This window comes from Gymnogyps californianus, chromosome 1, assembly GCF_018139145.2.
Source record: "Gymnogyps californianus isolate 813 chromosome 1, ASM1813914v2, whole genome shotgun sequence".
Taxonomy (NCBI): domain Eukaryota; kingdom Metazoa; phylum Chordata; class Aves; order Accipitriformes; family Cathartidae; genus Gymnogyps; species Gymnogyps californianus.
The window spans coordinates 178,321,323-178,385,632 of record NC_059471.1 but is presented as its reverse complement, the minus strand read 5'-3'; the positions used below and the strand labels follow the sequence as shown (position 1 = coordinate 178,385,632).

The window sequence follows — 64,310 nt, the reverse complement described above, 5'->3', positions numbered from 1 at the left end:
GGACAGTAGGGAAGAACCCAGATTGCCGGCCTGGCTCCATGCTTTTTGCTCGTGACTAAAGCAGCATGAAGGCAATTAGGGGCCAAGTGCAGCTGATTAGACAAAGGTGGTGAAAGCACACAGATTTAATGTAGACCAGGAACATGCCAGAATCACAGAATGGTTGAGGCTGGAAGGGGCCTCTGGGGGTCATCTGGTCTAACTCCCTGCTCGAGCAGGGCCACCTAGAGCCAGTTGTCCAGGACCATCTCCAGACAGCTTTTGAATGTCTTCAAGGATGGAGATTCCACCACCTCTCTGGCCACCCTGTGCCAGTGCTCAGTCACTTTCACAGTAAAAAAGTGTTTCCTGATATTCAGCCAAAACCTCCTATGTTTCAGTTTGTGCCCATAGCTTCTAGTCCTGTCACTGGGCACCACTAAGAAGAGCTTGGCTCCATCCTCTTTACAATCTCCTTTTGTATACATTGGTAAGATCTTCCCCTGAGCCTTCTTCAGGCTGAAGAGTCCCAGCTCTCACAGCCTTTCCTTATATGTGATGTGCTCCGCTCTCTTAATTATCGCTGTGGCTGCTCAGCGGGCTCTCTCCAGTAGCTCCATACCTCTCTTGTACTGGGGAGCCAGACCTGGACACGTCACTCCAGGTGTGGCCTCAGTGAGTGCAGAGGAGAAGGATCACATCCTTCAACCTGCTGGCAATGCTCTTCCTAATGGAGTACAGGAGGCTGCTCGCCGCCTTTGCCGCAGGGGAACATTGTTGGCTCGTGTTCAACTTGCTGTCCCAGGACCCTCAGATGCTTTTCTACAAAGCTGCTTTCCAGCCTCTACTGGTGCCTGGAGTTATTTCTCCCCAGGCACAGGACTTTGCACTTCCCTTTGTTGAACTTCGCGAGGTTCCTGCCGGCCCGTTTGTCCCGCCTGTCGAGGTCTGTCTGGATGGCAGCATGACCCTCTGGCATACCAGTCACTCCTCACAATTTTGTGTCATCAGCAAACATGCTGTGGGTGCACCCTGCCCCATCATCCAGACCATTAATGAAGATGACTGGACCCAGTATTGATCCCTGGGCTACACTACTAGTGACTGACCTCCAACTAGACTTTGTGCCACTGATCACCACCCTCTGGACCCAGCCGTTGAGCCAGTTTTCAGTCTACCTCACTGTCTGCTCATCCAGTCCATACTTCATCAGTTTCTCTGTGAGGATGGCATACCACTTCCCATGACTATCGTCCACGGAAGAACTCTGCGTCTTCCCCCCGCATGCTCCTGCGAGTCTAGCTTCCTTACAGACACCTAACTTGGTATGAGAGTGACAACATCACAGTGGCTGTTAAGTGGGTTGTCAGATATGAGAGAAATCGATTATGAAATCTTTGATATCAAATACCAGCATCCACTTATGCTTGTAAGTACTGGTCAGGTTCTGATGCACAGCTCTAACACCTCTTGTAGTCTCAAGATAAATCAGTACTCGAAAAAATAAAGGTAGCAGGCTATTAATTGTCAGCATGGATGAACAGGAGGAAGCATGTTTTAATTAGGTAAAAAGTCCTATTCTTTATGTGATTACATTTTTGGTATCTTTGCAGTTTTATATAACCCAACCAGGAAAAAGTGTCAATAAATTAATGAATTAAGCCAAGGCTTTGTTTTCCCTCCCTTCACTCCTCGCTCAAGGCTTGTAATCTGGATAGAAAAAATAAAAAAGCTTGTCCCTGTCTTCACACTATGTCCTAGAAGCATGAAAGGGGTAAGATAAAGCAGCCCAATCTACCATCAAAGCACAGAATGCAATTCATATGGGAATAGCATTAACTCAGCACTACGAGCAGAAATAAAAACCAACTAGGTACAACTATACGACCAATGACTGCAATTCAAAAGCCTGGATGCTGCTGCAAAACAACTTGCTAGATGTGGGGGCCAACAGCTAGGAGTTAAAGCATCTTACTGACACGTTACTGACATCTGATGTGGGCTGAAGAACTAGAGCTTGTAAGAAAGATGAAGACTTTTTACCAAGGCCTGTAGTGACAGGACAAGGGGCAACAGTTTTAAACTGAAAGAAGGCAGGTTTAGACTCGACATAAGGAAGAAATTTTTTTTACGATGAGGGTGGTGAGCCACTGGAACAGGTTGCCCAGAGAAGCTGTGGATGCCCATCCCTGGCAGTGTTCAAGGTCAGGCTGGACAAGGTTTTGAACACCCTGATCTAGTGAAAGATGTCCCTGCCCACAGTGACATCAGCCTACTCAGCTAACCGCGGATTTGCATCAGATCAGAGCCCTTCCCCTTTCCGCACCCACAGAAACCAATGCCAACTGTTCAGAGCCGATAAACCCATGGCACAGTTATCCAGAATGACTGGATTCAACACCAGCATAGCCATCTCTGTGTCTCCCAATGCTAGCCCAGTGTTTCAGAACAGCACTAATTGTATAAACGTCAGTGATGGAAATCCTGTTTGTTGGTGGTTCTGCTTTCATAGTTGAAGGCTGCTCAGCTTTGAGATACTGATCAGCTGAGACCTCGGAGAAAAATCCTTCTTTTCTGAATCCCAGAGAAAAGTAAGGGCTCACAAGCAGCCTCAAGCTCAGAGCAAAGCCAGTTGCTCAGAGGGACCTCAAAAAAGTGAAACAGAAAAGAGGCAGGGATAACTCAACATCTGACAATGCTTCGCTCTACGAAAAACTGAAGAGTGGAATTGAAGCTATGAGGAACTTTAGAACATGCACCGCTAAAAAAAAAGCTGTCATGAATGATACCTGAAGTTAAGGAGTAGATGCTCCCTACATTCTTTACAAGAAGGTAACTCCTAGTAGGATCTTTCTTCCTGTTTTTTCATTTGACTTACTCACTGTTCCCTTTCTCCTTTCCTCTCGCAAAAGTTTAAGAAACTTGCAGATGAACTGGAGAATCACATAAGTAAAGGGAAATGGACTTCACACAGTTCTGCCTCACAACCCCAGGCAGCAAGAACAGTTCGAGGCTTTTCTCATTTTTACACTTTGGATAACAGGAGGCACAAGGGCCCCCAAACACAAGCAGCATGACGAAAGTGAAATTAAAGTAATTCAATGAAAACAAGTTATTTCTAGCAGCACAGAGAAGAACAGTTTTGTAAGTCACAATGTGAGAACTCTGTTTTGTCTCATTCACAGATGGTCAAGCAGGCCCCCAGGCAGTGACCTCTAACTAAATGTAAGAGCACCAGCTGCCCGCCATGTTCAGAAGAACACCAAGACTTAGAGGAGGTAGCAGGGCAGCTGGCAACGGCTGAAGCTAATAGCAAGCTGGACAGGGCATCAAGCTTCTTACAAGACTGCAGTGCTCTTCTGAAGAGCTTCCAGAAGCTCAGCAGCAGAACAGGAGGTGCCCGGCTGACATCTATAGCACGCTGATCGCGCAGTTGTTGCAGTACTGCTGAAGTTTACCTACTGCTCTTGTCTAATTGAAGCAGCCTTTTCCATTTTGTGTCTTCATGTTCTCAGCTTCCTGTATACTTGCGTTGCGTCTCTTTAGTTTGCCAACCTCTTCATACCTCTCTTAAAAGGTCCATACCTCTGCTGCTATCGAGATCAGGTAAACCCGCTCACTCATTCATTGTAGGTAACATTCCTGTGACATTGAAAATTCCTGGATCTTTTTTAAGTTTTATATATAAAACACAAACAGGCACTACAAGTTTTCAATTCTTTCACCTGAAACAGGGCCTGTGGAATATGAAAGGGAATCCACATCTCCCTTTAAGAGTTGCTAATTCCCAACAAACATTGCTATATAAAATGCACTTGAACCATGGGCCCAGTGAAAAGAGGATGTGTCTTACAGAAAAATACTTACCCCAAAACATAAAAAAGTTATAGAAAAAGACAAGTCTCAGCTACCTCAAAAAGGTTAAGACTACCTTAGGCCTTTCTATCTAAATTTCTTACCTAAACAATTCTTTAAAACCTTTCTGCTTACCTCCCCTTATTGCTTCTCTCTGCACTTACCTTCCAGCATGCCTTCACCCTGTAGTTGTGGGAAGCATATCTATAACACAACTAGGTTAAACTTGAACTGTTGTGAAAAGTACACAGCATGCCATCCCGTAAATTGATCATTGCCCTGATGAGCACTAAAATGACTAATACTGAAAGAGATTATCTTCATGTAGGTCTTCATTGAATGTACTAAACAAAACAAACAATGAATAATTTCCATTTATTTTTCTTCCTAACAAATACAGCTGTTTTGTTCCTATTGCTGTGTCTTTGCAATAGCCAGGAAATGAAAAATACTGTAGCAGTAGTAGTTTGGTGCAGTCTATTAAAGACCTAGACTTTGTTTCCAGAAAGACTTAAACTAAAGGCCAAATAATCAGATCACTATTCACAAAGTAGCCATTCTGAGCATAGAACAAGTAGCAGCATAGATTTGTTACAAATGACTGTGCTTTCCTGCTAAAGTTATTTTTCCTCTTAAGCAGCCGGTATTTTGCTTGATTGACTGGAGTTATCCCTTCTTCCCAGTTATTCACCACTATTGCCTGTAACCTGACATTTATTTCTTGTAGAACAGAAGTCCTCAGGAGAGATCACTAATTTAAAAGACTAATATGTAGATTAATTTAATACCCTTGGTTAAATTCCATTCTTCCTGGTGATGAATTAATGAAGTTTTGCAAATGACAGAAAGAAACCACCTTGTTTGTTTCCTAAATGGAATGCCCTCTTTGTAACCACCAGAATACCAGAGCACAGAAAGGATTCAGGGGTAACTGCAGACCTGGGGAAGCACTAATCCCTTCCCAGCAGTTCTACGTTACCCAGCAGTGCATTTTGTTTCTTGCTTAGTGAAAAAAAAGTGCTTGTGCTGCTCTGAAGACCATACAGCTTCCTCATACTTCTTCATTCCAGCTCCTAAATGAACAATTCCCATTATGATTAGCCACTTTCACATACCATCAAGCCAAGCAAAACTGGGTCAAAAGGCCACGTATAAACCAGGAGTATTTTAATTAAAACAATATGGATTAAGGCCGATGGAAGACAGAACATTGTGGGTTTTTGGTTCCCCCTCCTATCATCTCCAAGTATGTGAGAAGCCATTAAGGCAGAGTACCTATGATTAATCCTTGATGAAAATTTAAAGCTTAAGGTCTCCTTAGAAAGAGACACTAGGCCTTTTGTTATAAAGTCACTGTACAGCAAGGCAAGAAAAGAACAGTCCTAAGCGTAAGACAAGCCTAAGCTAGGGGATGTATAAGACAGCATTAGAAGTGCTGTAACCCTTGACAGTGTTAAGCTTTTCTATTTTTAACAGTGGTAGAGGTAAAATGGTATCCCACTAAAATAAATACTGCAAGTGTTTAGGTGTTGCTGCAGAAAAATATCAACTGTTAAAAAGCAAAGTTTTAAGGACAAATTTTGAAAAAATATTTGGGGAACATGTGTAAGCCAGCCTTCACCATACTTGAGAGGGCTTTTAAAAAATTAAATACTGCACTTTTATGGTCTACATCTTTTTCATTCTGAGCTGTACCACACGAGAGGCTTGAAGAAATCAGGATACCACTCTACTACAATGAAGAATGGGTTTGAGTCAGCTTTTCTGATGCCGGTTTTGTAGTCTGCAGGAAAACGTGGCCATTGAAGTGGGTATTTCACATTTTACTTATTTATAATTCATGCTTAAATACAGGAGTTGTCTAAAAGGACTTAAGGCGCACAATCGCCCTCCATTCCCCTAGGTGAAAACCAGTATTTCCCACTTTTCTCTCCTTTAAGAGAGCTGCTTCATGTGTAACTTCAACTACAGTAAGGGTTTTGAAAGTTACTGGAAGTTCTATGTCACAGACCACTTTACCTCATTCTCAAACATGAAGACCACTCGTTCACTGTCTTCATGGCATCTTCATAAACCACCTATGCAAAAGGTACTACAACCGTCTTTTGATATGATTTGGCACAGACGGAAAAACAGGTGGAAAGCCATCCTGATGTGAACAGCCCCATCACTGGTTCAGTGGGCTGACTGTACCTCTCTGCAATGTGCATGTAGTGACTTTGGAAAGTGGGCCTCGTTTCACTAAAGGCGAGAAGGACAAAATATGAAATGTACTTTCCATTCCTGAAGCGGTATTATTGACAGGAATAGTTGTTATGGGACAAACATCTGTGTACCTGAGGCAAGAGGAGGAAAAAAACCCACTGAGATGCAATTATTCTAGATCCACAATAGGTAGGTCAACGACATTTGCCTACCTTTCCATCAAAATAACAAAAGACAACAGTTTGTTTTTTTTAAAAGGTCAGCTTGTATTGAAAATCTCTCTGTAAAAACACCTGTAATACTACAGGGTAGCAGCAATACAAAACAGATCAATATTAACTTTCTTTAAACTGTTAAACTTTATTATAAATTAAAATTTCTTTACAAAAAATTGCACATAATTGACCACTCTTAGGTTCTGATGCACTGGCATTTGCAATAGTTTCTTTAATCTTCAAGTTTAATAGTCTCTGCCGTGAGTCCAATGCAGAAAAGGGCAGTAAGCAACCCTCTTAGAGCCTTCAAGTGCAAGAAGCATACTTGTGGCCACGGCAGTTACACTTTCCTTAAGAGCGGCTGCTTTTGTTTTAAATCCTGTAATGAAAAAGCCTCAAAAAAGGTTTAAAAAAGGAAAAACCCAGAATGGACTACTTGCTTTTTACTGTAAACACAGCCCAGTAAATTAATCCCAAACACAGATCTCTCAGGCATCAGCGAGAGTGTCAAGTGAATCAGGAACAGCAAAACAAAGAAAACAGAAAATAAAAAGAAAACATAAAAAAATAATGTCTGTCATTTTGATTAACTATACTTACGTAGATGACGTTATGAGAATCTGGCAGGGCCCAGAAGCAAGGCCAGACAGGGAGTTCATTTTTCCAGAGGAGGGTCACGTTAATTGTTTCCAGGTTCAAGGAAAGCAGATTGGAGGCTCGATATGCTCAGCAATACTCATCTGCCTTACACAGATCTTAGGCACGGATCAGCCTGAAGAATCATTCAACTGATTTTGGCATTTAATAGGACTTATGGCTGACCGTACCCAGCGTTCAGTGATTCTTGCTTTCTGTTCTGTAATTGTTTAAATTTAAAAGCTCATCTAGGCTGACTCCAACCTCTTGGCACTTGGAAACTAGTTTTCTCAGGTTATCAGTTTTACCTCCTCCTGATGCTTCAAACAAGAGTTGCTGTAAGAGATGGGGAAGCAGACATAAGATTTAGCCAGAGCTTGAGCATCACCACATCTATGGATATGGGATATGCAGAAAATTTATATGAAACCTCAAACTGAATCATAAGGAGAAAACATTACATCTTTCCACAGTGTTGCACATAGAGGTAACTTCTGAAGGGCTCTCTGATATAAATGATGGACCTGTAAAATAAAAACAAGTATTAAAAGTCAGCACAGTTTCATGCACTCAAAATGAGTGATCTGAAGCAATCATTTTTAAAATCTGTTTTTAAAAAAAGTTTCAAAGTCAAGCATTAAATTGCTACTAAAAGCAAAGGCAAGTTTATGTCTGACCTTAATTCTGACCCTTGTATGCACATGATTAATTACATGAGGACATTTTATCTTGCTTCACAAGACTCTTGCCTCATTCATTGCACAGGATGGAACACGCTCAGGGAATGAAGCAGCTTACTGAATATTTCTCTTTCACCACTCAATACGTAGTCTCAAGGTCTTGCTTATTGCATACCATCCCAACCCTGCAATGAAAATAACTGTTTCATAGGCTTTTTTCCTTCAGCATCTATCTGTGCTTTAACAATCAGTATGCGTCTTTGCAACTCTCTATAAAGAAAAAATGGTTTTACCATTTTATGGTTGGAAATAGAGCACCAAAATGCTTAATGCAAGTATCTACTCAAGTCTCCTTCAACTAGTGGTATCTAAAGTACCAATTTTAATCAGAGAGTCATTAGGGGAGGTATTTGTTGGCATTTTAAATACTCGTACCCATTTTTACATTCTTTTAGCAAACCTTTACATGACCTCTGAAGGGAATAAATGACAGGCTCTCCAGGCACACGAAATCCAGAATCTGAATCACAATTCAATTTTAAAACAATATCCTACGTGTTTACTAGAAAATCTAGTTATCTGGAACAGTCACCGATTTGCGTAAACAGTTGTAAGTGCTCACTACATCCCAAACTAAGCCCCCTCCCCGCCCCCCGCCCCACACCCAACTGCACTGTGTGTGCCTACTTAAGTGATTTTACTCCACATCGTATAGTTAGTCAGGTGGTTGCAGAAGAAAACCACAAGATTTCTTCTGGGTGTAATCCAGCTACAGTGTTTTACATATGCCTTCATTCTAATTGGTTCATTTTCTTTAAGGACCCTCTTTTTAATTCATTTGAAATACATTTTTCCTAACTTTCTAACCAAACAAAGCAGGGATCTTTTAAGTCACCAGCCTCACTATAGGCAGTGCCTTAAAATGTAGTCCATCTAACACAATGACTGAAGCAGGGATCTGTGACTAATTACAGATTACACCAAACCATCAACACGGAGACAGAATTAAGGTTGAATAGGCAACCCTGCCTTTGATATCTCCTGACTTTGAACTATTTGATCTTACAAACCAAATAACTGTCTGCTTGGGGGGTGTTCTTTTTAAACATTCTAGGAGACAGTAAAAAAAGCAAAGAAAAGATTTCATATGTGAGTCTAACAATAGCCATGCTACCCATTATGGATGAGTTAAAGCTTTAACACTGTTTCAGAAGAAAGACTACTGACAGAAAAGAAGGATGCTGAGAATCAGCCACTACAAGAATGACACAAAACAAGATACAGCAGAGAAGTAGCTCAGAAACACCACAAGCAAGTGGTGAGTCACAGACCCAGGGCCTCATGATCCCCCCAATACACAGCATCTTTCTGCAGGCAGAAGAATGTTTTGAAGGTGACAGCAACAATACAAGGGAGATCCATTCTGTTTGAACTGAAAAGCGACTCAGTTGCTGTGCCAAACACCTCTTGTATTTGTATATAGAGTGATAAAAACATTTCCCTCTCCAAAGTACCAATGAGTAAACTTGTTATTTTTGGAGAAAAAGAACTGATGTCTTTGGTGGGTCGGGAACTACTCAAACTCTCTACATACATTGGCTTGGCAGACCCACCCTTCCAACTACTTGTAAAGATAGTCGTTAGCATCTTCCAGCACAACAATCCTTCCTTTCCTCTACTGTATTTTAAGTGCTACCAATCTCCTCCAGGAAAAAAAATAAAAAAAATAAAAAATAAAATAAAATAATAAAAAAAAAGGTGGCAGAAGAATACAGCCCCCTCAGTAAAGATACACACAAACAGTATGCAGAACTACTCATGATATAATCTATTCTACCTTGATTGCCAAAGATATTTCTCACACTTGAGGCAAATGCTTCAGTGTTTATACATAGAGTATTTCAACTATCTAGAAATCTTGGGTTTAAGAGACGACCATTGCTTTGGATAAAGCCAAGGTATGAAGAGTTTTACAGAATTTTATAATTACTCATTTTAGTAAGCTGTGTTGACTTACTTCTCTTTGTCCCATTAGAAAGCATTCGGCAGCAATGGCTCTGAGGAAAAGAAATATATAAAAAATATTTACTCTTGAAAGATTTTAGATGCCATTAGTGGCAGAATACTGACTGTGGAATGGAATTACAAATTCCTTGAGAAGAAACTGACTAATTTCCAATGATGTTAATCTACAATGAAAAGATAAAAATAGCCATTTTTTAAAAACAACCTTACATGAGCAAGACATTTCAGTGGTTCCCCATTATGAACAAACACTGAAGAAAAAGATCAGTTCAGCATCACTGGATAATGGAGATTACTGCTATTGCGATATATAAAGGGGAGGGTAGAGAGGGGGAGACAGAAGTCAATAGTTGAATTAAAAAGGCAACTTGTAAATACATCATTCATATTTATCTGCATAATATCCATTCACATAAGTTTCCCCAAGAGGGAAATTCCATTTCTCATTTTAAAGAGGTGACAGTACCTCTGTCTGTTGTAACAAACGGTTACTGTTTAAATAATAAGCTAATGAAAGAGAGACTTCCAGTACAAGCCCAATTGGAAGGACGTTTCAGATTTACCTTTGTGATGTAAACCTTATAAACAAAAGCAATATCTATGAAAACAGATGTATGACTGTTGCATTACATTTTCCAGATGGCCAGGCATGTTGGGATATTATATGTAAACATCTTGGCTTGCAGTTTCAGAATTTGAACATTGCTCTCCTCCCAGTATCGCAGAAGCAGTCTGTAAAAGGCATTCATGAGAAAGGAACACTGCTCTAATCACTGGGAACAGAAAAGCAGTCCAAAGATACAAACACATTACACAAAATATGTTATACCTAATCTGAGCCAAGAGTTGCAAGTAGGAGAAAACCCAAGCCACTATATACAATATTGACTGAACATGCTCTCACAACAAAACAAAACAAAAAAGTTAAGATACACTTTCAGAGAATAACTAAGTGTGAAATCGGAGAGAAAATATGATCTCGGCAGATAACAAGATCCGTTTTTAGCATGCACAAAGTAACTGTGTATTTGAGAGAAGGCTAATTAGTTTTATAGTCACATGCCTAGGAGACACTGTTCAGTCAGTTCTGCTCACGCACTTCACGTAGTATCAACATTGTCAAAGGAAGCTGCAAGTTCCACGTAGACACAATCGCAACTTGGTTTAAAATGCAGCCATTCAACTTTGTGTGCCAAAGGCAAGTGTGTCATACTCTCCCCACACCCCCAACCACACACACTTATTTCAAGTCTTGCTTTGAATTCTTTGGGGTCAGTGTTTGGGGACTTTTCAAAATTATTCAAATGTTCGTATGTTCACTGCAGCTGAATACAGTAAAACATGGACTCTCTAATCCTGGAAGAGTACATTTTGAAATACTGTTGAAGAAAGAATCAGTGCAATGATTACACTGACTGTTTGTTTCCCATAAGATTTTTTCCCAAAATTAAAACTGGTTTATCTTTGCTAAATAAATGTCAAGCCTTAAGGTGCCTCAAGGTAGCACTGTTATACACTGGTGTATCCATTTTTATTTCTTCTATGCTGGAACTATACTTTTAATAGATCATTAAGTAACAACAAGATTTTAATATATATCTGACATTTCTCTACACACTTGAAGATTTGACCATTTGTACTCATCACGTACAATGCAGAGTTAACTCCTGTATAATTATAACCTTTCTGTAGATAGAACAGAACCCTGTCAAATACAAGAAAGATTGGGATTATGTCAGAAGGCACAATATTCCTCAAGCAACATGCAATAATAGAAGAAGAGTTTTACTTTTGTAGTAGAAAGCAAGTCACGCACAAAAAAAATCTTGCACAAAAAACAGTAGTTATGTTAACCAGCTGTTTGTCTTGATTACAAGTATTTTTACATACCTCAGTGCAAGTCCAGGATTAGCAGGCATGGTAGAACAAAACCGTTCCAAGGTTTTGGAATGTTGAGATTTCGGAATGCAGCTCAAATAAAAAAGAATTACCTGTAGAATTTGAATTATAAACATTAATCCACTTTACAGCTGTTTAATTTTGCTAAGAATAATGGAATGACAAACTATGAACATTATGACTAAAGGGAGTCATCTACAAACCTTATCAACTACAAACCTTATCCCTCAAGGGTACAGAAATCAATTTGTATAATAAAAAGTTAGTGTCAAGTTGCTAACACCGTGTATTTTAGTCCTTCTAGTCTGCATTTAGTGAGTAAAAAGAAACGCACTGCATGTTAGCAAAATGGGACCCAGGATTTCTAAGCTTTATTCTGTCTATATAAGTGCTCAACTTGTTTTTACTCCTATTTCTACTTAATTTCTTCTGTTTCTCAACCACTGTAATTTCTATGATCAAAACTGACAGCTTAAATACTGTTTCCATCTGCCAGTGTTACAGCTCTGCAGACCCCTCTTGCTCTACCATCTCTTCCCTCCCTTACACATTTTCTCTTTTCTCTAGGAAAGAACAGTCTGTCATTAACAGCTGTATTCACAGTATTAAAGCATGCCATAATAAAGTTTCTCTTTGCCTTACACACCCTTTATTCCAAAGGTCACTGCTAGATAGTCTTCTGCTCACAACACTACTCTCCTCAGATACTTGTTTCTTTTTCTACTAATTCCTAGCTCTCAGTGTTCATATACTACTGGTGCTGTATTTGAACAAGTAAAATTACAGGTACCTGCTAAAAGGCCATCAGTCTCTTTAATTAAAACTGTCCACAGACACATTTTTACCTTATTATGAAACTCATAATTGGTCCAATAATCAGCAGTACTAAAAGGAATTGGGTATCGTGTGGGGACTGTAACCAGACATCTGTTCACTAGGTCAGTAAAAAGCTTGAATTCTTGAACTTTGTTGTTGGATCCAACAACTTTGCTATTGATAAAAACAAGGTAACTGGAAAAAAAAAAAAAGAAAAAGATGGTTCTGGTAGCCTTCACTTAATAGTTTTGAGATTAATTTACTTTCCTCCTTTAAGAACTTACTCCAGCCAGATGTTCTGAACAGTTTCCTGCTGCATCACTGCCCCCAGAGCTGCTTCATAAGCATCCAGTGCTTCACCAACACTCGCGTGAAGAGACTGGCACAAACTGTTTATATTAAAATTCAAAAAGTATTGTATGTCATAAACAATGCATGTTCTTACATTTTAAGAGTAAGAAACAATTAAGAACTTCCCATTCTGAGATGCAAGAAAATCCAGTGTTTTCAGTTTAGCAGCATTATGGACTAATTTATCAGTCAACTTATTAAAATGGGTAAGTCTCAACTGCAGATAATAAGGAATAACACAGAAACCATGTAGTTTAAAATGCAACTCAACTTAAATAGAAATGAAATATTATGAATTGTCTTCTACTCTTGTAAAGTATCCTTTTACTAATCCTTTTAATAGGGATGCTCTGACTGCTACAGAATGGAGACAACTCTTGAGCTTCCATTTGGAAAGCTCCAGAACAATAAATTTCAAAGTCAGATTAAAAACACTTGAGAAATGGTATCAGACTGTGGCAACAAAATTAGTGTTCCAAAACAACTACTACGGGGGATCTGGGTTAGAAATATGCTGATCATGTCAGAAAAAAAAAAAAAACAAACCTGACAAGAATAGTCAAAAACACCCTTAATTTTGTTCCACAGCTCCTCAAAGAAACATACAGTCAGACCAACACATAGGACGTCACCAAAGACAGAAGTAGACATTTTTTGACCAAGATTCAGTGAACAATCCTTATTTCAAAGTGTAAAGTAACAGTGTAAAAAAGGTAAGACTTTCAGTAAGTCGTAAGAGGGAGAAAAAAAAAACCTCACGAAGAGGAAGACTACAGAAATGCAAAATAAGATAGGGCTAATGTTGCTGCCTTGCTACAGAACCCTCCTGACTAGGGTCACATAATCAGAGTGCCTGATTCCACTCCTGCCTTCCCCAAGAACTACGAACTAAATTACCAATTTGCTACTCTTTCTAAAAAAGTAGTGTGTGTACGTTTATGCGCACACATACACATGTGTACACACACACAATGATCTTTACAAGTAAAACATTGTTCCTTGAGCTTTGAGGCTTTGCTGATTTCAGTCCAACTATTTTCACTTGGTAAAAGTGAACTTTTGTGTCTTTTGTCCCCTGTACCTCAAACAAGCAAAGACAGATACATAGGCCCAAACACCTAGGCACTTACTGTAGCAAAACTCAACCACAGAAACACTCAATTATTAGCTCTGAAAGTAATTTAGGCACTTATTTCAAGAGCACTAACATTCCTCTTAGAAGCAGGTGCTAAAATACAGGAACATCTGAGCTTAAGTTAAGGTCCCTAATGACTAGACTAAACAGTGACCTCAAGTGTCTTTCTAACAATGTTTCTACTGTGCAAGTACCAAACTTAAAATTGAACTTGAAGAGGTATTTTCTTAAAAAAAAAAATTATTTAGATTGGTATAAATGGACAATATAAAAAGAAAACATTAAGATAACTTAATCTAAACCTTATATAAAGATCTTCTTGAAAAACCATACATTTTACCTGTTTATAAGTTGTCGACCAATTAAAAACTATAAGCAACAGTGCTGAAGGAGTTCTGAGGAGTCCTCACTCAGTAACTGAAGCATTATCATCTTTGCCCCTTTACTTATCTGAAAAGCCAAATAGCTACTTGTGAAGATTGACAAATCCAGACCATGAAGTTTACCACTTCTTAAACAGCCTCAGTCAACATCTCAGTAACCACAGTTATACTAGTATAAGTTACAGATGGCTAATACTTTGGTGCTTGCCAATCCTGGATATCGCTGCTACCAAAAGGAATGGTGGAAGAAACAAAAAAAAGATTGTGTATACATGACAAAGATCTGTCACCTTTGCAATCTCACTTGGCTGTATTACTTTGCTATGGAGGGCTGTCTGTGGCTAGTTCCAACTTTTATAGTCTGTTGATAGTAACTCCATAAACAGCTGAAACAGTGGGTCAAGGAAGGTGGGGAGATCAGGGCTAAACAAAGTTAAAGAGAGTGGGGGAAACTATTGTAAAATAAAAGGGAGACAACGGGAAGCCAGAAGAAAGAAGAACACTACTAGCTGTAGCAACCTAAACCAAAAGTAAAACAAAAAAAATAATTTTGTGAGAACACCACACCTGTTACTGTTCCCATAGGGCAGAATTTCTGAAAGATTTCTCAAGTGGAGAATTTAAGTTGATGTGCAATTTACAGTTCCATAAAATTGTCTCTGTTGTGCAGCAGGCAGGTAGGTTCTCTAAGGACTGGCAGATCATTTATTGAAAGAACCCAAAGTGATACACTCTTAGGCAAATAATGAGTGTTCTGCTTTTGAAAATGCAATTTACTCAGCCCCAATAGCTGTTTCTCAGAAATACTTTAGAAAGTCTCACCAGTAGATCTGCCACAGATACGGGATTTGCTGGTTTACAACATCATCTGTAAGATGTTCTTTATAGAGGGGTGATGTAAATTCAATTGGCATTGGAAAATTCAAGAGATATCTACAAGAGAAAAAAGTAGTAGTAAATGAAAGTATCCCTCTACATGGAAGAGTCCTATGTGGATCTGACATTTAGTTCTGAAATCCAGTTCATGGGACATAAAAAAAAGATGCACTTTTCCTAGATTTTAGTTTAACTCTATCCAGATACAGCTTATAGAGAAAGCATTACACAGAAATATAGAAATAATTAATATAGAAAGCATTTACTCCCTTATTATGTACAAAGTTAAATGTTGCTTTATATCTCAGACTTCCCGCTCCCCACATAAAATACATCAAGTAAGGTACAATCATCCACATACAGTCAGCTAAGCTGCACTGGCAGTACTAAATTTAATGTAAACACATGTAAGGAGGAATAAAATCTAACACCTAACTTGGAGATAAAAACATTTCAAAGCCTCATCTGCATAAGCTGGAGCACAGAAGGTGTTCCTTTGAAGGCCTTCAGAGACATCTATTTTGACTATAGGGAACTTGTGTATTTCAAAACTTCAATAAGTCTCTCAATTAGGTGCTAAAATTCAAGTAATATCAGCAGGCTAGATACAAACCTGTGCTTTTTCAGCAATAATAATCTGCTGAAAAACAGCATGCTGGACCTCTGGATTGAGATCTTTTGCAAGTGCCTACAGTATTTTAGGTATGCAATTTTAGGCTCCTAGCTTTGGGGGGGTGGGGAACCAAACCCCAAAACCAAACAACTTTGGCATACATATGATCGATTTTCATTCCCCAAATCCAGACATTAAACTTGCTGGCTGTTTCACCTTTAAATTCTTGTGGTTTTACAATTTAGTGTATACGCACAAACAACAAGTATAAGCCTTGTAAACTAAAAAATCATAATTCACTGAAGTTTTAGCAAAACATGCCAAGCTAAAAATAGAGGATTTAAAAAATTCTAGATTGTCTTATTTTTCAAGAAAATGCCAATGTTACTGAAATGTAAATAGAAAAAAATATTCTAAATGTACCTTAAGAGATCCATGGGACCATGCTGTTGGCATGTATTCTCAAAGAAAGCTGCTACAAAATCTTGCAACAGTGGAAGAATACTGCTTGACCTTTCCTGTTTTGGGGGTTTATTTTTTAAAAATAAAAAAATTAAAGTCAGACATCAACCTGAAAATGACAAGAACAATTTAGGCACAATAAATAACAAGTGGTGTGTCTATCCCTGCAATGCTCCGTTGTCTTCATTCTCTCAAGAATGAAGTCTAACTGGGTCAGTCAGCAACTAGCAGAAAAAAGCTGCAAACATATTACAGAGTTTACTGTTAATGTCTATTATTCTTGCTTTAGGATATTAACACTGGATTAGAACAATCCAAACTATAAATTTATGATTTTATGTAATTCCTTTGATTATCTTTAATCATGTCACTAATCTTCCCAATTCTATTTTTCCCATCCATATAAAGGAGTACTAGACATTACAAAAATATCATGAAGATTAATCCATTTGGTAAGTGTTTGAAACAACACACAAACCCCAAACTTTATACAGCCAGCAGACCAACAAAATGAGTTTTGCAGTGGAGTATTACCTGTGAAACAAGGAATTTACACAACTGATAAAAAATTTCTGCATTCTGAGGATTCTTCTCAAAAGCTTCAATCCACACTTTGTAGGCATTGTCACTCTGCTCCATCTGCAAATACAAGGTGGCCAGACTCTCCAAGAGCTGACAGTTGTTAGGGCAGAGCTCCAATAAAGATCTACAAAGTTCTGCAGCAGACTCCCACCTTAAAGAAAAGTAAAGGTAAGTTTTCAAAAAAGCAGAGTTGAGCACTCCAATTAAAAATGTCTTGAAACAACTTACCTTTCAAGAAGCTTCAGCAAAGCTATCATGTTTCTGTATAGAGGAAAGCAGATAGCTATTCTTTTGTCAGCCTCAAGGCTTTCATCAGTACATGTTTTGACCGCATCTTCAAAACAAAAGTATAAAATCAAGCCTTTAGACCTCAAGCAATGTCAAAGTTATTTGAAGCCTTAACATAATAAAAAGTCTCATTTAGCATTATGAAAATACATAAGTGTGGAAAGATATTTCTGAAAGTGCTGCTTTTGCAAATTATTAAAAAAGGAAGATGACCATCTTTGGAAAAGCTTTCTTAACACTTATCACCACAGTGGAAAGACAGAAGTCTTTCAGAAGTTTCATCCCTCGTTCATTTAAAAAAACAGGAAACATCCTATCAATGAAATGTTAAAGCCACATTACAGAGAGCAGTGTGTATCACTATATTTAAAGCTACATTCCAGGATTTCCAGCATAGCTGCTGAAAGCTATTGAGACAAAAGCTAATACAGGATATTATTTTTCTTCTCAGCATAATAAAAAGTTACCCAACAATGAACACCACATAGCAAACACCCCATTATCATGGCTAGACTGCCTTCACTCCCACAGTTGGGCTACTCAATCTATCCTTGATTATTTCCACACCACCTTACCTACCTGCAGCATAGATATATTCTCAGTGGCAATTCAGTATTGCCGCTGGCTAACATGCTAAGTACTGACATTTATACAATGCTATTATAAAGTCTACCGCTGGCAGCACCACAAGTCAAGAATTCAATTTCTTCTAGTATCTTCATTTTACATCTTTAAAAAAAGTTATTCAGTTTACTTAAACTTTGAACGAAGACAAAACACATGCATTGCTCTGCCTCTTCTAAGGAAACACACTAATCTTCCAGGAAAGTAACTTTCCAATAGACACATCCCATTGAGGGGAGGGAGGGTAAGAGAGAGAACGACAACGGAAGCTTGGCTTTATGATTGCATAAGCCCAAGAAAACTAGCAATGTCATCCTGTCACAAGCCACTGGTCTTTATCTTGATAGAATATCACAGTTCAGAGAAAAAGCTATGGCTTTGAACCATAGATGAAAAACTCAGTGTGTGTGTTAAGTACCTCAGAACATGGAATTTCCTCACTGCTCTGTTCAAATCAAGATGAAATATTCACTGGATTAATCCCAATGGCTTAACATAGTCATCCGCAACATTGCACAGCCTTGAATTTCCAAAAGTTGGATAATATTTCTTGATTTACAACAAGTGAGTAATGTACTAAGTAGTTTACCTCCTTAATCTTACCTTCAAACATAGCTAACAGCATATCAGGATCAGTCTTCACATCTTGAACTGTTTGCCATGGTATTAAAAATGGCTCTTTGTTCATGATCCTTGAAGGATTGACATTAGCTGGATCATAGAACTTGACTGGGAGAATGCCAAATTCAGTTAGATGTATGTAAGCCAGCCAAGCCAAGCAACGGTCACTTACAGTAAGGCGTTCTGATATTATCTTTTCATTTGTTGATTTTAAAGCATTCTGTAAAGGTTAAGAGAGATACATTGTATTTCAACCATAAAATCTTTAAGATCTAAGAATGAGAAAAGGAAACAGGAAGAGTAAGTTTTAATATTCTCAAATCTTTTCCATAGAAAAGAAGGAACTAATTCTTTACGTCAATCATGATTATACTTGGCTTATGTGAATGTGACTGTATTCAAATTGTATGCATAATTTCTAGTAACAGGTTTAGAAACACTGTAGAAGATTGTGATTTTGAGAAGTGAACAGAGGCAGACTTTGAAAACGTGCATCTCCCAACATCTGTTCCACTTTTCTGCTTAATTCTTGGACAACTACTTCCAGTTGTATAGAAATAATACATTAGCTCTAGAGACATCTCATCTACAAGTTGGATTCAGCTTGCTATATCCTACTGGGTTTTGTGGGTTTTTTTGCTTGTTGGTTGCCTTTTTTTTAATTAAGTTCTAGTTATACAGCTCCTAAGTTACAGCTATCCAAGTCTACTGAAAGCACTACCTTCTCTAGACTCACTGTTTAAAAAAAAAAGTGTTCGAAACATTACTGAGAACGATACTGCTTCAAATTTTCCTACCAGTCATATGCAAAACTAGAATAGCCAAGTTAAATTGGCAGATCCCAAATAAAATCATTAGAGCATGCAATTAGACAAAGTCTAAACACAATTTCTCCTAAAACAGAACAGAATCTCATGGCTAGTGATGTGCCAACATTTTTCTGGATACATGCAGTACAATCAAAGAAAGTACTTTCAGGGGAACGAAAGCACTTGCAAATTTAGGCAAAATTCAGCAGAACACTTGTCCTGCCATAGGTGAAAACTGAAGTTTCAAAAACATTTCACTTATTCACCCCTCAAAATATTTACTTCAGAAAATTTGCTTTCAAGTTTTCAAAGAGACACATTGCTACTTACTCTTAAGTAGCATTTACTTAGAAATTATCTTCTCTCAAATATGATTAAATAATCTCTCCCCAAGACATTCTTTTCAACTACACATTTCAGATGAACATTAAAAAAAACAAAAAATGTTTGGTTTTGTGATGATGCTTTGGGGAAAGGGAAGGGAAACCAACTCATGTTATTCTCCCATATACACTGGATTTCCATGTCAATTTGAGAAACTGCATTTTCTCCCTCTGTTCTTTTTGTTCATTCAGTCAAACATTCAGAGTTACATTTATTGGTACTGCTGTGTTTAGAATAGCTTTTGGAGAAGTCAACACAGCATTACACTTTTCTATTTAAACTGGAGCTAGAAAAAAGCATTACAGCCTTAAACCACACAACTGAGAAAAATGTTTTAGGTTGTAGCAAGCAACAGGTGCCACCTGCTGGTAGGAATGAAAAAACTTGCAACTGAAACTACAGCAGTAGTAACTAAAAGTGGGAGCTGATGTCAGCACTTGATTTCTCACCTTCATCCACCACTTCTATTGTCTACAGAACAGTAACAGTGACCTAAATTCTTTCTACAGTCACAAATAAAAGCCTGAGATAACTCCATGACTTTGGAGTTCATGGGATCAATAAAGTCTGGTTTAACAGCCTCCAAATTTTGGAGCAGGGCAATACTGTTAGATAACATCATACTATGTTCTTTCCCAAGAACTACTGGTTTGGTAATTTCTGTAGCAATAAACATTTGAGAACCTGAGGCAATCCATTACTCACAGGCCCTTCGCTGCACGAAAGCGTTCTACAGCTTACCAGAAATCAAGAAGTAAAGCAATTCCCTGGGAATTATTTTGAGACATAGTGGTCTAGGCTATTAGCTACACAAGCAAACCAAAATAGGTAACAAAAATCCCAAAGGTATCGCCAAATTTTACAATGGCATCGTATCTCAAAACTGAAGTCTCTAGGAGAATTCCTTCAGCAAATAAAGGAAGGAACAGTTCTTCTGAAGCTGACACTATCAGAGTCACAGGCACTAGAAAGGCAAAGGTATGAAGACAATTCCTGGGGCGGTAACCTGGAAGTTACCTGCAGCAGAACAAGAGCATTCTGATGTCTTCCTGTGAACAGGCTTAAGTGAACCCTGTACAGGAGAGTCTCCAGCAGCTGAAAGGACACGAGATTCAGATTTTCTTCTCCCCCTGCCACCTCCATTAGGAACTGTAGCATCCTCCCACAAACGTAGTCTTTTCCATCAAAGGAATTCTCCAAATTCAAAAACTAGAGAGAAATAATTCATATTAATAATAATCAAAATACTAGTAAAGCTTCTAGGTTAAAGTTAAAGTCACATGAATCACAAACTTTGGATAATGTCTTTCACCGCCTTATGAACCGTATTTCCCTCCCTCACACCAAATTTTCACATTAAAACTCAAAAAATACTGTTTAAACATTAAAGATCAAATAGCCAAAGTTAAATTTTGCAAGCTTCAGTAACAAAAAATAAGAAATGTAACATTTTGATTTTAAATAACTTTTATTACCTGAGGAAAAGTGATGATTTCTACAAATATCCTGCAAATAGAACTTTGAATTGCTTCATTTTCTGAGCAACTTTTGAGTTTTCAAAAAGCTATAGCATTTTTCGTTTCACCCTTTCTCTCTCATACATACTGTTTTCTACAGTAGACAATGCACACTTACACAGACATTTCACATATACTCTTTTTTTTTTTACTTACTGTCCACCAGATTTGGTAAGAGGGAGCATATTCCACTGCCGTTTCACACATTTCCTGTATCTCCTCCTTGGTTCCTCTTTTTGAGAAGAGTCTGAGGTAATGACACCAAATTTCAGGATTTTCTTTGTTGTTCTCAAGGGCTCGAGCCAAAACATTTAAAGTAGAATCCAAACACTCAGACGATGAGCTGTAAAAATTAAAAAAGCACTCACATCAACTGTGTTAGTATTATGACTTACACAATATCAAATATGAAAATGGATGCTTATAACTAGAATGGAAGTGACACACAGTCAGCCATCTTTTTTTTTTTTAAACATGTGCTGTCCTTTACTATGAACGTTTCAAAGTTTCAATAAGTTTTCATCCTTCAAAGGTTATTATTAGGTGCAATAGGAGAGCTGGCTGTTTTAAGAAAAGGATGCATTTTCTTCCATTAGTTTTTCTCCCTTCTTTTCTTGGTCTTTTTCCAAGTATGCTTATATCGAGAAAGTGTGCTCTTTGCACCCTGCCACTTCGTGGTAGTATTTTCTTTGAGCACTGGCCTTTCCAGTTCTATCCCTTCTAGTGTTCAGGCAGCTACTGATACAGCTAAACTGATCTTTTGCTACATTTTCCATTATCCAAAGTTTACACAAGGCTTTTAAAAGAGAGCTGCTCCTCTCCATTCCCTTTCCTCCCTGCTGCAGCTGCTTAAGCCAGTACCTCACTATTAAAATCGAAGTCAATCTCTAGAATGAAACCATCATGACAGAATTCCTACTGAAATTATCTGACTGCCAATAGTAACACGGTACCCTGCAGAATAATTTAAAGGAACAGAAACTAGAGAAACTTAGAAATCCAAAAGTTAAAAAATTACAAAATAAGAAACTGAGTGCTCAACTGGACGATTTCCAACAGGGATAAAACCATATAGCAGAACTGTTCTTGTAAGAAAGCTTTCTGATGAAAGCCATTTCAAATATTATTCCAACCATTCACTCTGTAGAGGAGAAACTGATTTGAGTTTATTGGTCCACTACTTTATCACTGGAAGTACAACATTCCACTGTAATCTTGGGAGTACATTAGATTGTGCGCTTTTCAAACACAAACAATTATTTCTCTCACACTACTTTCCATCAACTTCCGTTCTGAATCAGAACCTACCTAAAGATAAACCATCAGTGTAATTTATTACTCACATACTACACTGCATACAACAGGAAATCTAATCTACTTTTTAACCTGCTTTTAAGTAATAAATTATTTGTGGCATTGTTGAAGAAAGTTCTTTAACATCAGAAAGGAAACTTGATCATAACAGCATGGGTAAAGCACAAAATCAAATCTAAAACGTAGCAGACTTACCCTTCATTTTGATTCAAGTATTTGTACGCAAGTTTAATCCAAAGCTGTACATCACAGGGGTTTTCTTGGACACTTGCCTCCAAGTTGGAAATGTCATCAGTCTCACTTGTAAAATACCGGACATCATCTGGAGTCACCACGGCATCAAGAGCTGGAACTCTTTTTTTATGTTCTGTGGGATGGGCTGCAAATAAAAAAAAAAAATTAAAAGAAATGTTTCTTTTCAAAACGGAAGTGACCTGTAAGATTAGAACTCACACAAGGGCATTTATATATTTCAAGTATAGCCACTGACCAGAGCAAAATATGGTTATTTCAACATCCTCCAAGACTTAGAACTGTGTAGTCTGTAGAAAACTGGTTATATTTCAAATGCAAAGGCAAGAAATAAATAGCAGTAAAAGGTTGCTTTGATCAACAGACACCAATTAAGGCAGTTTATCTGGCAGCATTAGGAAACAGACACATCTGACAAGAAAAATTCAATTCTGAGTCTCTAAAACTCCTTTTTACAGGATTTGCTAACAAATCCTAAAGCTCCCACTTGCATGAGTCACATGTGAAACACTGTTGGGTTACTGACGCTCTAGCAAGCTTCCAAGTCTCAAATCCCGTTTAACAGCAGCTTTTTTTAACTCCTGACCTCAACGCCAAATACTGACTCTGTAAAAATTTAAGATAACTGAACACATGAAGTTTTACTACTTACAGTTCTGGGAGGGAAAAATAAAAATAAAAAAAAATCCTAATGGTCTATGGGCAAAGCTGAAACATTCCAGGGAAATAGTTCCTTATGTTCCTTTTAAGAACAGGTAAGTAGAAATTCCACCTTAACTTCCACTCACACATTATACTAGATTATTTTTTTTTCCTTAAATACAACAAATTCAGGTCAAACTTTACCCAAAAAATTATGCAAAATAAAGTTTGCATGCAGGAAATATGAAGTCAAGAGAGCTATTAAAAGCATTGGTTTTCTTAAGAACCACTTTGAAAATTAAGTGTTGGTAAGAGGCTGGTAGGTATTTTCCCCCAGTACTCTTTTTTAACAGATGCCACACATCCAGATTACCATATTTAATAGGTCCAATGAACTGTTCCTCTTCACTGCTGCTACTATCTAACAGAGGTTTTCTCCAGTACTTTGGTCTCCATTTCCTTTTATCTTTCCATGTTGTAAATGGAGGTGCTGTAAACAAGCAATTAGTAGAAATTGTTTTACTTTTCTGTATTCAAGATTAAAACATCTTTGCTAATAAAGACTGTAGATAAAAACATTCTGTAAGTGCAACACGAGTAAGTTTCAGCACTACTTATTTAAAATCTATTGTGCTCAAGTGCGTAAGTCACTTTTCCAAATTGGACTCCAAAACTATTATATTATTGCCTTAAAACAAACTCTGCTGCCTTTAATTTACCATAAGCAGAATTTATAATACTGACATAAACAAACTAAGCAACAACAAAAAAAAATATTCTTGGTTTACAAAATCATCAAGGTACTTACATAATTTTAAAAAGTTTATATTGTACTTAATCTACCAAGTTACTTACTGTGACTTTTACTCTCATTGACGTTGCTGGCCAGAAGAACAGCCATCTGATCCACTGACATACGGTCTCTGTTTATACCAAAAAGTTTTTCAACATATTTTTCTGAAACAAGAATATTTGTCTCTTAGGTAAACACACAAATGAAAATGGATAGGTAACTTAACAGCAATTTAGCACAATCTATGCTGAATTCATGAAATACGACTGCTTCAAGAGGTATGGTAATTTAACATACTAGAACAAAGAAATGAAAAACTGAAAGAGTTCTGTTCAACAACTTGCCTATGTGGCAACAGCCTTGTTATAAAATTCCAGCTCCACTGAAACAGACCAGTCCAGCAGTTACAAAAAGAAGCGAGTAAGGGAAGAGGGAAAGATTCCATGCCCATTGCTCCCCAATCCCCTGAATCCCAGCAATACTTTATTTTTTTGAGTGAAATGTTCCACAGATCAAAGATTTTTTCTCTCTGTAAAGACACCAAGGTAACACCCACTACAAAGGACTGGACAACTGCAGAAATCTATTTTTTCATTTAGCTGTATCTTACACATTACTTTTTATAAAGTCCTTGCACCCAGAGCTTTTAATGAGTGTCATTCCCTTCAGAAATGAATCTTCGTATACAAAAGTGAAAAAAAGACTCTTAAAAACCTGTGGCAGTGCTGATTTCTTCATCAGTGCTTTTTTCTGAACAGCCAATCAGTTCTAAATTGTAAGACAGAATATCCTGAAACAGCTGCTTACGGCTAAGAGTGCAATCTTTCATGTGCTGCCTAAAACAAACAAATAAGCAATTAATATATTTATCACAGCAACAATTTAATAAGGCTTGTAACTAGAAAGTTGGTTTTAGTATACGCTAGGGTGAGGCATAAAGAAAATGATACCCACAGAAAACACTACAGTCTGCTTTGAAATTTCTGTTAAATATGTCTGGGTCTTCTCTAAACTTAAGCCTGCATCAGTAACTCAATCTTACTCTTCATTATTTCACTATAGCTTTACTCTCTAAAATAAACCTCTACACACTTGCTTTGCACTAACACAAAAACAGAGCATTTAGAACTTTCCAGTTCAAACAAGATAGTTATAAGAATTAGATATCACTTCATATTTAAAAGATTCAAACTATGGTTTGATGGCAACAGCTAAAAGCTGATCCAAAAAGCTAACTGCCACCAAAAAGGGCAAAAAAAGAGCTAAAGTCCACTCCTGTTATATTTTTCCAGTAGTTAGAAGTTTCCAAATTGAGTTTATTCTTGACCAATTCATATCCATTTGCTCTTGCACCAACTTTTTAAGTATACTGTGCAACACTGTTTAACAAACTATTTTTAACATAATTTAACATGAGGCTTCAAAGAAACAAACTTAGCCAGTATATTCCCAGAAAACTAGAATTCCACTACTACAATAGTATTTTTTTTTTTTTTACATAATCACATAATATTTGGTATATGCTTTATTTTGGTTAGCAGCATGATGCATCTCTAGTGTGCTTAAGAGTATCAACCACTACCTGAGGTTCCACGATGGTCTGAAGTTATGCTGAAGCTATAAAGCAAGAGTCCCGCCTGGATTACAAGGCAACCAAAAGGTGAAATAGTCTCTAACACTCCATACTGCTTTTCTAAATTTACATCTAAAGAGTCTCCCTTCTTCATGGCTTAGATGAAAGGGTTTTTTTCCTGCCAACCAAGTAGCTGCAATAGGGTATTAAAAACAACTTTATTTTCTAGAACTTGTGCATAGGATCATAAATCCAGACCTTTTAAAGAAATGAAAAACATGCCTATTTTGGTCTTTGAGTCAGACATCTAGAAGAGAGGTTTAGTTCAAACAAACAAAATTTAAAAGGACTCACCACTGACAGTCATCATCGTTACATGTGCCTGTTAAATCAAAACGGCAGAAACACTGTTTTGGCTCAATCATATTGCTATATGTTACTGAACTGAGGTACAGTTTTTCCTTGGTTCGAAAATACGGACTAAACCTAAAATGAAACAGTGAATTATTGTGACAAAGCGTACAAGGCAAGACATCAGTTTTACTAAACAAAACATTTAAAAAAATAATCACTTTTTCTGTATTAAATCTCATTATTTCCAAAACCCTACTACTAACCAAAGCATCGCTCACCTATGAGTTAAGAGGAAGGTGAAAACAGTGACAGAGGGAGGGAACAAAACAGTACTTCTCAATCTAAACAGATTCTGTTCTAGCATTCTCTTCTCCCTTAGGTGCAGAACTTCATTCACATAAGAACAGGAAGTGTAGTCATGACCCAGTAGCAAAAGGAAACTACTGAAATAAAATCTCAGTTTAGTTCTAGAAAAATTGCACTCATGCTCTAGTCAGCATAAGATCAGTGTCAAAAAACAGTGGAAAAAATCCACATCAGATTTTAGAATGTGTAAACAAACAAAACCAGACTAATGCTTGTTTTAAATCTTTAGTTAAAGTTTGACTATTTCAATTTTGGGATTTCTAGCACCTTAAGGAATTGAAGCCATAACCTACAAGAAGTTAAAATGAATACTCCCGTAAAGACAGCATCCTCCATCTTTTGCTACTTAAAAGTATAGAAATAAAAAAAACCTGAAGCACATTGGAGGATTCAACTGCTCCAGTTTCAATTCCAGACTTTCGTTTTCTAAAATTTAATGTGTAGGAACAAAGCTCTCTTTAGTTAAAAGAAAGATGTGTCAAATTGATTACACTTGCAAGTGCCTACTTTAAGTCAAGATGAATCACTGTGGTCATGCTCTCTTTCCACGGAGCAAGAATCCAAAAATAGGTGATTGGCTCAATCTTGACTTAAACAATGTAAATCCTAGCCAAGTTTACAGACTGCATAATTGAAATATGCTTCTGTTATTTTTTTCCTGGATTTTAGATTGCTTCATACTGGATATAAAAATCCTGTTTTCAAATGCTTAACTATTGTTTTTTAATTCAGTTATACCCAACAATCCAGCTGCAGGGAACAGTATGCAATACAATGCAAAAGCAGCATACTGCACAAAAACAAGGGACTCCCGCTTACCAGAAAAAGTAACTAAAATCATTAGGTTCCCTAAACCAGACAAAATTGTTTCAGCATAGTCAAGTTTCTCACTGCTACTTGTCTTTCTGTACACGCCTGGGTATCAAGGAAGAACAGTGAAGAATACTTGAACAAGAACACATATACACAGAAGTCAAAGAGCTGCTACAAGTCTTCATACCTGTAGGATTTAAATACTAGAAGAGGACTATGATACGGTCCAAATGGAAATGGTTTCACTTCCGTTTGTTTATTTTGTGATGTAACAAAATCCATGTCCACTGAAATTTCCTACGAAACAGATAAACAGATATACAGCAATTGCAATACCACCTAATAAAGACAACCTTCATATTTAGTTTTAAAGCATTTACCTGACCACACAACACATCTTCCTTCGGTACTATAAAGGCAGTACTTTTCACTAGCAGCTCTTTCAAGCTGTCAGCTTTAGCATAAAGTTTTTTCAGTTCATCAATATTCAAGCCAAGGAACAGCTCAGGCTCCTCTGACGCCTTTTTAGAAAGTTTGTTTATAGTTTCTTGTTTTGGAGTGTCCATGTGTTTAAGATTTGGTTTAGTGAAAGAATTAGATTCTCTGAAAGATCTCCTTCGTTCTCGGTTTGAATTAGACAGAACTTCATCATCAAAGTAGTTTTCTTCACTGTCCAAAGACAATTTATCCTGTGTAAGATCATGAAGTGACGGCTGAGGTAATGCAAATTCAGATTCCTCTTCTGCATGAGGTGCAATATTTGATTGTTCCTTGGTTTGAAGTGCACGGGCCTCTTTCAATTTCTGAATCTTTAGAGCATATTCATACTCTAGTTGCTGTAGCCGTTTTTTCTCTAGTGCAATCAATTCTGCTGAATGCTTTTTTGGACTTGATGCAGGGGAGTTCTCCAGTTTCAACATTTTGCTTGGCTGAAAAGAAAAAAGTTCCTTTTATTTCATTTTCACATTTACTGATCTATTGACAGGAAGTAAATGAATCATGGGTAAGATATTTAATTCAGAGTTTATAAAAACATATTTTAAGCTCTTGCCAGAAAATTTCAACGAACAGCAGGAAAACCACAAAAGAGTTTGCCACAACTCAACTGGCAGGTTTGCAGGTTTTTCGATAAAAATTACCCTACATCATGTACAGGGCTTCAACAGAAGTTCTGGCCAGATTTAAAACGTGAGCTATAAAACAAGTATACGCAGTGGTGTTGGCAGGGGGGACACAAAAAGAAAAATTTACAAAAATATTTTAGCCTTGTTTTTCTGTATTTTGTTTTTCAAAACAAGATCAGATCCCCCTCTTCAGTGTCTTTGCTAGATAGTTTTAACAAGATCATTGATGTCTACAGACAGTAAAGTATCTCCTTCCTTCCTTCACAGGCATATAGCTCCTCTTATTATTTACCTATTAATGACATTCCTCTGGCACAGAAATGTAGGCTTTGAATAGGTTTTTTTTTTTTTCCTTTAAATGATTAATGCTTTTTCTGTTGAATTCTCAAAAATATAGGAAACCAATACGAAGATTCCTACAGTGCTTTTGAAATGTTTTCCATTTTCCAGAAATCCCATTTGAACTAAGTTTCCTCATCAAAATTGCTACTGCTTTTCAAGTACAGCATGGTTTAAAAGCATGCAACAGACTTACCCCAAGATGATCTTGCTCCAGTTTTCGTTTCCCAATTTCCTTACTTGCTACTGCTTTTGCTCGAGCAAGTTCTTCCCCATATTTTAATGCCAGAGCTTTTTTTACTGTAACTCGTTGTTGAACTTTATGAATCTGAAAAAAGAAAAAGAAAAAAAAAACTACAGTAAGATGCAAATTTTCAGGTATGACCACATAATAAAATACAATCAGAAAAGACATGGGAATTAATTAATGATTAATTCAAAGAAAGTCTACTGCCTCCAAAAATCAGGCTTCCCATTTCAAGATTTTCAGCTCTAGGAAACAGAAACATTTCAAAATTAAAGTTACTTGTTCCTGAAGCTTCTTGAGAAACATCTTATTAGCATTCAAGATCTTCTCTGTTGCTTGTAGCTGTTCAGCTAGTTTGTTAATTTTATTTTCAGCAATTCGAACATTTTCTCTCTTCTTGGCTTCTTGTTGCAACAAATGTTTCAAGACAGATTCATCCTTCATCAACAGAAGTCTAAAAGTAGAAAAGCCATGTAACAAAATTTTTTCCAAAGGGAAGTTTCTCAGAGCTATTGCTGCTCCTCTGAAACCCTAGTTATTGAAGAACCCAGCTCTTTTTCACTTACCAACAAACAACATTCTAAGTTTCTCCAGAGAGTCTTAACACCCATAAGACAATAAATACTGCTAGTACATACAGCAGATTTCAGTATCCCAAGTTCAGCATGTCAGTATAAAGCAGATGAAAACATTCTAGTTATGAGGACAGGGGAAGGTAAGCAAGTAGTGTATCTTTAATACTGTTTTTAACATTAAGACATCCAAAACATGCATGTTCTTGCTTTCTGTTAAGTAACAACCAAATTCTTCCTTAGGGCGCATACACACATTAGCAGACTACAAGCCGCAGCATTATGGCATGATAGCAGCATAATAAAATATAAAAAGCTATGCATTAAAGGAAGCAAGATAAAGACTTAGGTAGATGGATGTGAATAAAGGGAGGGGGGAAGAATGGCCTTCAACTGATGTCTGACCACAAACCAGTTTGTTCACAAGACCACAGAAATAATCAAGTGGCAACAGAAGCAGAGAAGAAGGAGGCAAAGCACTTGTATTTTCCACAGTAACTTGGAAGAAGGGTAAGAAACATGGAAGAGGCATGCTAAAAGAGAAAAGGCGTACAGGAAAAGCTTCAAACAGCATACCTATTCTGCCGAAACACTAATTCATTTATATGTATCAGGCACATCCCATTGAAACATGCTACCCTCAAAGTTTACCAACGAGTGAAAAGCACACTCATTTTTTCATATTTCAGAGTTATTAGGTGGCACAGATGATATTCTAGTCTCTGAACATAAATACAGCTGAAAACAGTTAGCATGACAAATCACACTTAGAAGTTACCATCAAACACCACACTGGCTCTACAACACAATTCCCTTTGTACAGCAAGAGAATTCAAGACAACAGAAAACCAATCGTTTGCTGTACTTTAAATGCTTCAAAAAGATTATTTACCATTTTCATCCTACTAAGCAAACAAGGCAGGACTTACGACAGTGAAATACATACCTGTTTTTCTTAAGCTTTGCTTCTGCTTCTGTGACTTGTTTTGTCACTACTGCTATTCTCCCAATTCCATCAACTTCACCATCAGAATTTGCAGGGGACGAATTGTTCCTCAGTGGATCAGACTTAATTAAACGTTGTTTCTCACGACTAAAACAGATGTTAAAAGCAAAGTTGTTCAGTAGCTTCAACATTAATTTCGATGTGTACTCCCAATAGTTTTAAAATCTTCAAAAAAGTAGCAGGACAAGATTTCAAGTTAAAAGGAAAAGAACTTTCCACAACTGCAACCAACTACTGTACGTTGGTTCAAATCCAAGGACTTTCTTTAGACTCCTATGTTGTCTTACTAAAAATTGAGTAGGGGAAAAACTGAAGGTAATGGCAAGGTTTTCAAACTCAGATTTTCCTTCCAGTTACAAACATAGACTAGTAAAGGACTATAAAGAATATACATTTCACATTAACAATTAAACCCAGTTGTACCTGGCAATCTCTTCTTTTAAGAGTCTGTATTCTATCTTCTTATCTTCTGGTAGAGCCTCTGGAGTTCTCATTGGATCATTTTCTTTTTCTGATTTTGGAGGGGCTTTGATTTTTGAGGCCTGTTACAACGAGGTTCAAGTTAATATTAGTCACACTAGTTTAAAATACAGCTATTACCTACTATTTTTAAGAAGCATTTCAGCACAAACTTAAAGCTGTTCAAGGCTAATAAGATCTTTTAAGCCAGTATTTTTTTACTAGTAATTAAAAATGCATTGAATTTCAATTGAAAAAATGAAACCAAAATATATTACAAATTCTATCTTCAGGATGCCATCTTAACCAAAAAATCATTTTAATTAGCTTGTGCAATCCAAATTACAATGTAATGGTCCAGACAGGAGTAATGTGCTCACTCTTGCCCATTTCTGGTGTAATCGAATATTACTTGACCAAATTCGAAAGTTTAAATTCCATCTACAAGACAAAATCATTACAAAATAAACCTATTAAATGCTGATAGTGTTTACCTCAACATTTCTCCTTGCTTCTTTTATCATAGATTCTAGTCCTCCAAACACACTGCTAGTTGAGTTAGACGGCTCTCCATCAGACTCGCTATCATCCGAGTCATTTAATGTAACCACAACAGACTTGTGTTTTGGAAGCTGTGGGGAGAATGAAAAAAGTTTTATAGCAAGAAGAAAAAGTTAGAGACAGATACAACTGAGCACGTATTTACTAGAAGAGAAAAAGGAGGTTAACTCCTTTTGTTATCATGGCACACCAATTCCACATTGTAAGAAAAAAATCTAAGCATTTGTGCATCTCCACTACAAGACAGAGATACTGTACCCATTCTTGATACTGTAACATGAAAGGTACTCCAACATTTTCAACCTATTCCCAAGTATCTGCAGCACATTTACGTCTCCATGGTCACAGCATACGAATCTCAAACCTTTGACTCCTATACTTCATGAATTATTTCAATTGTAATGAAAACTATCATCTGCCATTTGCAAGCAATTTTTTTAAGTTACTGAGAGGTAACAATCAATCAAGTCTGCATTAGAAATGCCGTGGCAGGCATATCAGAACTCCGCCATCTTTCTGCCACACAGCTGTGACACCTCTTGTCCCACAGTTATACTTAGCTGACCTTACAGTGAGCTGCTCAGGCAGTTAAATTGGCAGACCACCAACAGTACATAAAGAACAAACGAAACAAGATTAATCACTTTTTGCCAACATCACTAACTGAAACAGCTCACTGAAGATCAGATAACTGCCAATTCCAGCACAAAAAGATGCAGAAACAAGCAGACAATTTAGATTAACCTCAAATGCTCTGGAGTTACAGCTTGGAAAGAAGCAACTTAGTTCACATTTGCAGGACTGCTCTTCCCATCTCCCAGTGTAGGTCTGGACAATTACAGTTACACATTTAACCTTTACCTCAGGACAGGACCTCTTCAAAGCTCTAAGTGTCTTTTAAAGAACACACCTCACAAAAAAAACCTACTTTTTAAAGTGAAAAATACCCAATTGCCACAATTGTTTCTTTTTGATATTCTCTTTCTGGACAGTTCTTAAAATAAGGATCGTATCTACTACTTCTGAATGTACTACAGCTGCATCATTTGTACACCACCATAGTACAGGTAGGTGAAATTACAAATTACATTGGTGCAAGAAAACAGAACTAGGCACTGGCCCTCTCTTCAAAAATATTGTCTAGCTGTAGCTCCACGGAAACCTAAATTAATCAGGCAAGGCACCTCACCTGTCTTCTCATCTTCAGATGCCCAATACACCCCTTCCCTATCACTGGCTCTTGATATTAAAAGACCAAAGCTGCCAAGCTGCTTTTGGCACAGTTGTGTAGGGTAAACTGCCTCTAACTGCCTTCTCCATTTTTCTTCTGGGGGAAAAGCTGATAGTGAGGAGGTCAAAGTCAGCTTTTCTCCAGGTGTTTTTTCCCAGGTGTTATTTTTTTATGTGATTCAGCAAAACATTTAACAATCAGTAAAGTAACACCAGGCAACTACCATCACACTGCCTTCAGCAAGATTAGCTTCTACTGCAGGGGAACCACAGCCTCAGCTGTAACACAGGATCTCTCCAAAATGTTCTAAGACATATTTTCAATCTGTGGTGAACAGACCCCTGTGTGTCCATGACTACTTTGAAAAAGGGTTACAAGATGTCACTGAAAAAGCAAACCAACATCTGTAGCTTATTTCACTATGCAAAGGTCCTCAACTCCACAGAAGAAATCCCAAGGTTTGTAAATTTAAAACTTTTTCTGAAATATGGTACAGCACACTCTAACATTCAAAAGCTACCAAGCCCCCAAAATTATGAAATTAGATTTCAAAAACCTGAAGAATTTGCATTTTCTATACCTCTGTGATGTTTTAATTTCTGGATCTATCCAATAATGCCCACAGAAAAACTATCAGTTTTTAAGTTCAAAATTAAATTCTCATGAGTTCACTTTTTTTAGGCTCTAGTAAGAAATATCAAATACTACAAAAGTTTAAAAAATCATAAGCTTTCAATACAAATTGTTCCTAAAAGCTTAAACTAACAGGAGTAATTGATTTTTTTCACATCGAATTGTTTCCACAGAGGACAGAAATATTTTGTGACTAGTCTCCTGTGAACATTATTTTGCCATAAGTTCTTTAAAACACACACCTATTTTATATATAAATATTCTATATCCCAAGCTATTTAAAAAAATTAACAAATGCAAAATGCTTTGCTTCTATAATCATTTTTGTAAAAAAGACACTAGCCAAGCTAGCCAATTCAAATGCAAGGTATTAATCTGTCAGCTTTAACTAAGCTAACCATCATTAGCAACAGGCACTGAATTTCAGCTGCAGGTTTTTTAACATTTACATAATGCCTTTCAACAGCACAGCTGATAAGAGACATTTATTACATTACTAAAACAAACCAACAGCTCCCCAGCAACATGTGTTCTCCCTCATTTATGCAACAGCAGTTAATGAAGTCTCAGGACAATAGAATAAGTGGTAATTTAAGGTTTTTTTCAGAATAGGTTTAGTATTTAAACATAACGCCACCTAAAAATGTAAGTAAATGTGAAATGATTATAGAAAGGATAAAAGCATGCCCAAATTGAATAATTACTCTATTTACATCTAGAATTTAAAGTAGATTGTGAAGATGGGTACAGACAAAAAAAAAAAACCATCCACTTCAAGCTTAAGAGCACAATTTTCCTACAGAAAGGAAAGTATGCCTTAGAATGACCAAAAAAGGAACATTCAGGTCTCTACTATCTTAAGCTTTTTTTTCCTCATTATGGCATCAGGTGACCAAGCGATCACACAGTCTGTATTTATGAGCAAGAAAGCTGTTGGTCAGCTACAGCTAGATTTGATAGTGATACAACAGAATCATAGAATCGTTTAGGTTGGAAAAGACCTTTAAGATCATCGAGTCCAACCGTTAACCTAGCACTGCCAAGTCCACCACTAAACCATGTCCCTAAGTGCCACATCTACTTGTCTTTTAAATGCCTCCAGGGACGGTCACTCAACCACTTCCCTGGGCAGCCTGTTCCCATGCTTGACAACCCTTTCAGTGAAAAAATTTTTCCTAATATCCAGTCTAAACCTCCCCTGGTGCAACTTGAGGCCATTTCCTCTTGTCCTATTGCTTGTTACTTGGGAGAAGAGACCAACACCCACCTCACTACAACCTCCTTTCAGGTAGTTGTAGAGAGCGATAAGGTCTCCCCTGAGCCTCTTTTCCTCCCAGCTAAATGACCCCAGCTCCCTCAGCCGCTCCTCATAGGACTTGATCTCTAGACCCTTCACCACCTTCGTTGCCCTTCTTTGGACATGCTCCAGCACCTCAATATCTTTCTTGTAGTGAGGGACCCAAAACTGAACACAGTATTCGAGGTGTGGCCTCACCAGTACTGAGTACAGGGGGACAATCACTTCCCTAGTCCTGCTGGCCACACGATTTCTGATACAAGCCAGGATGCTATTGGCCTTCTTGGCCACCTGGGCACACTACCGGCTCACATTCAGTCAGCTGTCGACCAACACCCCCAGGTCCTTTTCTGCCAGGCAGCTTTCCAGCCACATAGTCTCAAAGACACTATATATTCCTCCACATTTAGTAAAAAAAAAAAAAACTGGTTTATTAAAGACACCATCCACTGCCAGAAAGGCAAAGGTATGGACTCAATCATACTATTCATTAGAAAATCTGCATGGGAAAGAGCTACAACAAACCAAGCTTTGTAAGATGTGTTGTTAAAATAATCACAAACTAGGTACTATGTATGGTTCACTGCCATAAATAGAACAGTAGGTTACATGGGCTTCCAGTCTGGCATAACACAGGCAAATATGTTTTTATAAGGCGTTTCCAACAATGCAAGGACATTGCAGACATCACAAATCAAATGCTAGCTGCACATACCTCCCATGACCATTCATATGAAGGTCAAGTTACAGAACATGGCTCGAGCTAATGTGACGAAGTCTGCTGCTGCCTGAAGAGAATACTCTCTCCTCTGTCTTCCCCCGCACTCACAGACATGCCATCTGCCACCACTTTTGTGCTAGCTCTGATGTTCACATACTGTTCACTGAAAAAATTCAACTCCCCCTAGAAGGAAAAGTACTTTTTTTTCCCCCAAGGTCAGTTTTCTAACCAGTTTAGCATGTTAAATAAGTTAAGCAACAGGACTGATGCTCCAGACCCCAGTTCAAAAAAAGGGAGACGCCATTTGGCCATGAGCAGGAGAAAGAGCAAGACCACCTCTTTTTTGGCAACAAACAGTGATAAGATTGGCTCAGCTACCATTGAACAGCACCCTTCAGCCTGTGCTAATCTGGAAAAGAAATTAATTGAACTATATTTACAGTCTCTTTTAGTTCAGATGAGTGCTGGCATGTTTTGATGCTCTCTTAAGCTGTAAATTCTTACTTCAGTGTCAAATTCTTTCTAGAAGAGCTATGGATTATCAAAGTTACTACTAATTCAAATTTTTAATTGAAGCTCCACTGTTCTGTGCTGTATCACTAGAAAACCTTAAGTCTGCTCTTCACTTGAACTGAGGACAGCTTCAATTCATAGTCTTATTAATAGAAAGCACCACTATTTCCTTACTGTGATCACTGCTCGTGGAGGCCTCGGTACTCTAACAAACTTCGTATTTTGTACCCGCGGCTGAGAGACAGTATTAATACTGACAGCGGACAGATTGCTTCTTGGTACAGAGAGCAAATTATCTGGAACAGGAGGGGAAGGTGGACCACTGTTACTTGAAGTTTCCTAACAAAATAAAACAAAAATACAGTCATAAAAATACATACTATACACAGCTATTTTAAAAGACATAAGCATAAATGAGATTGTTCCATACATGTCTTGGAACTTGGAATTGTGATTTAGGCAGACTATCCAAACGTATTAGACCAATCTTGCAATTCTGCAATAATATCAAAAAGGCACACAAAAATATGCCAGTTATTCACAGGTCAACTGCAAAAGATTTTGCCACCTTTTAAAGAGGTCAAAAACAATCTAAGTTTTCAAAACCACAAACTTTGCTTCTCATTCCAAAAAAAAAAACCAAACACGAAACAACAAAAACCAACGGTTAACCTCTCCTAACTCCTTTTACTAGAAGGTTGAAACAAAGTTAAGTGTCTTGTTTTTTAACTGACAGCTAACAAATAATAAACATTTTTTTTGCAGAAAAAAAATCCCCATTCCCCTGAACATACTCAATTTTCAGTACACTGAAGTCTCATAATTCCTTCAGAAGTAAAAGACAAGCTGCAATTTACAATTTAAAGGGTATTCCAGGCTGGCTTTTGTTTTGGTTTCTTTTGTGGGGCAGAGGGTGATGGAAATTCAGAGCATTTTAAAAAAAAAATTATTTTTTTTTTTAAGTCATCAGAAAGACAGCATAAAAAAGCCTGTAATTCTCACTTAGCAGATCACATTTAAGTTTCGGTCAAGATTGCCATCTAGAGGTTTACATTCAAAAACCAATGGAGTACCTCAGATCTGAAAGCTCGTTTGTTGGCTAGAGACTTGAGTAATTCTTCTCTTAAGAGCATCTCCTCTTCCTCTTCCTCATCAGCAAATGGAGGTTTTGGTGGCTGTTCAGGCTCTTCAGGGGGAAGAGGTGGAAGAGGGGGAGGTGGCTCAAGAGAAACACAAGAAATACCCTCCACGTAAAGTTGGCTCAAAGATGGTACAGGCTGAGATAAAAAGGAAAACAAGAGTTTGAAACATGAAAATTACTGCTACTTTATGATTATTTAGCAGAGGTGGAGACCTAAATTATTTCACGGTTTAAAACTAATTCAAACTGCAGTGAATTCAGATCACTGTCAAAGGCTGCTGCTAAACAGTTAGTAATTACTCAAAGATGATCATGGAACAACAAGGTTACCTTTGGATAGTAAAGTAGTGCAGAGATACAAACTAAACATAAATGAGAATTCAGAACCAGAGATAGTCTAGCCATAGAAATATGGCTGACCAGATAGGTTCCCACTGTTTGAAAAAACAGTCCTTAAGCAGTTTTATGAATTTGTCTTAGCTAACAAAATTACAACTTTCCTTAGTCAAAAATTCAGAACCTGTCATGGTAGAGAATGACAACTTTCTACTGCTTTACTAAGAAGGGTAACAATCACTCATTGAAGAGAAGTAGTGGGGAAAAAAAAACACTAATTCAATGCCCATGTGGACTCTTAGGTGAGAAGACAGACAACATACAGTCAAAATGCACAAAGTTTGAAAGAAGGACTGTGATGAGCTACATTTTTCGTTGTTTTCTCCCCCCCCTAGGTAATAAGTCAGAGAGTAATATCTACATACATGGCCTAGAGATAAGAGGCAAAGTTGCTAACAATTCCAATTCATTATTTTTCCTTACATGCTTCATGCAATTTTTGCTTTCTGTTATGAAACAGCATAGCTCTAACAATGAAGAGAAAGTTTTAGTTCAATAGGGAGAACTTCCATTAAACAGGAATTGGATCAGCTAAAAAATAGCTGAAATAGAGTTTTAAAAAAGCAACCACAAGTCTATCAGATAGTTCAAGGGAATCACCAAATAGAGAATTTGTATCAAGAACAGAATCTAAATTTAATCTTCACTTCAGCATTAGAAATAAGATACAAAATGAGAATTAAAAAACACACTCCTTTCAAGGTTACTTACTGGAATTGGAGGTGGCAGTGGCAAGGAAATTGGTGGTACTGGAGGTGGAAAATATCCTATTGGACACTCAAAGAAAGGAGGCTGAACTGGAGAAGAAGCTGTAATTAAAAAAATTATCGAGTGTAAGAAATCTGGCAGGTAATTACTAAACACCAACTCATGCTTATACGTCAACTGATTTAATACAGCAGAAGGAAGAGACAAATGTTTTTACTATGCACCAATTTGAAACGTAATACCAGACACAGCACAGTGCATTTATTTCTTATGTATATGTATATAAAAAAGAGTAGTTAACCTGTCCTTTTTCTATTTTACATACGAAATGCAAGTACAGCCAAACAGTAGTACTAAGGTAGTGATTCAGAATGATTCAGCCCTCATATTTGATTTAATTTGCAAGAATCTACCTTCTTAAACTAGGTATCTCAACACAGAGTCTCCTGATTACTGACTACTAAAAATACAATAACAGATTAGGACAGAAGTAGACCAAATGCACAGCTGATACTGAATTCTGAAACATAAAACTAGAGGTTGAGATGCTTCATCAAGAGAATATTCATGTAGCTTACATGTCCAAAACAGCAGATGCGGTATTTTAGCAAACTAATGTATAAGGAAGGCTGACAAGAGGAAAAAAAAAAGAAAAAGAAGAAAAAAAAAAAGATGGAAGACAAAAAGCAAGAGAATAAAAATGGCCAATAAAGTAGTATGCTTAATGAAGCTTTCTCAACACTCCACATATTGAGACGGAACAAGGAAACCGAATCCCTTAAATGCACCTCAAAATCAGAGTCAATAAATGATTTAGGCTGGAAGAGACCTCTGGAAGGCATATGCCCCAGCACAGGTGCTCAAAGCAGGGCTGCCCGCAAAGTCAGGTTGCTAAGGGCCTTGTCCAGTCAAGTTCCAAGTATATTTGAGGATGGTGATTCCACAACGTTTCCAATTAACCTGTTCTAGTGTGTGACCATCCTCTGTGAAAGTTTTCCCTTATATCTAACCAGAATTTATTTTGTTACAATTAAGTGTTGCCCCTTGTCCTTCTGTTGCACACTGCATAGAACAGTTTGGCTCCGTCTTCTCTATAACTGCCCACTGGGTAGTTGAAGACAGCAGCAAAATCCTTCCTTAGCCTTCTCTTCTCAACACAAACCCAACTCTCGCAGTCTCTTTCCATAAATCAAGTGCTCCAGTCCCCAATGAACTTTATGAAAAACAGGCCTGAAACAGTTTCCCTGAGACAAAAAGGGTCCTTTGCTAGACTCCTTCTAGTATGTCACTATCTTTCTCCTACCGTGAAACCAGAAAACTGATGCAGTCTCGGCAGCATTTAACAGCCCCCTGCAACCACCCACCCATTATAGTCACAGTGCTACAACCCAGCCTGCAGTTCGCCTTTATCACCCAAAGCCACGCTGCTGACTCACATTTCCCTAGGACTCCCTAGGAGTCCATCGGAACTCCTAGGCCCTTTTTCGCAAAGCTGCTGTCTAGCCAGTCAACACCCTGGGGCCCTTACTTTCTACACAGCTGCTTGGGAATGTAAAAGAATAAACTCTACAGTACTGCAATGAGAACAGTATAACCTTGAAGACCTTCAAAATACCACCACAGCAGAGACAGAGGGGAAAGAGAGCAGACAGCATTAAAACAAGACAGAATTAGCTGACCTTAAAATGTTAGTTCTATAACTGCCACATCTCAAGAGACAGATTTTCCTTCCAAAATGATAGCTCATTTCCTACTTTTTAGCTATTTTTACCAATCACCATATAAGAAAACTGTAAATAAGTCTTACCTGGAGAGTTAGTTTCACTATCTGTATCCATAGCAACTTCATCATAATTATCATACTGATATATGCCTCCTGCACTATCTGTAGACTGCTTATCCAAAGACCATCTCAAGTCCGTATCTGAAGACTAAACACACAAAAAAGTGTATTTTATTTAGCTGGTCTTATGTTATTATTTTAGAGCAAACTAATTAAAAGTAAATTTTAGAAACAGGCCCTTATAATTTTGTCTTCTAATTGCTTTATAAATACAATTTACTTGGCTTGTACAAAAAGAGCAAACTGAAGATTACCTTTTAATCAAATCTATTGCAGGTAGTGACTTGACAAATTAACAGGCAGTTTTAAAACTGGATCTCTTCAGGGAGGGGAGGAGTGAGAGGGTGTCATGATACACAGAAGCAATTTTTACATAATGACCTAATAGGTATTTATCTGGTAAATTGCCATGGTTATATATTTCTGAAACTCTGGAAGAGAATTAAATGCTCTATTATTTCTGTTAATCTGTCATGGCAATTACCAAGAGCACTTCAACTACCCTTGTGAGAAACAACACAAAATTGCACAAGGATCACCTTCACTATGACAAAGGTTGTGTGTTTAGGTGAAACATGTTCTGATTGTTCTAAGACTGATGTCTCAGGTGGAGAATCCTTTTATTGTCCCAGAAGGAGCCAGATACCACACTGAAACATGCCCAGAGACTGTCAACTAATAAATCAGATTGTTTAAAAAAATGCCTAACACTATACGGATGCCAATGAATGTTCAGTGAACACTGAAAATACACAGAGCAGGTAAGTATGACTTCTTAGACTCCTCAATTTGTATCTTTCAGAAGCATATTGTAGACATTTTGGTAGCTTTTAGAATTTCTACTGTTTACAGTTAAACACTTTTAGCCTCAATTTTCCACTCATTATTATTATAAATGGGGCTCTTCTGTAACATGACCTCAAATAGGGACTCCCAATTCCCTTAGTTGCAGTTTCATTTCTCCTTACAGCACCAGTAGCTCCAAGCACTTGGAGCATCTAGCTACAGCAGCCGTACTGCTTCCATGAGGAAAGGATCAATGCTGAAGAAACACTGTCATTTTTTCTGTAATGTACCAATGTTTTTGAGACAGAACATTAGTGATTCAAGTGCCTTTTGCTAATTTCAAGATGAAAGAATGAAGACAGCCGTAAGTGCAGCATGATGACCACTGCAGTAACTTTACTCCTTCATAAATCTGACACAACTGTGTCATCCTATAACGAGGCTGAAGTAATTATCTTTTGTGTCTGAGCATATTTTGTACCTTGACAAATTAAAAAAATACTACAAAGAAACCAAACCTCAGATGACATTTTGAAAGCAGCGGCCACTGAAGTTGTATAGACACAAAAAGTTTGGAAATGTGGAGACAAAACTGCAATCTAAGAGAAGAAAGCCAAGAAAGTTTGATTGAGTGGCTTGTGTTAAAGTACGGACCGCTCTTTGATCACAACGTTCAAAATATCTTCAGGAGGAAAATGCTTTACCACTGTACATGATAAATGTAAATGTACAACTCATACAAAACTGATCTTACCAAACCAAAAGGGAATGCCTGTCTAGCATGGGATTAAAACACTGTAAATACTTTGAGCTTTTCTTTCTTTTAAGGGGTGGGGGGAAGGAAGGAGGGACATAGAACCAGGAGGGGCAAGACAGAAATCACTCATGAGTCTCAAATGAAACACCTGAACACCATATAACAAATTTGTTACCCTGCTTCTCGATCTCCTCTTTCCGCCAACTAGCTTCATAAATCGATTGTACTGCTCTTCTTGATTTGAGAGATCCCTAATTTTTCTGATTTCTTCTTCTCTCTTTCTTCTCTCCTCTTCCTCTTCTTGTTTCCTCTGGTCTTCCTCTTTCTGACGCCTGTCTTGTTCCTTTTGCTGCTGCATCTTCTTTGATGTTTTTGTCTGTTGTTTCCTCAAAGCTTGCTTGGCTTTAAATAAAAAGATATGTGATTAACTCCACCTTACCTAAATGGTTCCCCCTAATTCTAGATTCTTCAAGAGCTTTGAGTATGGGGTTTTAGAAGGACTAAAGGCTCATTGCCCAATGTTTCACATAACATACTATGGGTTTTTTTATTTCAGAGGTCACGCCATTGATAGCCATTTCAGTAACATTAAACTTATTACCTGTAGCACTAGGTTTTTTTGTTGAATGTGCTTTTGTACTGGCTTTGACTTTCTGTGTTACACTTTTCGTTTTTGTTAATTTTTCCTTGCTTTCCTTCATCACCTGTTGTTCTTTTTGCTGCCATTTTTTACTAGCAGACTGAAGTGCAAGAAGCCTAAGTTGCAATTCAGACATCTCCTCCTCATCATCAAACAGCTTCTTGAGAAGAAAAGAGAAGAAAGGATAAGACAAAGTCAAGAAACATCATTTAATAACTTAATTTTTGAAAAAGTCTTTTGAAGTCTGTCCCAAAATTTTTACCAAGAGAAAGCTTAAAAATCCTACTGTACTGGTAAGTGCCATTCCTTAAGAATGGACTGTTTCTATTACTGAAACATTTCTGAACTGCAATTTGCAAAAAACTATCAGAGTATCATAACGCAATTATGCCTCATCTACAGAGGAATACTTTCTTACCTTTTCAGATGTAACATCTGAACTGCTAAGCTTTCGCACTGATGTTTGTTCTTTGTCTTCTGTACCTTCCAAAAGAAAAATACCGTATTTTTGAGCGAGCTGTTTCTCATGAGACAGAGCTACATTAAAATGATGTGCAGAATTTAATCCATACAAACATATTTTATCAGTATCATTGGTACATAGTGTAAAACAGAATAGCACTTGTATGTGTAAGATCACATTAACAAACATTAACATAAACTTGGCATGTCTGATGAAATCCACACCATCACGATGCCGTAAGCCTAAGGCAAGATTTGTCATTTTTTAATAATTCTCTGTCTTAAGGTTGACAAGCACTTCCCCAAGAAGCAGAGGAAAACAGATTTGGAGACAAGGGGAAAAGACAACTTCTTGCTATCTGTTTTATGCTACCATCTCATATCAGCTGCTGTCCTGAGCATCTCAGATTCCACTGGCAGCTATTTTGAGTAACTGGTCAGTCTTTTGCAGAATTAAATATAAAGGCGCAAAGCTGCAGTAAAAACACACTTGCTCCATTTCATGCCAAAGGAAAACAGAAAGAGTCATCCTATGGAAATGAATAGTAAATAGTAATGCTTTCCTGCTAAACATTAAGATGTTGACACATTAATTTGTTAGACTGCCCAAAAGTCATATATCCATCTCATTATTATAGTGTGTATATATATACACATTACCATATTATATTTTATATATAATATAATGTTGTATATTATATTATACTATTACATAATTATTATAGCTAATAACTATTAATATCATTGATAGCAAAAATATAATTATATAATTTATTTATAACCACACATATATATGTTTATCTGCATCAGAGGAAGGAAATAAACATTTAGAGAGAAGCTTGGAGATCTTTTCCTATATCAGCCTTTCTTCAGAGAGATTCCTTCCCACAATTCAAATTGTTAGAAAATAAGTTTGCACTCCGTACAGCTTTTACTCTTCCTAGCATTTTACAAAAAGACACATTCAGAAAGGCACTGTTTGAAATATACCAAGACCTTATACCTAAACAAAAATGCTATGTAGCAAATGCTGAAGGTCTTTCTGCTTGCACATGCATGTATTTTTTAAAAGCACACATACAAGAGGAAGAAAAACAATATCTAATACCCATATGTATTCTAAAAGAAAATAAAAAAAATTTATTACACTAAGCAAAGATCCTAACCAACCAGTCCACAGGATGGAAGTAGGGAGACACAGATGATACAGTAGTTTCTGTGATGCAGACAGACTTATGCAGGGACACACTACACAAACTAAAACGCTCTTCCAAATCAGAAGCGAACAACACAGGCAGAACAGACCAATGGGCAACAAGGGAAGGAAAGCAGGGAATACTGTAAAGCCTCTGTCAGAGCAGCTGAACCACAGAGAATTAATTCTAGAAAGAGACACAAACTCCCCTGAGTTTTAAGGCAAGTTCTTCAACAGGTCTGGAGAAACATCCAGTACACCATTTAAAAATAAATATAATGGGAAAAACATATTTTGCTCATTTCCTAATATATGCATAATCAAGTAGTACACATTCACTTGATACACATGAATCTGCAATAACTCCAATCAGCTGAGTTTTTCTACTTTGGAAGCCTGCATAACATTGTCTTAAGCAGTCACTCTCATACATAATCTGTCTGCTTTCAGATCATTCTTATGTCATACATTTGCGTGGTGTGCAAAAATTAAGATGCTCTTAATGTGCATACTATAGCATCTATTTTCACTATCATATGAACTGTATTTTCAACTTCAGTGCTTCTAAGTTTTGAAGTTAGATTTTTTTTTTTTAATACTGTTTTGCTTTTTAAACAGCTCTTACTCCTGCCTTGCTATGTTCTCTTCCTGCAGGCTACTGTTTTTTCTTCTATGGTCAAGATCTGTTTTTTTCCTCATGTGTCCCATTAAAAACTACATTACCTCTTAAAGAATACCAGAACCTTTTTTTTTTTTTTTAATTAATGGGAAAGACACAAGGGGAAAAAATACCTAGAATGAGGTGGTTTGACTACTAATTATCAGTTTTTTCTTTTGGTTTCTTTACAGGCTTTGTCTTCTAAATTCTCATTCTGAAGTTACATATAAATCATTCTGACTTTCAGTGCCCTAGTCATACCTTTCTTCATATTCCTACTGGTTACTCACCTGTATTCTTAATCCATACATTTACTACTTTGTCTCTTCCCACTCAAATTGATAGTTTACATACACTGACAAATTACCTAACCTAAGATGACAAGTGATATCCACAAGCACACCCTCAACCACAGTAAACACTTATTAGAACTAGATGAAGCCTCAGAATAGAAAGTTTAAGCTAGCTGCCGTATTTTGCTGCAGACTTAAAAGTAAGCTCAAGGACTTTTACCACAGGTCAGCTGGACACGATAACTTGTTTCTCACTAACTGGTTCATGCATCCGAGCAATTATGCTCTTTGGCCTCCAGTCCAGAACTACCTGGACAACATACTTATTCTACCCTTTGGCTACATTTGTTCTACAAATCCTTTCTATTTCTGGCCCATGATTTCTTCACTATTCGTGAATATCAATAATGACCAAAATAATTCTGGTGAAAATATCTCATAAAGCCTTGTTACACTGAAGAAAACACATAACAAAGATGAAATGAAGAAAAAGATGTCTCTAAATGTTATCTTTTCAGCTAAAAAAAAAAAGCACGTTTTGCTTCTGCAAAAAAGAACAAGGGAAAAAACAGAAGGAAAACTTTCAGTGAAAGCCAATGATTTCTGCTGTGAACAGCAATTAAAACCTTCAAGTCTTGTCCTCATGCTTTCTGCCAAACTATCAGTTAGTCTAAGAAAACACATTAAAAAAAATGCTTAGTTTGTTAGTTAAGTACATTAAATCTATAATTTAAAATGTTTAACATTTTACTTAAAATTAGTATTTTAATTAAAGTAAAATTTTCCCCAACACCTAATAAATATAAGATAATGGCAAGCAAAAAGAACTTTACAAGCTAGAACAACTTTACAAGTATTTACCTTGGCTGGATTCTGTGACTTCAGATTTTTGTGATGACTGTTTCGTTCCTTCTTTGCCTTTTTTTAATCTGCTCCTCTCAGCTGGAGTAGGCAGTTTTTGTCTGAGAGGTTTCAGTTCAAATGCCTGAAAGGCTATAACCGGATTTTTCTCCTCAGGAGATACTTCTTTAATAGCATCTGTTGTAATACTGTCATTTTCTACAGTTATTTGGTCCTCAGTGTCCGCTGTTTTATCATCATCTTGTTGTTCATTTTCTTCCCTGTTGTTCAAAGCCAGTCTTTCATCTTTATTAATGTATTCAAGCTCTAATTGTATCTGCTTATACTTCAAGAGCAGATCCTCAAAACTTTCTTCCACAGAGTTTTCATTTTTAGAAGAATAGTTCTGCTTTCTAGATGGGGACCTTCCAAAAGTTTTGGCTGAATTATTGGTCAAGAAAACTAGGACAAGAACATGTATAACCTTAAAACAGTGGCAATATGACCACTGAAGACTAAATTATGACAAACAAAACTTAATATCACTCTCGTATACTTTAATTTAATTTTACCTTAAGGCTAGCTTGAAAAATATCCCTTATAAATACGAGCAGCATGCAAAAGATGTATCCACTATTACATATCGACAGCTTAAATAAACATTTTCTCAAACCAACAATTTAAAATATCCTACTTATGACAAGAATTTCATGAATTGCTGAGAAGTCTTGTCTCTTGCTCACACCATCCTCCCAGAAACAACAGCTGTAATACTGAGAAGGTCCCCTATCACAGAGGGTAAGTCAGACGTCCAGAGTTCGTAACTCAAGTATTGACTCCCCATCTGACATTCTGAAAAAGACAGGTTAAATTCATTCTCACTCGTTTTATCCTTTCATAAAATGCTAAGTCTAGCCACAACACAATTACACACTGCAGTAACTGTAGCTCAACAAATGAGGTAAGGCACAGAATAATCAACAACTGAAGGGAATTAAAAAAAAAAGTGGCTAAAGACTTGCAATCAAAACATTCAAAACATGCTAAAAGAGGATTGGGAATTACTAATTACTCAGAAAAGGTTGTCTATGCATGCCCAAGGGATAGATTTTCTTGGTAACATGTTGTCCAAGGTAGACAATGAAAATATTCTCAGGTAACTGAATAAAAGTTCTCATTATTAGAAGTTCACTTCCTCTTACCTTAACCTGACACTTGAAAAGCTAAACTATCCTGTAAAATAATCATGCTCAAGGGGAAATCTTTTAGGATACCGAGTCAGGTTTGACTCATTTGACTTTCAGTATCAACCCTGCTGTGATAACAGCTGACTCACACCCAGTTATGCGAAATGCTTTTTCATCAACGTCATCTCTTAAAACAATAAATGGAGTAAAACTAAAAGCTAAAATAGGTGTCCTCTGAATGCAGACATACTGAATCTAGAGGAAGATAACTTTATATTTGTCTTCTGCTCACAACATGCACCAACAACTTGGATGTTTCGCTATCTTAACTTCTAACATAAGTATGAAGAACCTTGGTATGTATCCTACAAAAGCAACTTCCGTAATATCAGGAAATGTTTTGCTATACAATGCTTTCTTAAGCGTCAGCACAAAAAGCAGAAACTAGTAAAGATAAACTACATAAAATCTGGAAGGCAATCAATCAACCTACACTTATGCTGAAAATACTGGAGCTGTGTGCAGTATAACACCAAATTATGTAAGCATATTTGCCAAATTCCCTTCCAACATATTTCTACTTCCAAAAAGACAATTACATTAGCGATTTGTGAGTCACAGGAAGGTCTGAAGCTAATTAAGTGATTTAACATCTTTCATAAAAATAAGTCTAACTATTATTTGATACTGAAATACTTCAGTAGCTTCTAGAGTCAGGTAACAAGACAACGCTTTGAGATAGTTTTTTGTGCTTGGGATAATACAACTTGCTAGAGCTCCCACAACAGTATTAATCAGAAATTTTGTGTTTCACTTATGTAGAAATTTTTTTAATCTGTGGTTCTACACACAGAATGCAAGGCTACATGGAGTGCTATGAAAGGCAGACAGGCACATATACATTAAAACAACAGTTATTCTTCAATCAACTCAAAGAGAAACTTCATCTTACAACCAAAAAAAAGAGACCAACTGAAGAAACTGGGGGGTTAGAAGTGAAGAAAAATGTACACTGTGAAGAGTTCAGAATTCAACGGAAACAGAAAAATCACATTTTGGTCCCACATTTCAGACTCAAAATTCTACAATTCTCCATGCAAGAATTTCTGCAGAATGACTATCCAACAACTTCACGTTAAAAGTTGCTAGGAATTAAAAGAGAAAAGCCTATTAAAAGCTAATACCCAAAGAAAAGTAACAAGAATTCTTTAAGTGTTCCACCGTGTCATTTACTCCATTTATACATACACTCCCACAGAGCACTGTGCAAAGTACTAGTTCCAAGGATAAAGAAAAAAGCCATCTCTCTCTCAGCAGACACTTAAACCTTTCACTTTCCTGGGGGAATTCCACATACCACCCCAAGCCACAAGCCTCCTTGTACCAGCTGATGTGAAGGTCTCTTCTGAAGTCACATGCCCATGAACTATGCCCCTACTCCATTAATTTTAGCAACATGGAGGTATCTTAATATTTAGGAATACTGTAATATCGACTCCTTTAGGTGGCAAGGCTATGAAAAATACAGAAAAGAACTTACATTGAGAGAAAATCATGGGCCTTCCTCAACATCCATAAACAACTGAATGTCACTTACTAAAGAGCAATAGTATTAGAACCTTCTCTATCACGTTTAAACAGAAGAGTGCATCTTAAGTATCAGGGAAAAAAAAAGACTTCCTCATTTTCTGCTTTTGCTTTGAAAATGGAATTATCGCTTTCTGAATGCTCTTTTAATAAAAAGGGAGAAGGAGACTATATGAGTACTAACAACCATTGCAAGGTCTGTTTAAGATGATCAATAAGTTTGCCCTCCAAATTACTCATTACACAGAAAGTAACCATTTTCTGGTACTCAGAGCAACACTGCAAATTAAGAGACTTAAAATCTATTTTCAGCACTAGAACCATCTTACTGTGTGACCTTGGGCAAATCACATCTTCATTCGCTGCCTCCTGAGATAAGATCCTTGAATGAAGAGTTCTTACAAAGACCTCAGTAATGCTGCAACTTTACCAGATGAGATTAAATGAAAGCATCTCTTTATCACTAGTTTATATATCCATCCACATTAAAAAAAAAAATTAACTACATGGATAAATAATGTTGTATCTAAAATAACAGAATGATCCAATGAGTAGCTTTCAAAGCCTTAAGTGCTAGCACAGGCAGGAATAATTCCTGTTCCTGGGATCAACCAGCACAGTCAAGCAAACGCACATCCTTTGACTATTGGTACGGAGGACAATAAAACACTGTAAGATTCTGGAGAATAGGTTTTAACCACTAGTTCTGTCGCTCAGTGTTTTTTACACTTGTCTACATTTTCAGTTAGGCAACAATGCAGTTACATCAAGTTTCAGTACCAGGCTGCCCCTAAGTTACATTTGGTGTCAGTTCTTTTTTTTTTTTTTTCCTATAGCAAACCTGGAAAATGAGAGGAGCTTTTTCCACCACTTTCGGAGTTCCTATTCCTAAAAGGAGTAAATATTAAAACTCTATTAAAAGTCACCTAAGCAACTCTGAGAGCAATCAGTGGAGAACATTCTACAAGGAATGCTGGGTATGGCTTTATAGAGCTTTCCTATGTTACCCAAACTCTTACATAAACCACATTCTGTGCACACAGTCCCAGTTCAACTTAGGTTTAGGTTTAAAGTTAGCTTTAGCTATGTGTAACAGCCTCTGAAGGGCTGGAAGCAAAAATGAAAAAACAGTGGATCCTCCATTGCCCAACAAGGGAAATTAACAAGCTTAGGGTTTTAGCTTTACAACTGTGACACTTTAATTATACACATTAAAACTGCCGCACCAAAGACTGACCCCGCTTCACAATATTCACACTTCGGGCTAGAAAAGCAGCCACCTGGGATCCAATCGACTATAAGGCTTTGTTTCAGGCTACACTTTTTCCCTACACGAGACTGATCGGCCAGGTTGCAAGCCAGGGCACGGCAGTAATCCGGCTTCCCAGCAGTCTCTCCTCCAGAAGCAGGGCCCGCTGCCCTAGCCAACCCCTGGGACCGGACGGGGACCCTCCCTCTCCGTTACCGCTACGGGAGTCCTAGTGCCGGAACGGGAGGGAAAAGCGCCCCTTCCCAGGGCTTTCGGCCACGTAACGCGGCACTGACACACCCAGGCCCACCCCAGCAGCACGGCCTCCCCGCCTCCGCTCCCTCTCACGTCTCAAGGATACATTTTCGAGGCGACGGCTCCCTCCAGCCCTGGCTGCTACTGAACCCGGCACCGCCTCCCCCTCCGGGCGGCCTCCCCGGAGGGTTGCCTCCCCGATCGCCGCCGCCTCGGCTCCTACCCCAGCGCCCTCCGCCCCTGTAGGGCCGGCCTCGGAAGCGGAATCGGTCCAGGGCATTGTGGCTGCGCTCCCAGAAGGAGAGCCGGGGTCCCGTCTCGGAGTGCGAGCCCGACGGCATCCGCGGCGCCGGCATGGGCGGCGGATGGGAGCGGAACGAGTCCTTGGGCCGATAACCGCCGTGGCCGTGCAGGTGCCCCATCTCCGGCGGGGGCTGGTGCCGCGAGCGGGGGAAGGGCCGACTGGAGGAGGACAGGGAGATGCCCCCGCGGAGGCCGGGAGGCGGCCTGCGCCTCGAGTAGGGCCTGCTGCTGACGAGGCCGCCGCCGGGCTCGGAGCCGCCACCGCAGGGCCCGAAGCCGTTGTTGTCATCGTCGCTGATTTCGCCGTCTTCCAGCTCCCCTTCTTCCTTCGGGGAGAGCCCGCTAGGATCCAGCGCCGCCTCCGCAGGCGCGGCCGCCGCCTCCGCGGCCGCCATGGGGCCCAGGCCAACGGTCTCGGCGAGGCAGAGCGCGGCCCTGCCCAGGCCGCTCGGCCGCTTTCGTTTCCTGCGCAGGGCGGCCCCGCGCCTCGCCCCCTCCCCGCCGACCCGCCCGGCTCTGCCCCGGCCCGCGCGGACTCTCGCGAGACCACGCCCCGTCCCTCCTGCCCCGGAGGGGAAGGGAGGTGCGTTACGTCAGGAAAAAAAAAGAAAGGCGGGGGGGGGGGGGGGGGGGGCGCAACTCCCCGAGCGCGAGGTATCCTGGGTAATGTAGTTCCCAGCTCGGGGCGAGCCCGCGTAAGGCAGAGGGCGGGGAAAGCCGGTGGCTCAGCCTATAGAGGGGCGGTGGCGGGGGGCGGGCACCAATGGGAGTTCGACCCGCCATGTTGGTAAAGGAGACGAGGGGGAAGGCCGCCATCTTGTTGGAGGGAAGTGAGCTGTTTGGAGAAGGAGGGTGGTGAAGCGATGGCGACCGGCTGCATGGTGGCGGGTTGCGGTGGTGTCTACCACGAGAGCGTCAGTGGCAACTTCCCTTAGCACCGTCCGGGGCAGCGCCAGCCACGGCGCTTCTGGGGCATGGGGCCTCCTGGGTGCTCGTTCCCCCGAGCCGCAGACCGTTTCTCCGTTGGTGGGGCCCGTGTCCTGCTGCCCCCCAAACGGTGCACAGGCTTCTAAAGAAGGAAAAGCAGCGGCTGTTCTGGCAGTGCCCAGCTCCCTGGTAGGCATCATTAACCCGCCAGCTCCCTCCCAGCAGCTAAACTGCTGTTAACATTTTTGAGAAGGAGGTTTCTGGGAAGCTCTCCCGACCTGTAATTGCTTTGAAGTTGAGATTGGCCCTAATGGCTTCTGTGACAGTAGTGAAAAGTGAGCATCGGAGAGGGTAAAGCAATTACATAAACTCCTTAAATCACTTGTTTTAATTTCACTTCTCTAAGTTTGAGTATTCTGGTGTTACCTTGTCTGTTCCAGGCACTTAGGGTGTTGTCAGGCAAGCAGTGATGGCCTTCTTGGGCAGAAGGAGTAACCTTAGTTTAAATAAAGCCTTTCAGCCTTTCTAAGTCAAATTGGTGTCTCCTGGAAAATTCATAAAACTTGACTTTTAAAACTTCTAGCACAGACCCTGAGAGTTTCTTTGCAATGATCATGCGTGTTAAATGTCTTTGCAGAGTTGCCATGGTTCTCAAACTTGGAGAAGGACTGCTGCCTTTTTGTGCTTTTCCTGAGGGTGAATTATGAAGGGGTTTTTTTTTCAGTGACTACTGTGCTACAAAAGCACAAGTACCAAAAATAAAACTCAGCATCATGTTACTATTTATTTTTCTTCTTTCCCTTTCTCTCTAGATTTTTCTTGGATCCAACAAGAATATAGGGAGAGTGGATAATGCATATGCTTTGTAAAGTCCAAAATGTTGTGCCAAACAAACTTAGTTTTCTTTGCTCAAAACCCTTTACATGCTCTTGTTTTGACCTAACTGGACAAACTACGTGACTTAGCATAGATACCGTTCCAATGACTTGACTTCATACAAAACTCAGGGTAGAGTAATGGAATGTGTATATCATGTCCTAAATTCCTGTGGTATCTTCTATTTAAAACTGTGTGGATTCTATTAAGATATTTACAAGGAAGAATGAAGCAGGTTAAAAGTTTGCTTTTTTTTTTTCTTAACAGGTATCCATCATACTACAGTAGTGTGTTGTGTCAGTTCTTCTATTCAAATAGATGTTACCTCTAGAAATCATGCTTCGTGGGTGGCTTATACTATTTTACATATCGCACAGTACTAAAAACATCCGCAAATATAACACAGGACCTACTGAAAACTTTCTGAAGTAGCAGCTGGAGGTCAGGCAGGTTTCTTAAATAGTGCTAGGTGCCTATGTCCGTGTCTGAAATCTGATTTGCTGTAGTTACAAAGAAGTTTCAATATCACAACATCTAAGCTGCAGAAATTTCCCTCCCAGCAGACATTTGCTTACTTGGGCATCCCAGAGCTTTGCATATATCTGGTTCCAGTTTCCTTTGTACAGTTGCCTTTATTTCTAAGTGCTTTCACACACCAGTAGGAAATTAGTATCAGCATCTTTTAGAGTGAGAAGGAGAATGTTTATAGAACTGTAAGGTATTGGCAAAAAAGCAGCAGCTCTATAGGAAATTAATCTGATGTGGGTATTCCCACTTTATTGATTGTTACTGTATGTTCGCCTACAGTTCATCCAACAAGTGTGCTGAATTTATTCAGCAGTGCTATATGATCTGTATTATAAATTTCTAGCTGAGATACTTAACCACCTGAAAAAGAAGATCCTGAGAATCTTCCAGTGGTTTTGCGTATCCTACGGTATCGTATGTCCCTTCTTTAATTTCAGTCATCTGATACTGCCTGCTTTTTTCTCTTGTCTAGGGTTATCAGGCAAGTAATTTTATGTCTAAATTTTCAGGAAGAAGCGGGTTCATTAACTGTATTCATCACTTAATAAACAGGGGCCTCTATAGTGTTAAATTCTCTTCTGTAAAGGCAATAAAATGGCACGTGTAAAAAGAATGTGTTGATCTGATGGTTTTGGTATCTACACATTCGAACAAGAGGCCATAAACATTTGAAAACTGCGAGGGAAATGCCATTCAAAGAGAAAACATTAAGAAACTTCCTTGCTTGTGGTATGGGTAATAGATGAATTTTTTGTGAGGTTTCATTGCAATGTGTAAATTTAAGACAAATAAATTTCATCTTGGCTGCATTTGACTTTCATGCCTTTGAAAGAGGTGATATTGCTGCTGGAGAACAAATTTGTGTGTTAAATACTGAATATGTTTTCAGTAAAGTACAAATGGAATAATTTAAAATACAGGAAAGCATATGTCTTAATACTGGAGCACAGAATTTGATTTATTTTTTATCATGTTCCCTGAATATTACCTGCACCTCTAGACATGGGCAAAAAAGCACTGGAGAAATAGCATGTTTGTGAAGATGTACTTGTGTCCTGGTTTCGGCTGGGACAGAGTTAATTCTCTTCTTAGGAGCTGGTACAGTGCTGTGTTTTGGATTTAGGGTGAGAATAATGTTGATAACACCCTGATGTTTTAGTTGTTGCTAAGTAGCGCTTATCTTAAGCCAAGGACTTTTCAGTTTCCCATGCTCTGCCAGCAAGCAGGTGTGCAAGAAGCTGGGAGGGAGCAGAGCCAGGGCAGCTGACCTGAACTAGCCAAAGGGATATTCCATACCATAGAACGTCATGCCCAGTATATAAACAGTGGGGGAGTTGGCCGGGAGGTGGGGATCGCGACTCTGGCATCAGTCAGCAGGTGGTGAGCAACTGCATTGTGCATCACTTGTCTTTTCTTGGGTGTTATTTCTTTTTTTTGTTGTATTCCTTTTCATTACAATCATTATTATTATTAGTTGGTAGTGTATTTTATTTTTACTTTAGTTATTAAATTGTTCTTATCTCAACCCACGAGTTTTAGGTTTTTTTCTTTCCTCCTCCCCACCCCACTGGGAAGGGGGAGGGGGGAAGCGGCTGCGTGGTGCTTAGTTGCTGGCTGGGGTTAAACCACGACAACTTGAATTACTGAAATTTCTGTACATAACCAGCTAAGATTCCCGGAATTAAAAGATATCTTCAAGATCTCTTCCTGCAACTCAGCTCATGCAGTTGGTAACAAGTTCTGTATTTAAACATAAATACCAAATGTCACAGGGTGGTTACACAGCTTTAATGCAACTAAGACTCATTTGCACGAGTGACAAATGTGAACTATGACCATTAGTGCAGCTATCCTAATCCTAGCAGTATTATTTCTGTTAAAGTTTTAAACATCCCTGACATAAAAAATTACTGTATTCTCATTTTGTCATGATATGTGTCTCAAGCTCTTTATCCAGAGCTGAAAAACAATACTGGAGTTAGTGGTCTCAATGATGTTTTTGCTTTAGGTGAGCTCACTTCTGGTCCACAAAACATTAAAAAAATCAAAGTTTGAGGCAGAAAATTAGTAATATGTTTACCATGTAAATTAAATTAAATTATTACAAGTAAAGTAGAATCTTGTTTTTCAGAAGCACAATCAGCTTTAAGGACTGGGCCATATTTCAGAATATAAAAGACGTTCAGTATCTTTTGGTACTATAATGTTTGGCTGAGGCTAATTATATGATTATTTTTGTTCTGTTCCTGCTTTGTAAGTGTCAATTACGATTGTCTGATACCAACACAAGACTTAATCTAGCCAAGTTTAAGCTTAATTCACTTTACATTAAATTGAAACTTGGATTGGTGTATTTGATCTGGCTGGAATGGAGTTTCTTCATCGCAGCCCATATGGTGCTGTGTTTGGGGTCTGTGGCAAAAACAGCATAGATAACATACCAGTGTTTCAGCTGTGGCTGAACCCTGCCTGCACAGCCTCAAGGCTCGCTCTTTTTTTCCACTCTGCCCATGCCCCCACGAGTGGGCTGGGGGTGGGCAGGAGATGGGGAGAGGACACAGCCAGGACAGCTGACCCAGACCGGCCAAGGGATGTTCCATGCCATGTAACCTTGTGCTCAGCAATAAAAACCAGTAGAGGAACAAGAAGGATGGTGGGGGAGTTGTCTTCTAAGTTGACCATTGCTCAAAGACTGGCTGGGCATCAGTCTGCTTGTGGGAGGTGGCAAGTGATTCCCTTTGCGATGCTTGTTTTTTTTCTCTTTACCTCACCTATTAACCTGTTTTTTATCTCAATCCATGAGTTTTCTCGCTTTTGTTCCTCCTATTAACCCCCTCATCTCGCTGGTGGGGGGAAGTGAGCGAGTGGCTGTCTGGATGCTTAGCTGCTGGCAAGGGCCAACCCAGCACAGTTGGATACATAAACTATATGCACAGGGTATACATAAGCTACTAGTTAGTCCTTATTCATACTCCCTGTTTTTTCCCACCCAAACTTCTTACAGGTTGAACTGTAATAACTTTTATATGATTTTACAATAAACCTTTCTGGAACTAAGAGACCTCAGTGCCTTTTGTTTGATTGATTGATTGTTTGTTTTCTTCTTGGTATTCAAACAATTACAATTTTAAATACAGTGGACTCTAAATAATGAGGATTGGTTGTTTTTTCTAATCAAGAAAACAGGAAGCAGTTAAAAATTGAATTTTGGTAAATGGTGAGGACAAAGTATGTGACTGTGAAATGCTTCTTCATAGGGTCAGGGGGGTCAAATTTTATGATGAAGGCATTCTACAGAAATAGTTGAACACTGTATGGATTATATTTGAATTTCTGAGAATTATGTTCAGTTAATCCATAATTTGACACTATGCAAGTTGCACAATTTCACATCAGTTTGTTGTTCTGTTTCCTAATTCATTTCTTCTGGTTTTTTTGGGTTGTTTTGTTTTTTTTTTTTTTTAACAGAAACCTGTGTGAAATCTTCCTAAGAAGAAAGAGGTTTCTATCCAAGAAGGAACATCCAACTTCAAAATAATAATTAAGTGTAAACAAGTTCTTACTGAACACAGTTAATGCCTTCAAAAGACATGTGAAAGTAAAAAGTAAAAATTAGAGGAGACAGTAAGATTAAGAAAAAGAATGAAGAATCACATTCAAACAGCAGGCAGAGCTGCACAATGATAGATCGAAATACTTGCCTCATGAGAAGGTCAAAATCAAATAATATTTCATGAAGAGATATATCTGAGCAAATTATATTAAATGCCTTAAAGAATATTCCCTTGGATGAGTTAAAAATACAAGCTATAAATATGAGATATTTATATGAGATAGATTAAAATGAGATATTTTGCAGAAGACCTTTTATAAAAGCTTTTCAAATCAAAAAGTAGTCTGTAATCTTCGGTATTTATGGTGAGTTAATGCTAAAATATGAATCAGTCACATTGATATGCTCTCAGATATTCACTCAGTGATGAGAAAAATCTCATTTTTATGACTTTAATTATTCAGCACCTATCAGTTACTAATGAAGACTTCTTTAAAATCTGGAAGATGTTAAAATGTGATTTTAGGTTTTCACCTCAGGTAATAATAGTGTCTGATGGAAGAGCTGGTTCTGTGAGTTCTGTCTTTCCCAAAGTGCATACAAGAAGCTTTTTTACTTTTGGAAGAGGTTTTATTTTTAGGAACATAAAATAATCACTGCAGATAACTTCAGATGGAACACACTTACTCAAGTAGTAGTTAACTTCATCCTGTTAGATGTTGCTAAAAAGAATGGCAGTTTCCTCTAGGGAACCTCAGCGCCCTTTCCTTTATCCCCAGAGATGTACAACTGAGGATCCTGCATTGGTTACTTGAGACTCTACACAAGCCTCTCTGTAAGGACCCATAGAATGAATGGCATGTTGAGGAGAAGTAAGCAAGCAAGGTCAGAAACGGAGCCATAGAAGTTGTGCCCTCTTTAAGGCAAAGACTGCAGGCTTTTTCTGTTGAGTTTGCATTGTAGTTGAAGCTTCTACTTGTGTTTGTACATCTAGCCCAAGGTTAACCCAAAGACTGGTGAGTGTGCAGTGCTTTTTTTGCCCTTTGATGATTGGTGTTCCTTAATTCTTCAAATTGTGTACAAGGTCAATCAAAGTAAAGAACTAGAAAGATCTTGTAGTGTTTTCCTTTCATTTTCCATTCTACCATATGCATGTATTTTTACTAATCAAAAATATCTTGGGGTTTAATTCCACTACAGATAAAAGATTAAGAGAGTCACTATTTATACTATGTGGATGCTACAGCCAATTTTATGTTAGAGATATTTAACAGATCAAATGTCTGTGGTAATTTTTTGCACTTTGGTAGGTATGCAGGCACATATATAGATGATTAAGTGCAACACTTTCCATTATTTTGGTATTTTCATATTTTTCCTAAATGCTTTTTAAATAGTTGAAATATTCCTTAAAACAGAAAATCTGAAACTAAGGGCTCAAATTAGCATGATTTAAAGTAATACAAGCAATTGTACCTTTTCTATTTGACAGGTAAATACTGCCATGGGTTGGGTTGCACACAGAATGTTGGAAGGAAGAAGTGAAAAAATAAACCTCACATTAATTTCACGAGACTTTTTTTTTTCTGATGAGGTGGGTGAAACTACTATAGCATTTTCATCTATATCAACGTACAATACCTTTCTTTTTGTTAAAAGCACTTTAGAAACATATAGAAGCAATATCTTATCATGTCCTGCAGTTTTTCTCAGTTCTTAAAATTCCTCAGTATAAACATTTTTAAAGTAGTATTTCCTATAGCATATACTCAGAGCAGAGAATAACTAAATTGGTCTTGGATACAAGTCACAAGTTAGTTGTTGCAACAATAAAACGAGCCTTTATTTAACATCTTCTTGTATGGAGGGAACGAAGGGTTACAAGAGGGTGCTTGTTTATTTGTACTGGTCACAAGTGAAGATTTGAGCTGTTGGAGACACAGATGATAAGAGTAATAACTCCTTTTTGACCACGAAAGAAAGTTTTCTTCATCTTAACCTGCCCTTCAGAATTGTATTTGTGGATGACTGATACTGCATTTTGTTAGCTAGGAAATAAATGACTTGTCATCTCACTTTATGTGAATTCAACATATTACTTAAATAGTAATTTCTCAAGTGCAAATACTGCAGAATGTATTACCCCACTTCTTGTGTATTTTGACAAAATGCTTTTCAAGTAAACCAGTTTCACTGGTGTTGTATTGGGTTGACGTGGCAAGGTTTTGGTAGCGGGAGGGGGCTGCAGGGGTGGCTTCTGTGAGAAGACACCAGCAGCTGTCCCCATGTCAGACAGAGCCAGTTCCAGCTGGCTCCAAGACAGACCCACCACTGGCCAAAGCTGAGCGATGTTGGTAGCACCTCTGTGATAACATATTTAAGAAAGGGTTCCAGTTATTGGGTTGTTTTGCTTTGGCTGCCTCTTTTTTAATGTGTTCACTCAAATCACGAATGGTTTCAGAATTGTCTGGGATGGAGATAAATCATTATTTTCCAATTAAGGTGGATATTTTACCCTTATGAGCCAGCATAAAGTCAAGCGTTGACCTGTTTTGAAGGGTGACTGTACGGATAGTGGTCATTTCAGTTGTTATTTAGTAAAAAGAATCTGCAGTGTTGTTATCAGTTTGCTTTAAATAATAGCTAATAAACAATTCTTTTAATGCTTCTTGCCACCTCATACATGGAAGCATAACAGTCCCAGATTTTTCAGGCTCTGAGATAGCTTGCCTTTTCTGAGAATATTCAGAGGGGAGAGATGACAAATATTGGACAGCTGGGGTTATACACCCAATATAACACGATCCAAACCAGTCCCGTGGAAGCAACAGGTATGCTAATGTACCACGAATTAAATAGGCTCCCAAGGAAGTATGTATAGACGATGATGTCAGCTCACAGTTTTGTGAGTTATCAAATAAACATCTAGTATCATTCTGACAATTAATAGTTTTGGTACAATTACTCTGTGCCATGTAGCATGTTGCATTTGCTTTCAAGTAACAAGTGTTCCCAGGGGCAACTAATCCCAGGTGGTGGGTTGGTGCTTCATGCGCATCTGTATTGGATCAACTTGGATCAGTTCCCGTTTGTTGTCATTGGGGATGACGGACAAGGAATTTCTGCCCTCTGGGGATTCCAGACTGGTCTTTCTACTGACAAATTACATCCTATAGGAAGCATGGTGACTCCTTCACTACAGTGACGAGGGATATGGGAACACAGCCAACATTTTGAAACATCTAAGTCTTTAGCATAATGGTAGACCAACTGAAGAAAGGTATTTTAATAGTTTATGTGAAGATACAAAGACTTTTCAACTCTCAGAGGACAGAGCATCTTTATGGGTTCCATTCTGTTGATCTTGAGTCATCTGTGTGTAACCTCAGTGTAGATGCAAGTCTACAGCTTCCCAACAGTGGCACGTTCAGAGGCAGGTTCTGGAAGGATTTTTTTTACCTGTGAGTGAATAGTCCTCACACATTTCATTAGAGCCTTGCAGTAATTCAACGTAACATCATTAGTCATCTATAGCTTGGATCTATGTGGTGGCTTAGGTGGGGCATGCAGTAACCTTATGGGTTTACCCATTACAACTTCATATGGGGACAGTGCGTGTTTTTTACTCACAGTGCTCTTGGTGTATATTAGGGCCAAAGGTAAAGCATTTGGCCATTTTAGGCCAGTTTCTTCACAAATCTTGGCCAGTATGTTTCTTAAACAGAATTCTTCCTGTCAGCAGCTCCACAGTGTAAATGCTGTTGGATTCCTAGGGCTTTACAAACCCCCTGGACAACTTGTCCTGTGAAAGGAGTCCCCCGGTCACTGTGTAGTACAGGGGTGTCCTGGTTTCGGCTGGGATAGAGTTAACTGTCTTCTTAGTAGCTGGTACAGAGCTGTGTTTTGGGCTTAGTGTGAGAATAATGTTGATGATAACACGCTGATGTTTTAGTTGTTGCTAAGTAGCGCTTACCCTAAGTTAAGGATTTTTCAGTTTCCCATGCTCTGCCAGCAAGCAGGTGTGCAAGAAGCTGGGAGGGAGCAGAGCCAGGACAGCTAACCCAAACTAGCCAAAGGGATATTCCATACCATGGAACGTCATGCCCAGTATATAAACAGGGGGGGAGTTGGCCGGGAGGGGCAGATCGCAGCTCAGGCATCAGTCAGTAGGTGGTGAGCAACTGCATTGTGCATCACTTGTCTTGTCTTGGGTTTTATTTCTCTTTTTTTGTTATATTCCTTTTCATTTCAATTATTATTATTGTTATTATATTTTATTGTTATTACTGTATTTTATTTTACTTTAGGTATTAAACTGTTGTTATCTCAACCCACAAGCTTCTTTTTTTCAATTCTCCTCCCCATCCCACTGGGAGGGGGGAGGAGTGAGCGAGCAGCTGCGTGGTGCTTAGTTGGTGGCTGGGTTTAAACCACAACAACAGGGTATTCCAAAGTGAGGCATTCTCTCAAAAGTTTCTTGGTGAGAGTAGTAGCATCTGCGTTTCTGCATGGGCAGGCATCTACCCATCCTGAGAAAATGTTTACGATTACAGAAATGTAGTTACAGCATTTGTGCATCTGTATAAAATCCATTTGCAAATTTACAAAGGAAACACATGGTTTTGGGTGTGCTGCAAGTTTGGTTTTGACCCTTCGTCTGATGTTATGGACCAAACAAATAGGACAAGTGCTGCAGTATTGTTGTGCTCTTACAGAGAAATTTGGGGCAAACCAATCTTGTTGTACTGCTGCAATCACCCCCCGCTTGCCAGTGCAAGCCACCAGGTGGGTCACACCAGCAAGGTGAGGGAGGAGAACCTGAGGTACAACAAGGTGGCCATCTGGGGAGCGCCACAAGGAATCGAGGTGTAACTGGCAGCCCTGGCGCAGCCAGACAGCGTTTTCATCTCCTGGGGCTGGGTCCTGTAAAATAGACAGTTCTGAAAGAAGTAGGCGGTGACTGCTCTGTGGAAAGGCTGATGAGAGCATGTTCAGGAGCGTGCCGGCCAGAAGGGCCCACTGTCCTTGCTGATTGATCAGTTAAGGCATTTTCTTGTGTGATACCATCATAAGGAAAAACATGAGTTTAGCATTTTACTATTGCTAAAAGAGAGGGTAATAGTAATGCTTGCAGAAGAGCTTCAACGTAGCAGCCATTTCGAATAGGAGTGCCAGGTGACGTTAAGAAGCTGAGTTGTTTTCAAAGTTGCCTACAGTCGTGCCCAGCCCCAAAGGCGTATCAGGCATCAGTGTAAACACAGATTGCTCAGGGGAGCTGATTGCTCTTGTGCAAGTACAGAGGTGCAAGTCAGGACAGCAAGTTCTGTGATTTGTACTGAAGAGACGGTTGACAATGAATAAGCTTCTAGACCTTTGGTGGAAGTACAAACAGCACACCCTGAAGCTGGATGCCCTGTGGAGCCATGGGGACAGGACCCATCTACAAAAAGGATTATGTCTGGCTTCTGTAGGGGAACGTCTCTGATGTCATGGAGGGGTGCCAGGGGTTGTTCTGTGACAGAAGGACAGTTGTGGCGGTCTCCATAGGCAGGGGCAAGACATAACGCTGCCGGGTTAAGGACAGAACAGCAAGAGAAATGTTGGCTGCTGACAGGAGTCATTTTCATTGGAAAATATGTTTGTGCGAGTTGCAAATATGCTGGGTTTTCCCTTTTAAAAGGAGGGCTGCAACAGGGTGGAGAACAGCAACGGTTAGGGGATGACCCAGGACCAGAGTATCCGGGGGTTTTTTTTCAATCAAAAAAACAGCAGCAGTGACTTTCTGTGATTTCTTTTGTTTGGGTTTTGTTTTGTTTTGTTTCTTCCATTGGATGTCTTTTCATACCAGCTGAAAAAGACATCCCATTGGACCTGGGCTGCCAAGTTGCCTGAGTATTTATACTATTAAACATATCAACAAGGGAGCCAGACTTTCAAAAATGAATGCCTTATAAAAGTTATATTAAAAAAAAGGAGTATGCATGTTACTTCTCAGTTGGTAGATGTGAAAAGTATTGGGATTGCAGTCCTGGAGAATTAAACCACTATGTAAAGAGGTGTGATGTGACCCTCAGTGCCAGGACAATTTTTTCAGCTTTTCTTGCAGCACTACTGTTGTTCTTCAGCCTAATCTGAACTATGAATATGTAGGAAAATTAAAGAATTTGAAGTGTTTTGTCCAGCTCCAAACATCTTTTCTTCACACTATCTTCAGGAAAGCTCAGGAACCTTAACTTGGCAAGAAAACAGAAGTGGAAGGGGATAATATTCACAAAGGCCCCTATTTAAAGTACAGAAGGCTAATATTTGACTTCGCCTGTGCTGCTAAATCAGTGGCCTTGGGTCCAATCCCTGACCTCAAGGCCAACTGGTGCTTAGGACTAGCCCACTCTCTAGGGACCTCCTAGAAACAGCTCGTTGGAGCAGTCGAAATACCGCTGGAGAGTAAGTTTTCAATTAAGCAGTGTCAATTATGGAGAGGTCAGTGCTTGAGCTGCACCCAGGTGCTATTTATTTATTTAGCAGTTGTCATGGTTTAACCCCAGCCAGCAACTAAGCACCACGCAGCCGCTTCCCCCTTCCCCCTCCCAGTGGGGTGAGGAGGAGGAAAGAGGGGGAAAAAAAAAAAAGTAAAACTCGTGGGTTGAGATAAGAACAGTTTAATAACTAAAGTAAAATACAATACTAACAATAGTAATAATGAAATATAATAATAATAATAGTAATGAAAAGGAATATAACAAAAAAGGAGGGGGAGGAAGGGAAAAAAACAAACAAACAAACAAAAAAAACCCACCAGTGATGCACAATGCAATTGCTCACCACCTGCTGACCGATGCCCAGTTAGTTCCCGAGCCACGATCTGCGCCGCCCGGCCAACTCCCCCCTGTTTATATACTGGGCATGATGTTCCATGGTATGGAATACCCCTTTGGCTAGTCCAAGTCAGCTGCCCCGGCTCTGCTCCCTCCCAGCTTCTTGCACACCTGCTTGCTGGCAGAGCATGGGAAACTGAAAAATCCTTAGGTTAGGATAAGCGCTACTTAGCAACACCTAAAACATCAGTGTGCTATCAACATCATTCTCACACTAAATCCAAAACACAGCACTGTACCAGCTACTAAGAAGAAAATTAACTCTGTCCCAGCCGAAACCAGGACAGCAGTATAAATTTATCGTCAAAGTCTTGTCTCGGTTAATGGAGAAAGAAAAATTTCTTTTCTGGTTGTTTCAGTTCACCTAAGGTCAAGTGACTTCAGAGGGGGGACACATTGTGGAAATCTCCTTGTGTTAATTAATAGGAGGACAGTGGCTTCCATAGGCTGAACTTTTATATATACAACATGAGTGTCCTAAGACAATGAATCCTTGAACATCATACCATGAGCCATTTCTGCAAAAGTTTCAGTACCTTACGTCAGCCAGCAGCTACTAGTGGCCTGATTATTGTATAGAGAACTTTTCATTACTAGTTATATTTTGGATGTGAGCATTTTCTAGTGAAACTGTAAGATCAGTTTTCAGGAAAAAAAAAATTCAGAAGCTTTCTGTGTGGCAGTACTGACTCTGGAAGAGTTGTTGAGTTCCTTGTTTGCAAGACACAAATCTAAAGCCTTTGACAAAAGTTCTTGTGGGTTTGAATCTTTAGGCAAAAAAAGGGTTTTTTTAATGCAAGTACTTTGCTCACAAAGACTGGAACAGCTCCAATGTGCCTAAGGCTTACAACTAAATCAGTGGCTGACATAAGAGAAATTAAACATATAAGATGAATTCCAGATAGTTGAACAGACTTATAGGTGGGAGGCTCAAATAAACATAAAAGCAGGCTGGGTGAAGTCTCAAGACAGAAGAATGCAAAATATATCAAAAAATCATGATCCATTCTACTAAAATAATCATGGATGTTAAAAATATTCACTTTTTATTTATGTCTTTAGATTTCTCCTGAGAAGATTGTGTTGGAATCCAAGTCATTCTCCTTTCTGCGTTCATATTACCCAATGTCTATATTATCAAGAAAAAATATCAAATGTAGCGAGACTTGGCAGCCGTGAGATAACCTCCTATTGTTATAGTGATGTCCTAGACTTCCCAAAACTGAAGTATCTCAGATTTATGTGGAAAAGCAGAGCACCAAATTTTGTTTATTTTTGTTATGACCATGCTAGGGAATAAATACAGACTCCTTTCACAGATTAAGAATGCATCTTTTTTTTTTTCCCCCACAGCTAGTCAAAAATACAGTCTTTTCTGAGATTAAATCAGTGGTATGTTAGAGTGTTATGTGCAGTGATAGGGCGCTCTGCAACTTCAATACCAATTTATGACACTGGGTGGATCTCTGAAGTCAGGAGAACAAGA

At 38.5% G+C, this 64,310-nt stretch overlaps 1 protein-coding gene across 3 annotated transcripts; it reads right to left on the bottom strand.

The window, feature by feature from the left end:
• Positions 1-6,292: 6,292 nt before the first annotated feature.
• ZFC3H1 (zinc finger C3H1-type containing) lies at positions 6,293-50,460 on the bottom strand. Of its 3 annotated transcripts, none has more exons than XM_050914956.1 (35): positions 49,869-50,460; positions 45,506-45,925; positions 42,455-42,519; positions 41,998-42,196; positions 41,572-41,798; positions 39,818-39,941; positions 38,014-38,111; positions 36,839-37,042; positions 35,940-36,104; positions 31,304-31,441; positions 30,774-30,892; positions 30,291-30,437; positions 29,052-29,226; positions 28,722-28,853; positions 27,443-27,991; positions 27,250-27,359; positions 25,884-26,015; positions 24,671-24,792; positions 24,019-24,120; positions 23,537-23,653; positions 22,465-22,648; positions 21,112-21,298; positions 20,456-20,647; positions 18,228-18,465; positions 16,941-17,046; positions 16,665-16,863; positions 16,092-16,186; positions 15,002-15,112; positions 12,595-12,699; positions 12,340-12,505; positions 11,486-11,586; positions 10,226-10,327; positions 9,588-9,627; positions 7,352-7,414; positions 6,293-7,226 (listed from the first exon to the last, which is right to left on the bottom strand). In XM_050914956.1, exons 1-35 carry the CDS (start codon positions 50,458-50,460, stop codon positions 7,089-7,091), a joined length of 5,964 nt encoding a protein of 1,987 aa, XP_050770913.1. In that variant the 3' UTR covers positions 6,293-7,088. The 3 variants fall into 3 exon arrangements, with proteins under 3 accessions (XP_050770913.1, XP_050770922.1, XP_050770929.1); XM_050914965.1 differs by having other exon boundaries at positions 41,998-42,193; positions 49,869-50,241; XM_050914972.1 differs by having other exon boundaries at positions 42,455-42,513; positions 49,869-50,241.
• Between the last annotated feature and the right edge of the window lie 13,850 nt (positions 50,461-64,310).

Excerpts from the sequence above, each read along its gene's own strand:
- ZFC3H1 (XM_050914956.1), bottom strand. The coding sequence starts at position 50,460 with ATGGCGGCCGCGGAGGCGGCGGCCGCGCCTGCGGAGGCGGCGCTGGAT. Across the intron at positions 39,942-41,571 it reads AGAGGAGATCGAGAAGCAGG|TCTTCAGATACGGACTTGAG; the intron begins GTAACAAATTTG and ends TTGTGTGTTTAG. Across the intron at positions 12,506-12,594 it reads GTTCAGAACATCTGGCTGGA|TTACCTTGTTTTTATCAATA; the intron begins GTAAGTTCTTAA and ends TTTTTTTTCCAG.